Genomic DNA, 72,089 nt, shown 5'->3' with positions numbered 1-72,089 from the left:
AGTCAGATGAGAATGAGCATGGAACTTGCTTTGGTATTCTACCTTCAGACATCTGCCCTGCCTGACAGATCTGTGATTCTTTCGACAGTGTGTAGATGCTGGGGGAGGTTTGTCTGGGACTGAATCTGTCCATCATGGAATCTTGTGTTGTATGTATCGAGCTTGTATCTGTAAGGAGAGGCTGGAACCTTTCGCCCCAGTGTTGAAGCCTGAGGGGGAACCTTCTTGGGATTTATGGGGAGGTAAATACAGCCCTTTTCTGAGTTTAGGGGAATCCAGCTGCAAGACGCAATTTTCCTGGCTGTACGTTGCTTCCAAAATTCAGTTGCATTGACCTTAATTGAAACGTATTTCAGAAGCAGGTCTTTATTCCAGGCACACCTGTCAAAATATGCCACTCAGTCGGGTTTGATCTGAAAACTTTCCTGTCACGGCAGCTATTTCTGTGTAAAAATGCAAATTGCTTCTGTCTGCAAGATAAGCCCAAACCTCTGATTTGCATCTTTCTTCCCACTTAGCACTTTATCAGGCAGAGTGCTAAATATCAATTAGCTTTTTATCCAGTAAACTAAAAAGTTTTAATGTCACAGGAAAATAGATGCCAAGCTGTGCCTTCATCTGAAAACTCCTCTCGTCAAGATGTTCATCTAAAAACCTCTGTACCTCACCATGAAACCTACTTGTTTGGGAACGACGAAGCGTACAGACCAGTTCGTTGAGCGATGTCACAACACCAACCTTGCGCTCAACGTGTGCCAAACCAAGGAGATGATTGTGGTCTTCAGTGAGGGAAAATCAGTAGATCACGAACCGGTTATTGTCAAGTGGTTACCATTGGAGAACTTTAAAGTCCTGGGTGTCAACATCTCTGAGGATCTGTTTTGGAGCAGTGTCTGTGGTTCATTGATTGTTCAGGAATCCGATGGCAGCGGGCAAGAAGCCGTCCTTGTGCGTCTGAGGGCTCTTGCACCTTTCCCCTGATGGTAGCAGGGTGAAGGGGGCGCGGCCTGGGTGTTGGGGGTCTTTGAAGATAGAGGCTGTTCTTTTAAAGACACCGCCTCGTGTAGAGAAAACCACGTCATTGAAAATAAATTTCCTGCATTCGCACTTGGACTTCTTCCCTCCTGGTCTTGGTGCTGTTAGAAATAGATGTACCTTCACAGAAATTGCTTGAGACAAAAATTGAGAACAAAGAACATTTATTAAACAACAATGCAAAGTTGGGTGCTTCCCCTTACCCTGGGAATACACACATACACTGGGGCTCACCCAACTTTTATACAGTTCATTTCAGTATAGGAATACCCTCCCCCTTACATTCTTCTGCCTCCTGCTGGAGAGGTTTGGCATTAGGCAATCCTGCCTGCCTACGTGCTGTTTCTGTGCACTTGGAGGACCAGGGGGTATCCTGTCGGTGTCTTCTCATGTCATTATTCTCATTGTCCTTATTCACAACCTTGCCCTTGTCCCCATTCACACCTTTCCGACTCTCAGAGCTACAGTCCCTTCATGTGCAGAGTTTGCTAATCCTGTCTAGGGTTTACTAATTTAATATACATAACTTGATAAATCTGTGTAAGGTTTACTAATTATATATGTAGAACTTGGTACTTCTATCTAGGGCTAGGAGACCCTTATCTCACCCAGACTACCTCTGCTTCCTACATTCTATTATTCCCTGCCTCTCCTTATCTTATTCATACGGTGTGCTCACTGATCCTGTCGAAAGGACTAGAAGGTTCTTATCTTACAGTGGCTGACACTGCTTCCTGCATCCTAATTTCCATGCTTAGCCTGTTCATACTGGTTTAATCCATCACTCCATGTGTCTGTACTAGTTTCCCCATCTTTCATATTTTCATGTCAAGTTTCCTCATCTCTCATAATGCCGTCACTGATTATTTCATCAGGACATTGCGACCGTGGCAACTGGAATCCATCAAAGCTGGCCGACTATTGTTCGACACTGACATGAGAGGCATCAGATGCTGAGTACAAGCGAAAATCAGTGGCTAAAAATGTTTTGGTCGGTTGGAGTGAAGTCTGGTGCCTGTGATGTCGTAGGCCGAGTTAACAACCCTCTGGAGTTTATTCTTGTCCTGAGAGTTGGCGCCCCCATACCAGACAGTGATGCAACCAGCCCGAATACTCTCCACGGTCCACCTATAGAACCAACGCACTTTTGGGGAGCGTTTTTTTTAATGGAACCTGGAGAGCAACAGTCAATACAGTGTAGATACCCGAGATTCTTATCTCCTGCATGACCTCTTTAGATTGTACAGTACGTTTGTGTATTGGACTACAATCACAGCATCCGTAAAAACTTTCCTGTTTAACTCCTGGGAGCTTGGTTCAATCTGGACGTGTTTCCTTGACCGCGTGTTTGGCTCGGAAGATGCCTCCCTCACCACCATGACTGGGGATGATTGCTGCCGAGATTCTGCCTGACTACCGAGCAGAATCTGGATATTGTGGAAAGGCCCTAACAGGTGCTGAGAAGGTGTGGTGAGCTATCCTCCTCTATCAAGAGCCCAACCTGCCAAACAAGCTATCGAAATGGGTACAGTTACCATATTTGGACAGATATATGGATAGGAAGGGCTTACAAGGTGCAGTGAACTGGGATTCATGTTGTGCTGAGGATCGGCCCCCCCCCCCATCTGCCCACATATAACCCTGGTTTCCTGCCTAAATCCAGAACCCTTCTGAAGACCACTGTTGAATCCTACCCTTAGTTATGAGCTAATAAGTGTTCTCCCTCCAGTCGCGAGAGCTTTTATTCACGCTACACAGTAAACAGAAAAACAAACTTTAATTGGTTTAAAACAACTAAACACATGTCCTACATGAGGAGGTCTATGAGACTAGCCTGGGCTGTCAAATTGATCAGCATGGTCAAGTATTTGACTCCATGATTCAAATGCTCCACTCTTCAGCCAATGGGAATCTCGTCTTTTTGAATTCCTCAAAACTTCAGAGCAGATGTCATTTTGATTTATAAAAAAAAACATCGTGGATGTTTTCCAATGAATAATAATGAAAAATCATGAGGCAATATTTTCACGTATCACCCATAAAACTTGTTATTGTTTTTCAAAACCATTTCCCATCTGATTACATTGGACAATGAAGGATTTGCTTCCTCAACATGTTTGGGTGCATTTCATAGATTTTGAGCTGCTGTTCACAAAAGTCACCTTAAAACTTTCCTATCACATACCATTTTTGGAGATATAACCCTCTGAGAGCTCAGTGGGTAGAGCACTAGTCTTGTAAACCAGGGGTCGTGAGTTCGTCCCTCACTGGAGCCTCATTTCTGTGAGGGGCACTGGACAAAGTGGTGACTCTCTATCTCACAATAGACAAAGTTAAAGAATGTTACATTCTAAATGTAGCGATACATGACAATAATGGAACCTTTTTGGTGATTTCCTGTCATATTGTAAGCCTACTTCAAGCAGAGAAAACCATGTCATTGAAAATTAATTTTCTGCATTTGCACTTGGACTTCCTCCTTGCTGGTCTTGGCGCCGTCAGTGATGAACACAGTTTCACCAGGACATTGAGACCATGGAGACTGGAATCCATCAACACTGGCTGACATGAGAGGCATCAGATGCTGAGTACAAACAAAAATCAGCGGCTAACAATGTGTCAGCATCAATATTTGATCAAACTTGTTGATTTAATGTTTCTCCAACTTCCTGTGTGATACAGCAAATCTGAAATTACCTTTGAGTTCAGCTATCATAATCCCCAATATTTTTTTAAAGGAAGCAAACCTTTTGAAATAATCTGTTGTCTTGTGTTATCAAGGATTTAAATATCTCACAAGGTTCTAGATTTTTTAAGTAATTCATGCAAATGTAGGTGTAGACAAAACTTCATTCTAGAACTGAAATTGCCTGGTTTTGGATAGATACTTGACAAAGATTGAAACCAAATGTGGTCTGGCCACTAGCAGAAGTTTCTATTCCTGAGTATCGTGTACCTGCCAGGTGGGGAGAGGAAGCTGTTCAAAGCGAGAAGCAGCGGCCCTTGCCAGAAAATGACAAGGAGAATATGATTTTCAGCTTCATCTGGTGTGTTGTTCATTGAGTGAGCAGATCAGAATATAATGTCTGAGAAGATTGTGGTGGAACACGGCATTGCGGGCACACTCCCCACTGAGCATGGCCTGCGGAACTGGTAGCCCCTCCCCCCAAGACCCCTAATAAAGGCCAAGAGCCCTAGTCTCCTCCCCCCCCCCCCCCCCCCCCATACCTGCCCTTGGGCTTGCTGAGGCATGCTTGGATCTCTCGATCAATAAAGCTTTTGGCCTGTGAGTGGTCATAGATCGTGCTACAAAGATGGCGTGGGAACAACTCCGAAAGTCACTGTCAAGAGGAAATGAGAGCAAAATGATTGAAAAAAAAATGGACAACTGGCTTCTGGCCTAACATGCCATGGCCCACCAGTGGCAATGACTGAGCAATATTTTCAAGTCAAAGGTAGCTCTGTAAGAAACACATCTTTATCTAATTTAAAGTATTTCATTAACATTTTTAAAGACCCCCATGGGTGCACATTGTGGCCCACCATAGGGCGCATAGGGAAAGAACCAAGGTAGGATACACAGCAGATTACCCTTGTAGTTATTGGGGACTGGCATTGTAGGGAGAAAGGGTTATGATCTCAATAGAGGGATGAGAGGATTCATCTGTTGTCTGATCTCTTTATGTAGACCAGTTGAATCAGGAGGGCTCTTGTCGTTCAGCAAGTTCACTAACTCTCTTGGTGCACCTCCTCCTTTCCTTGCTCTGTTACCTGAAGTCAAGCAGGAGTCCGAGAACCCTCCAAGAACTTCGTAGTGATACGACCACTCCACTGGCCGCACTCCTACCGGCTGGCTGCAGGGGGGGAAACCCCCTGTGCCTTCAGGTCGGTGACCTGGGAGGGCCGGCCCCACAATGCCCACTGTCAATCACTGGCCCGTACAAAGACCTGAGCTGGCCCTTTGGGAGCGGTCGGGCATGTGGACCCAGGAGGTTACAGTGACAAGTTTCTGAAGCAGTGGTCACAAACTTTTAATTCCAGCCTCTTGTGCTGTCATCGCTCCAAGAAAATGGCGGCACTGCCAGTTCTGTTACTGACCCGTGGAGAGTGAGGAGCGGAGGGAGACACAGCATCCCCCCCTTGTAGTCCAATACTGATGGCTCCAAACAGGTTTTAAACTACCAGTGAAAGGAGCCAACAGTGGTTATTTTAAAATTCTGTGACCGCATGGTCTGGGCCGAGAACCAGCAGCAGTTTCAAGGGGGCTGCAGACTCCAAGGAAGCAGAACACCAGATAACAGGGAGGCCATCCCACCAACCCCCCTGCCCCCGTCCCCACATTTGAGAAGGAGGAGATGACGCACGGTGGCGAACCAGTGAGGGGCTCTGAAGCTGAAGAACGCGGAGGTAGCAGACTGTTGGTGACTTGAGGCAAGAAGCCCGTGCAGATTGTGGGCCGCGGCGAACGCGGCCAAAGGACTCACACTGGGCTGCGGAGGCTGGCTGAAGGGGTGCCAGGTATTGGAACCGGATCGTGATCGTGTCTGCAGTTCGGATCTGGGGCCGATGGTTTGGGTGGTGTGGCTATGGAGGCTGTGGGAGGTGAATCCATGGGCACTCAGTGACACAGGTGGGGAGGGGGGGGGTCCCACTTTTGATTCTCTTTCTCTGACTGTAAGGGCAGCCGGGCCATTTCTGCCGAATGGTGTATCTGTCTGCCTTACAGAGTAAAGCAAATTAGTGCAGATCTTGATTGGTGCACATTATTTTAGTAGCTAAGGGCCAATTTTCTGGAACTTGCAATCTCTCTGCCTCTTTAATCCCTTTGAAGAATTGACTTAAAGCCTAGATCTGTGGCTACACCAGTTCAAGGTTACTGTCATCCAATTATATGAGAACCCAACAAAACAGTGCTCTGCGATCCTCAGTGTGAAAATCACTGCTAAACACACAAGTATAATCATAACACTCAAACAAACAGTACGTATATAAAAATATTTAAATAAATAAATATTACGGAGTCTCCAAAGGTTAGTGTAACCAGTTCTTTCGGTTGTTCAGCATTCTCGCTGCCTGCGCGGGACGAAGCTGCTTCTTAGCCTGGTGGGGTGCTGCTTCCGATACTTGTGTATCCCTTTCCCGATTGTGGACTTCAGGAGGAAGTCAGGGGAACATGACCCTGACATCATCGAGGGCTCAGTAGTGGAGAGGGTCAAGAACTTCAAATTCCTGGGTGTCAACATCTCCGAGGAGCTGTCCTGGACCCGCCATGTTGGTGCAATCACAAAGAAGGACCGCCAGCGGCGATACTTTGTGAGGCATCTGAGGACGCTTGGTACGTCACCGGAGACTCTCGTAAACTTCTACAGGTGGAGTGCGGAGAGAATTCTGGCTGATTGCATCACTGCCTGGTACAGAGGCACCGACTCTCAGGACAAGAATCAACTTGTTAACTCGGTCTGTGACATCGCAGGTACACTCAGTCGAGGACCTACATGAGGCAGTCCTCAAGGACCCCCACAACTCAGACCATTCCATTACCATCAGGGAAAAGGTACAGGACCCAAAAGACGGGCACTCAATGGCACAAGGACAGCTCCTTCCCCGCTGCCAACAGATTCAATGAACCAAAGACACTGCCTTACTTTTCGTACACTATTATTTAAATTTATTTATAGTAATGTTGCAAGATGGTTATAATATGAATGTTTGCCCTGTGACGCTGCCGCAAAAACACCAAATTTCATGACTTGTTTATGGCAATAAATTCTCATTCTGATTCTATTCCCTGCTGTCTGTCCCCTTTTCTTTTGACCTTCAGGAGGGGGCGTTGGGAGAGGACGGATTCTCCTTTCATATAACCATATACAGCACAGAACAGGCCAGTTTGGCCCTACTAGTCCATGCCGGAACAAATCCCCACCCTCCTAATCCCACTGACCAGCACCTGGTCCATACCCCTCCAGTCCTCTCCCCTCCATGTAATTACCCAGTCTTTCCTTAAATGTAAATAACGTCCCTGCTTCAACCACCTCCGCCGGAAGCTTATTCCACATCCCAACCACCCTTTGCGTGAAGAAATTTCCCCTCATGTTCCCCTTATAATTTCCCCCCTTCAATCTCAAACCATGGCCTTTGGTTTGAATATCCCCATTCTTAATTGAAAAAGCCTATCCATGTTGACCCTCTCTGTCCCTTTTAAAATCTTGAACACCTCCATGAAATCCCCTCTCAATCTTCTACGCTCCAGAGAAAAAAGCCCCAGGCTGCTCAACCTTTCTCTGTAACTCAAACCCTGACATCCTGTCAACATTCTCGTGAACCTTCTCTGCTCTCTCCCTATTTTGTTTATATCCTTCCTATAATTTGGTGACCAAAACTGCACACAGTACTCCAAATTTGGCCTCACCAATCCTTTGTACAAATTCATCATAACATCCCAACTCTTGAATTCAAGAAGGCCAACATTCCAAATGCCTTCTTCACCACTCTATCTACCTGAGTATCAGCCTTGAGGGTTCTATTTACCATAACTCCTAAATCCCTTTGTTGCTCTGCACACCTCAATTGTCTACCATTCAATGTATATGACCTATTTTTCCAAAATGCAACACTTCACATTTATCCATATTAAATTCCATCACCCATTTCTCAGCCCACTCCTCTAGCTTTCCTATATCTCTTTTTAAGCTACGGTAATCTTCCTCACTGTCCACAATACCACCAATCTTGGTATCATCTGTAAACTTGCTTATCCAATTCTCCACCCCTACATCCAGATCGTTAATATATATAACAAACAATAGTGGACCCAGGACCGAACCCTGAGGAACTCCAGTAGTCACCGGCCTCCAATTGGACAAACAATTTTCTACCACTTCTCTCTGACATTTTCCTTTTTTATATTTTTTTCTCTCGGACCTTATGAATGTTTTTCTATGATTTTATATTCAATGTATTATTGTTATTATATTAATTGAGCCTGTACTTTCTTAAATAAAATATTTTTAAAAAATGGCAAAAGACAGTGTGACTTCAGATATTTTTAAAGCATAACATTATTCACAATTTTCAAGGTACCTCACTGGCCACTAAGAGCCGAGGAACATGAAAGGCGCCATGGAAATCCAGGTATATTTTTATTGTTGCCTAGTACGGTGGGTGTGACGGTTAGTGCAACACCATTACAGGTTCGAATCCCGCGCTTAGCCGGTCACACAGCATCCATAGGAAGGAAAGGGGAGCTGACATTTCGGGCCTGAGCCCTTCGTCAAGCCAAAAGCAGGCAGTCATCTGAATTAATAGGTGGGGGAAGGGGGCAGGTGGGTGGAAGGGGCGGCCGGGGAGGGGGGGGGGTAGAGGTCAAGGGTGGGAGGGTTGAAGAGAAGTGATTTGAGGGGAGCGACCAAGAACTGAATCCGCCGCTGTCTTTAAGGAGTTTGCATGTTCTCCCCGTGTGTTCCCGCCAGGTGCTCTGGTTTCTTCCCATCATTCAAAACATAAGGTGGGGGGGGGTTGCAGGTTCATTGGATGTAATTAGGTGGCACGGGCTCGTGGGCCAGAAAGGGCCTGTTACCGTGCTGTAGGTCTAAATTTAAAAGTTAATTTGATTATTTAATTGGCAAGGTTTTATAGTAACTTCTGTTTTAAGCTGAAAAAAACCACAGAGGTTTCATCTGCGCTGACCCGTTATGACTAATCTTCGAAGGAAACAGCCCACAAGAATGTAAGTGATTGTAAAGTAAATTTTTTTTAAAAATACTACAAATGGTTGAAACTAAAATGGAACTAGATCTCGTTAGAAGCTTGAGGCAGAAACAGAATTTCCTGGATAACAAATTGGAGGCATAGCACCATCTGGGCCCTCTCCCGCCAAATGGCGTTAACGTCGACTTTTCTGGCTTCTGCTAACCTGCTCCCCTCTTCCCCTTCCCCCTTTTACAGATCCCCTCCTCTCTTCCCCCTCCCTTCTCCCAGCCTTTCCTCCCCCCCTTGATCACTGCTGTCCTCCACCTATCACCTCCTGCCTTTGTCACCGCACCCCCACCCCCCCACAATCCTTTAGTTCGGACATTATACTCAGGCCCCTGAATATAATGGAAGGAAAACACGAGAGTCTGCAGAAGTGAAAACACAACGCTGGGAGAAACTCAACAGGTCAAAGAGGGTCCTTTATGTAGCAAAGATAAAATTTCGAACTTGACCCTTCATCGAGATACTGTACACAGTCTGGCTCTCCTTGTTTAACAAAGATTAGACTTGCTCAGAGAAGCGCAAGTTCAACGGATCATTTCCTGAGATAACAGGCTTGTGAGGCAGGGTGAAACTCTCGAGAGCGTAGAAAAATTGAAGAATGAGATCGGGGCCGCGGTTCGGGTCGCGGGTGCCCCGACCCTGCTTTGAATCTGCTGCTGTCCAGAAATGCAGTGAACGGAGATTCACCGGTGATGGGTTGTGCTGATGGCTGGCTCCTCCCCCGTCTGCCCATGCTTCCTACCGGAACCCTGAGGCCCCGACTGAAGACCGTCCCCTTTGTTATAAGCGATTAAGAGCGTGTGTTCTCCCTCCAGCCTTATGCACGCCATGATAAGCTTGTACATTCTCCCAGTGACCTGCATGGGTTTCCTTGGGGTATTTCATTCTCCTCCCACCCTTCACAAACTTATAAGGTTGTAAGTTCATTTGGGCGGCACGGGCTTATGGGCCGGTTACCATGAAGTATGTCTGAATTTTTTTTAAATTAAAATTGATCTCATTGACACATGCTGAGAGGTCTTTGACCAGGTTGATACTGAAATGATGCCTCACCTCCAATGGGAATTTAGAACTCAGGCCAGAGTCATTCAACACAGGACAGGCTCTTCAGCCTAATTCATTCACATTGACCAAGTTGGCATTCTAGGCAGGACTACTTGGTCCACATCTGTAATGGAAGATTTAAACTGTAGTGTGAATTCAGCTTTAGACTGTTTTGCAGTCTTCTTTTGTTGGTCGCAGACTGCCAGGAGACTTTGAAGATAATTTAACCATTTGATCAAAGAGATAAGATCTGAAGTAAACAACTTTTGGGTAATATAAGCCATGGTCCCACTGCTGAAGGGAGAGACTCTCCAAGAGGTGGCAACATCTCTCAGCAAGAAGAAGAACTTCAGGAGTCCAGCTAACGTCCCGGTCGAGGGAGGTAGAGAAGCTGCTACCGGCACCCCGACAACTTACTACAAGTGTGCAGTCGTTGCCTTGCTTTGGCAGTTGGGACCAGTCCAGGCATAGTTAAGTATAATTGGGAAGGGCTTGCATGTTGTAGTGTGAATTCAGCTTTAGATTTAGTAATAAAGACTTGTATAAACTGAACTGCTCGCGGTGTGTGTGTCTATTTTCTTTCGGTAGCTCGAACACTGTGACCAATCTAAAACGAACAAAGTGAGAGGTATAAGTTTACCGAAGACAACATCCTCTCCATATATCTGCTTAAATGCCTTTAGTATCCACGTCTTTTCCTGCGGCAGCTTGTTTCAGATGCCTTGAGGAAGAGCCAGAACTTCTGTGTTTTTTTTTTAACTGCAAGCCTTTTTTACACAGAAATGCCGTAAAGAAGGCTCACCATTTAGCCAGCTTTACACTGAACCAAGCAACCCCGGCATAATGCTGAGCCAGGGTGTCATTTTACCACAGCGAGCTGGCATTCCGGGAGCAAAAGAGGCCGGGAATTGTGATACAACAGCGTCGGTGTCCAGCCTGGTCCCGGGCTGCCTTTTTTTTAAACACACAGACGTCAATTTGGCTCTGTGACCACCTCTGCTAGCAGCTTAAAGGCAGGACTACAATGAACCACCCCCCGCCCCATTCCGGGTTCGTACTTTTATCCATGGCGCAATATTCCCGTGTTGAAGTGGCTGAGTAAAAGGGCCTGCGGACCTTTGGGTTTTAATCCCGATGCAGGCTACCCACTTGGAAGTGAAAAGGTTTGTCCCTCAGGACCCTCTTCAATCTCTCCCCTCTCACCATCCTCTATAATTCTCGAACCATCGACCCTGGGAGAACCAAGACAAGAGGCTCGTTTCAGGTGAAGCAGTTGCCAATTCAGATTGGGATGAAGAGGGATTTCCCCTCCCAGGGGTGGTTTTGAAATTCTCTAGGCAACTGGGGAGGCTGATGTGGAATAAAACTCTGTTCTGGAAAGGTTTTGATTAGTCATCAAGTTTACGGTCATCCGAATGCACAACTACAACTTGTAGAAAGAGCGTTCTCCGGTCCTCGGTGCAAAACACGCACACAACCAGACATAACACACAGGCAAACAATTCACTTGGAGAACAAGTATTCAAAGATACACATAAAATATTGTTTCATGAATATGAGAGTCTCAGAGGGTTCGTGTGAGAAGTTCCTTTGGTCGTTCAGCGTTCTCACTGCCCGTGGGAGGAGGAAGTTGGTGCTGATACTCCCGTATCGCTTTTTGGTATATGCCTCTTCTTCACTTACCTCATTTCTCACAGAAACTCCAGCCATTGCTGATCCGCTGTTTACCCCATGTGTGTGCTTTTCCAGTCGACTCTGGCCAGCTCGTCTCTCATGCGACTGGAATTTCCTTTACTCCATTGAGATACCAAAACATCGGACTTTAGTCTCTCCTGTACAAATTTCAAAGTGAACTCAACCATATCGTCTCCTCAGGATTCCCTTTCCTTATCCAATCACCTCTGGGTCATTGCAGAGCCCTGATGTTACCACCAATAATTCACAGAGGGCTGAGTAGTGAAACAATCAGGCTTTTAATAGCTAAAGACCGGAACACTATCAACCACCCACCCACCTCCTTGACTTATCAAAACAAAAGGAAAGGGGCCGACTGCAAGGGGCTATGGGTAGGATAAGTCTCGGGAGGCGTGTCCATTCGATAGCAGCCAATCACGGTGTAACAGTGGTTTACCACAAGCACCCAATCCAGAAGAGCTGGATGGGCTCATCGGCAAACCGCTCCAAAAAGCTATCCTGTGGGCATTTCACAAATTCTCTCCCCTGAGATCCTGTACCGACCTGACGTTCCCAATCTACTGTCATGTTAAAAATCCCCCATGACTGTCTTTCTAACAGGCCTTATCTATTTCCAGTTGTATTTTGTTGTCCACATCCCGGCTCCTGTTTGGAGGACTGTATATAACTGCCATTAGTGCCCTATTACCTGAACTATTCCTTAACTCCACCCATAAGGACTCTACCACTTCTGATCCTATGTGCTGTGTCCGGGTTGTCTTAATAAACACAAGAAAGGCTTGTAACTTTACAGCACATTTCTTTACTCTCATCAGGCTACTGGGTCGCGTATTGACGCAATGTCTCTCACCGTGCATGCACCACTCTCAAGTTTGATGTGGCCCTTACAGTATTAGTGTTCATGCATAAAATAGTCCCAGGTTTCCTCAGTATATAACATCCCTCCTTAAAAAAAAATTAACATTTAAAAAATTTATTACAACTTTAGGTTTCTTAAAATAAATTGTTATGATTCTTGTAGTGGCTGTTTGGTTCTGCAGTTCTCCTGCTTCTTGCTGTGCAGCTGTTGTGGTGTTGCTGGTTGGGGATTTGGCCTTGCGTTCCCTCACAGGTTGTTGGAATTACAGAAGCTGCCGATGCTTCTGGCGCTTTCCATGTCAGATCTGGGGTTGGGCAAATGTGGGTCCTGTTTGGTCTCAGCTGCCCACCAGATTCTGTCTCAATGATGTATGATCTTGGTGTCTCAGCTTCTCCAACAATCTTTCCTGGACTCCAGGTTTTTAATCACTGGCTCTTGTACGTGCACATGCTGCCCTATTCTGGTAATGTTTGTGCATGTTGGTTGTAATGTTGACGACTTCCCTCTTGTATGTTAGCCAACCTTCTTCTTATTTCCTCTTGGTCGTCTGTAATGAAGGATTTAGACCAGCTTATGCAAGAATGTATGATGTGAATCAGATGATATAATCTAATTTCCACCTACTTTGATGTATTGTGAATCAGATGATTTAAATCTAAATTCCACCATGGGGCCCAGAGATGCAGTTGTCTTTTGATGGTCGCAGACTGTCAGGAGACCTTGAAGATAAATAAACCATTTATTCAGGGTGATGGGCTAGGAGTAATCAGTTTTTGGGTAATATAAGCCATGGTCCCGCTGCTGAAGTTTGAGACTCTCTGAGGGGTGGAAACGTCTCTCAGCAAGAAGAAGAACTTCTAGAGTCCAACCAACGTCCCAGTCGGGGGAGGTGGAGAAGCTGCTACCGGTGCCCCGACAACCTACTACAAGTGTGCGGTCGTTGCCTCGTTTCGGCAGTTGGGACCAGTCCAGGCGTTGATAAGTATAATGGGGAAGGGCTTGCATATCGTAGTTTGAAATCAGCTTTAGATTTAGTAATAAAGATTTGTATAAACTGAACTGCTCTCAGCGTGTGTCTCTCTTTTCTTTCGGTAGCTCCAACACTGTGACCAATCTAAAACGAACAAAGTGAGAGGTACAAGTTTACCAGGACAATGTATGATAACCAACTTTCTTCTTATTTCCTCTTGGTTGACTGGTGGATAGCTTTTGCTTGGTAGGGTTGTCTTGTACTTTCTGCCATTCAGAAGCTCTGCTGGGGACTTCGCCCTCAAGGGTGTGGCTTGCAGTGACGGAAGAGTGAGGTAAGGGTCTTCCTTTGACTCTCGACACTTCGTGAGAGTGCATTTAATTGTATGCATCTGCCTCTCAATGAATCCGTGGCACTTGTAATGTGGTGATGACGTCGTGATGGTGAACCCATATTCTGCAGCTATTTCTCTGAATTCACACGATGTGAATTGGGCCTTATTGTCACATATCACTTGTTCGTGTCTCCCCTGTCCCGTGAAGAGTGCTTGTACTGCAACAGTGATGGTTGGTGCTCTCAGGTCCTTCGCTTTCTTGATGAAGGGGAATTTGGAGTTATAGCAGGTCCCACTCCTGGTTTTCAGTGAATATGTCTGCTCCCACAGACGGGAGTCTGGCGGGTATTTCAGAGGGAATCATCTCTTCCTTTTGTTGTGTATTTCTGGCCTGCTGGACATGTAGCCACCATTTTTTTTTAATGTCCTTATACATGCCTGTGCAGTCAACTGTTGACTTTGCTCTGAGTTTGCATTTCTCCATTCCCATGTGGCCTTGGTGTATTTTCTGGAGAATTTCTTTTTGCATTATCTCTGTTCTCCAGGGATATGTCGTCCCTGACAGACCAATACTGACATATTGTAGGCTGCACCTGTTTTATCCTTTCTGGCCATCCTTGCCTCACCTGTTGTGAGAGCAGCTGCAACACCTCGTCCTTTGCGGTTTCTTCTTTAATGAGCTTTAGCTTGTTACTGGTCACACTGACGAGGTGATGTACCTTGATCTCCATGTCTTTTATTTTGTATTTTTTGTTTGGGGAAAGACGTGTCAAGGCATCGGCGAGCACCATTTCCTTCCCTGGCCTTTACTTCAAGGTGAAGTCATAACATTGGAGCCGGAGGAGTAGACTCTGTAATCTGGCTGGTGCCTTGCGGAGGTTCGTTTTTCTGGATGTGTTCCAGCAGGCGATGATCACTCTGCACCACAAACTGTCTCCCATAGAGGAACTTGTGGAGCATTTTGCATCCATATACGACTGCCAACAACTCCCTTCCGATCTCGGCCTATCGGGTATCTGCTGTTGTCAGGGCCTTTGAGGCAAACGCTATCGGCTTTCCTTCCTGCACCGAGGCTGCCCCGAGGCCTCTGATGGAAGCGTCTAACAAGTGACAGCTTTTTTTTCTCTGTCGTAGTAGCTCAGTTCTATTTCTTTGCAGATCACTTCCTTAAGCTTGTCGAAATTTTGTTGATGCGATGGTGACCACTGAGACTCCACATCATCTTTCAGCAACTCTCTGAGGTTGACTGTGTGGTCTGACTTGTCTGGGGTGAAGGAACTCATATATTGGACCAGGCCGAGGAAGCTTCTTAGTTCCTTTATGTCCATTGGGTGGTCACTTCAGCAATGGCTGCTACCTTCTCTGGGCTTGGCCTGACCCCTTCAGGTGTGTCCACCATGCCGAAGAATTGGCTCTCCTTCTCCTCAATGATGCATTTGTCTGCATTGAGTTTGATGCCGGCCCCTCTTGTTCTCTCCATGGCCTCATGTAGGTGGAGATTGTGGGTTTCCCGTCTCTGTCAAAGATCTGGATGTCGTCTGCGATGCCGACAGCGCCCTTGCATCCCCTGTAGGTCTCATCTATCCTTTTGCTGCAAGACGTCTTGGCTCACGTTTAGGCCAAAAGGTAAGCGCAGGAACTTGTCCCAGCCGAATGGAGTAAACATTGTGAGGAGTGTCGATTTTTCGTCCAGCTTCGCGTTCCAATACCCATTCTTTGCATCTAGTTTACTAAAGATTTTGGATCCCGCTAGTTCCGAAGTGATGTCTTCCAGAAGTGGAGTTGGATAGCGATCTCTTTTTACTGCTTGGTTTGTCTTTTGAGTCCAGACATATCCTCAGGCGGCCATTCAGTTTTTCCTTTATTACAATGGAGTTCACCCACTTTCACTACCATTGGTTTTTCTTCCATTTCTTCGAGCTCCTGCTAGCCTTTGTTTCAGCTCTATTGGCAGTTTCAGTAGAACATGGATTATTGGTCTGCATTCTGGGTCTATGGTTATGTGGTATTCAAAATTTCCGAAGCACCCGACTGTGTCATCAAGGCATTCGGGGTACACGTCCATGAGTCCAGACTTGCTTGTGATCGGAGGGTGTTGCTCAAGTGGGGTGTCGCTATTGATCCTCTTGGACATTTCCTTCTCCATGGTCTCATTGTTTACACAGATTAGCTGTGATTCCTGACAACTATTCAGGCCTAGGATTGCTGGTCCGTCGGCGTGAGCCACGAAGAATGTGACACTTCCTAGTTGTTTAATTACGGGGTCACCATAGGCTGTGAGCGTGATGTTTACGGCTTCTAGTGTGCCTTCCTCTGGGTACCCATTCACCATGTTCTCGGCGAACATCTGATGGTACTGTTACCAGGCCAGAGGACCTCAAACGTAGCAGCAATAGATATTCTCCAAGACCAGTGGTTACTTAAACAAAAGTTGCTTTTAATTATCTTTAAGCATGAAAACAGAATCACACTTTAACTTATCACTATTGACTTAACTAACCTAACTTAACCCCCTTCTAATTCTAAGCCCACATGTGTGTAATATGTGTGTGTGTGTGTGTGTGTGTGTGTGTGTGTGTGTGTGTGTGTGTGTTTGTGTGTGTAAGTTCAGAAAAGTTATTTGATTCACAGTCCAATCTCACTTCTTATTCCTCCAAGTTCACTGGTCGCAGGCAATTCTTATACTGTGCACAGAATTTAATATGTATAAAGTTTCTTCCCTAATTCAGTGTATTATTATTATCACAACTTCCTGTTAGTACAAACTCAGTTACAAGGGAGACGGGTTATCCCACTGATCAACAAGGATCTGATAGGGTAAGATGGTGCCTCACTTCCACAGAATACTCTGAATCTGAAGCCGTTTATAGGAGTGTTGGATCTGAATGATGCCTCCGTGCTGGGTAACGTGCGCATCCTCTGCAGGGAATCTGACATGCTCGCCGCCATTTGCTGCCTCCCCCTCTGCTGGGGTAACCGAAACGCGCTCCAGTCCTCGGCTGGAACCTGCAGCCCTCTGCATTGCCGGTCTCTACGTTCAGAGCCCCCCACCCCCACACTGGAGCTATGGACAGTTCTTGTGGGGAATCGCTACAGCCATCGGCACAGATCATCATTCTAGAGCGACCATCCTCGATCTTATTTTTTGGCGACGGTCTCTGCTCAGAGTTTGTGGGACCCTTTCCCTGTGAGGCAGTCCAGTTTAGTTGGTTTCTTCCAGGCCTCTTTCCAAACAACTACATAAAAAGCATTCAAAATATTTAATGATTTCAGTCTGTGAACCCTCAGTGTGCTGTGCCCCCGTGGTGACTGGCTGCTCTAGTCTGTGGAGGCAGTTGAGGTGAGGAGAGATCTCTGCGTGATTCTTACCTTAACCTTTTTAAGCTAAAAATTCTTTTCGACCTACAGCACGGAAACAGCATGAGCCCGGGCCGTCCAATTACACCTTTGTGATCAATTAACCCACAAACCCAAGCAGACACAGGGAGAGCGTACAAACTCTTTACAGGCAGTTTGGCTGGAGTGGCGCTAACCGCTATACTAACCGTGGTGCCCAATTTATTTTGTTTAATGTGGATCCCAAGCTGCCCTCATATTTAGTTGGACCAGATGCTCCACACTATCTTTTTCTCACCTCTCAAGACTGGAGGCAGCAATTTTGCAGCTGTTATCTCTCCTCCCGTGACCATTTTCAAGTCAATATCTCCAGGGTCCATTGTCATGGCCAGATGGATCTCTGCCAGTTGTTCAGCTATCTTATCTTATCTTGTCATCGTAGCTGCCTAACCTTGTCAGAGCAGCCACTGTTACTGTTACATTAACAATAAAATATAACAATTACAGCACGGAAACAGGCCATTTTGGCCCTTCTAGTCCGCACCGAACTAAGTGCTCTCCTCCTGCACCTTGCCCATAACCTTCCATTCCCCTCCCATCCAGATACCTGTTCAATTTTTCCTTAAATGACACAATGGACCCTGCCACCACTACTTCTCCCAGAAGCTCATTCCACACAGCCACCGCTCTCTGAGTGAAGAAGATTCCCCCTCGTGTTACTGCTAAACATTTGCCCCTTACCTAATGACCTCTTGTTTCAATCTCTCCTACTCACAAGGGAAAAAGCCTATCCACATCAACTCTGTCTATCCCTCTCTTAATCTTAAATAACTCTATCAAATACCCCCTCAACCTTCTACGCTCCAAAGAATAAAGACCTAATTTGCTCAGTCTTTCTTTGTAATCTAAATGCTGAATCCCAGGTAACTGTAAATCTTCTCTGCACTCTCTCTACCTTGTTGATATCCTTCCTATAATTCGGTGACCAGAACTGCACATAGTACACTAAATTTGGCCTCACCAAAGCCTTGAACAGTCTCCACGTCACTTCCCAACTCCTGTATTCTATTCATTGATTGATAAAGGCCGGCATACCAAAAGCTTTCATCACCACCCTATCCACATGAGATTCTACCTTCAGGGAATGATGCACTGTTGTTCCTAGATCTTTCTGCTCCACTGCTTTCCTCAATGCCCTCCCGTTTACTACGTATGTCCTGTTTTGATTATTCCTACCAAAATGAAGCATCTCACACTTATCAGCATTAAACTCCATCTGCCATCTTTCAGCCCACTCTTCTAAGCAGTCCAAAGCCCTCTGCAATCTTTGAAAACCTTCTTCATGTTCCACAAATCCACCTATTTTAGCATCATTTGCATATTCACTAATCCAGTTTACCGCCCCATCCTCCAGATCATTAATGTATATGACAAACAGCAATGGACCCATAAACAATTCTTTTTGAAGGTCTATGCAAGTTAATTACTTTTGTGTTCAAGATTTTGTGGGGTTTCCTGAATGAGATTCTTGTCAGGCTTCCTGTCGGTAAAAGGTGACCAACGTTTCAGGCCCAGCCCTTCGTCAGGTATCTGATGAAGGACCCAGGTCAAAACTAGTTATCCCTTTACTTTGCCTGTTCAATTTCTCCAGCACATTTGAGTATTGCACTCAGCCCCTTCACCTGCAGATGTTCTTGCTTAAATTTATTATCAATCTCCAGTTTCCACCCCCCCCCCCCCCCCCACCCAATATTAGCTCTGGTTAATGTCCACAATTAATTCTGTGAAATTAGGCATTATGCGATGTGGATGTGTGTGAACATTGTATTATATACTAAGCAACGCTATATAGGATATTGTAGTGTACCTGTAAACTTTTTATTTGTAAGTAGGGACCAACACGGGGCTGGGGGGGAGAGAACAGGGCAGTGGGATCAGTGTGGGGACCGACACGGGGTTGCAGGGAGAGAACGGGGCAGTGGGATCAGTGTGGGGACCGACACGGGGTTGCAGGGAGAGAACGGGGCAGTGGGATCAGTGTGGGGACCGATACAGGGCAGTGGGATCAGGGTGGGGACCGACACGGGGCTGTGGGGAGAGAGCGGGCCGTGGGATCAGTGTGGGGATTGATACAGGGCTATGGGGAGAGTGCAGGGCAGTGGGATCAGTGCGGGTATAGAGTGCACAATTTCCTATAGCTTGCGCTTGCTTTTTCTAAATTGCTGCGCACTTGCTCACGGCAACTGAATAATTATGAGATCACGGACGTATGTGGTCAGACGTTGCCAAGAACAGATATAAAGCAGCTCATACCTGAAAATATGAATACTTGTCCTGCATATGTATTGTCCGTCTGTCTGTCTGTGGGGATATAGGTTAATTGGGCATAAGTTGGGTGGCACGGACTTGTGGGCCGAAATGGTCTGTTACCGTGCTGTCTGTCTAAATTTAAAAATTTGTCTCAATATAAATTTAATATCTAACATCTCGCTCCAACTCAAGTCCTCCAGTCCTGGCCACATCCTGGTGAATCTCCTGTGCACTGATCCCAACCACTTGATTTCCCTGCTGTAACTGGTGACCAGGACTGCACAAGCACCCCAAGTGCCTTGCACAGATGGATGGTGACGTCCAAACATTTGCACACAATGCCCCACCCAGAGAAGGCAAGTGTGCAAAATGCCACCATTGCCTGAATCACCACTTCCAAGGAATTATCCGTCACTGGATTGGGAGGAGAGGGTCGGGAGATGATAGAAACTTCAGAATTCGTCCAGGGAAAGAAGAAATTACAACACTAGAACTTGATAGAGATGGGAGTGGAATCCTTCCCTGGCCAACACTCAATGCTCCAAGCATTGGCTCTACACTGTAGACTGATTTAGAATAGATCAGGGGTGGCCAAACTTGTTTAATGTAAGGACCACTTAAAATAAACTTATGTTTGAGAGCCACAAGCCATGAAAAGATCTTGCAAACACATTGTGTTACAAATATTTTACATATGTAATGTCTCTGAGTTACTTGGGAAGCTTCTTAAATAACTTTGAGATGGAAGATTCAAATAACAAAAGAGACTTTACTTACTGAGGCATTCCACCATCTCAGGAAACTGTTCAACACTCACATATACATACGCCCCACAGTGGTGCACAACAGTTACTACGTGTATTCTTAGGTGGTTACAAAATAATTCACATTATTCTGACTATATAACACATAAATATTAATCAATAATGTCCATAATAATATTTAAAATTTTAGATATACAGCACAGTAACATTTTGGCCCATGAGTCAGTGCCGCCAAATTTATACCCAATTAACCTACACCCCCATTGCAGGACAAAACCAGAGACCCCTGGGGACAATCCATGCAGACACGGGGAGAACGTTCAGACTCCTTACGGACAAAGCTGGATTCGAACCCGGGTCCTGATCACTAACACCGTAAAGGCGTTGCGCTAACTGCTACACCATGCCAATTGCTACGCCAATTCATGTATGTAGTTTATAAACTGCTAAATTGGACTAGTTTCAGTAATGAAAAATATACTTTTTTTTTTTTAATTTTTTATTTTTCACACCATAAATCACAATAGCCATGATATACACTTTTTCTTTTATAATGAAAAATATACTTAATGTGTCTCGTGTAATAGTTGAATTTTATGGACTAATTTTTAGGGTAAAATTTAGGATTTTGACTATTATACGCATACTACTTTTGACCATGGTATATACCTGCATTGCTCGGGGGGCGGGGTACCGGAGCTCGGATGGGAAGGTGAGCAGCTGGGGCCTGGCCAAGAGTCTGCGGTCGGGGCATCAGCAGCACGGATGGAATGAAGGCCGGGGCGTTGGGAGCTTGGCTGGGCCTGGGTGAGAGTCTGCGCTGGCCATCGGGAGGGCGGGCTGGGTCTAGGCAAGAGTCTGTGGTTGCCACACACGCCGCAATCACGCGATCACAAGTGGCTGCCAAAGTCAATTGTGCCAGAAAGGAGATTTCAGACACAGGTTCTACAGAAGTTCTGCCCCCCTGCAGCCCTAATGTTCAAGTGAACAATCAAGAATTTATCAATAGTTTTCTTTATCCAAGGGTGAATACCGTATAGTTTAGCGTATAAGGCGACCTTCTGATTTTTCATGGTTTTATCATATATCGGGCGTAACCCTCCCCCCCCACCCCATCATCCTGGTCATTGCCGGAAGGCGGGTGTTTATCTCGGACCCTCCAGCAAAACGACGAAAGCTTGAAACGAGTTTTACGTTAAAAGTCATACAAGTGGCCGAGAAATCCAGCAATTCCTTACTAATATCCTGGTAGCCTGAAAATTTGTCGTGGGTTCATTTTTGGTGTTTTGTGTCACCTTATTCGCAGAACTGATTTTTTTTTCTTTGCTCATGGATGAAGCTTTTCACCTTGTCCCAAGTATAAGGGAACTTGCAGTCAAAACGAACGTGGGCGTTGTAAAATGTAGGTTAGGAAGACATGCGGGGAAGTCGGTTTGGGTGGGGCCTCCACTGCTTGGAGAGAATAAAAGAAAAAAAACACCAAGAGACGGAAGTCAAGGTATCTGACGTGGTAGAATTCCATATCGAGTCCCGGATGGAAGGTGAGATGGTGTTCCCCAAGCTGGCTTTGGGAGACTGGCCGTCAGTGCTTCGGTTCTGTGCCCCTTTTTCACAGTCAAGAAGGACCCTTCCCAGCTCGGTTTTAAATTCAAATTTAAAATGTAGACGTACAACACAGGAACAGGCCATTTCGGCCCACCCAATTACACCTGCAATGGAAGGAAACAGGAGCCCCCTCCCCCGGGGAAAACCCACACAGAACATACAAACTTCTTACAGACAGTGCCTTATTTCAAGCTCAATCCCGATCGCTGGCGCTGTAACAGCATTGTGGTAGTGGCGACACTTGCATCGCTGGAGCAGCCAAAATTAAGGGCGTCACAGAGTATCAGAAAATATCAAATATTGGAGGAATATTTGGACACAAAACATATAAGAACACGACAGCACAGTACAGGGCCTTCAGCCTTTATTGTAATGCTAATTTATATTAAGATTTCAGATTAATTGTCAGAGAACATACACGATATCAGTTACAACCTTTTTCTTGCGGGTGCGGCAGAATTACCACTAATTGGTAGTGCAAAAAATAAACTGTACACAGCGTAAAGCATGTAAACAAAGAAAGAGCTGTAAACAGATAACAAATGTAAACAAACTGTGCAATACCGAGAGAAAAATAATTAAACTGCACAAGTCAGTGTCCTTAAATTAGTTCCTGATTGAGTTTGTTGTTGAGGAGTCTGATGGTGGAGGGGGAGCAGCTGTTCCTGGACCTGGTGGCAGCAGGGAGGACACAGCGCAGGCTGGGTGCTGCGGATCCTCGATGATTCCCGCTGCTCTCCGACGGCAGCGTTCCCCGTACATGTTCTCGATAGTGGGGGAGGGTTTTGCTTCTAATGTCCCGGGATGTGCCCACTACCTTTTCATGGGGGCTTTCCGCTTAGATCTCTTGGTGTCCCCGTGCCAGGCCACCATGCAGCCGGTCAGCGCACTTTCCACCCCACCTATGTAGAAATTTGCCAGGATTTCTAGTGAACCTCCTGAGGAAGTCGAGGCGCTGACGTGCTTTCTGCGCAACGCCATTGGTGTACTGGGTCCAGGAAAGATCCTGCGAGATAGTGACTCCCAAGAACTTAAATGTGCTCACCCTACCCACCTCTGGTCCCCCAAAGATTACTGGATCGTACACCTCTGGCTTTCCCGTCCAGAAATCAATAATCAGCTCCTTCATTTTGGTGACATTGAGTGCGAGATTGTTGGTGGTGGACCGTTCAGCCAAGTTTTCATTCTCCCTCCTGGCTCATCCCCTTCCTATCTTAAAAAAACCCAAAATCTCTCCCACCTCGTAGCCCTCTATTTTTCTTTAATCCATCTTTCAACCATATGCCTGTGTAAGAGTCTCTTCAATGCCTCTTATGTTTCAGCCTCCATCACAGTGAACCCCCTACCGTCAGGTACCTAAAATTTTTAAAAGATGGTGATGCTGTCTGAGTTTCTTTAACAGCAGCCCTGTTGCGAGCGCGCGCCTGTGGAATGCAGGGAGCGGAGACACAGTGCTCCCGCAGGGTCCAACCACCGTCAGCTCCGCATTAAATGGTCTGGCAGTGGAGCAGACGGTGGCTTTATTTAGAGATTCTGCAACCGCGGGTTCTGTGCTCGAGGTGGCCGCGCCCATGACTGGCAGCAGCCATGAGGGGCTGCAGGCCCCGGGGAGGCAGACGACTGGCACAGGGGCACCAGAAAGTGGGTAGAAGAAACAGCGGGGAAGGTGAACCTCGTGATGGAGACCAAGGTGGCGGACAAGTGAGGGTCTGTAGGTTAAAAGGTGGGGCTGTCGGCGACCCAGGGCGAGGGACTCTCCCAGGCTGCGGTCGAGGCTGGAGACTGGCTCAAGATTGGGCGCCAGGTATCGGAACCGTGAGGCTGGAGGGCTCCTGATCATGTCGAAAGGTTGAATGTGGAGCTCGGGCCGCTGATGGTTTGGCCTACGGGGGCTGTGGCAAATCCACGGACACTCGGGGACTCTTGTTTTTCTGCGAATCAGGTAATTTTGGCCCGATGGTGAATGTGTCTGCCTTATGTTAGACGAAAACAAACTCCGTGTAATAATGCACTCGTGACAATAAAGTAATCTTGAATCTTGTGTAAAAAAAACCCTTCCCTTCAGAAGAGAAAACAAAAGTAACAAATATAAAAGAAGTGAAAAATAAATATTCACAGTGGGCCTTAGTGCAAAAAAATGTGCCAAGTCAGTCGCGAAGGCAATTATGTTTTTAACATGGCTGCTGAGTTCCAGGAAATTATTCCCAATTTCCCAGAACGCATGCCATGCAAAAAGGTTGGAACGGGAGTGCGGGAGACATTCCCGTTCCGATAGTTTACCTCCACCGCCCCCCCCCCCCCCCCCCCGGACCCTAGTTATTTTCTACACTGAACTGCAGGCGATCCGTGAATAATGGGCTAACGAATAAGGACGACCTTACATACCGCACTTCTAAACTTGCGATATTTGGAGTTTTGGTTGTTCCTGTGTGAAGGTAGGGAGATACTTCAGAACAGAAAAATCACTGAAGTTCGATGTAAAAAAAATGAGAGATCTTTGGTGGCCTTGAAAAATCATAGGGAATAAAGAATTGCAAAAGAACCCCCACCCCCCCCAACCCCCGCCCCGGGCTTGGTCAATTGGATTCCATTGACTGAGGTTCACTGGCATTGCCTAAAGTGGATCTTTGTAATACAATTAACACGTGGATTTAGTAGATTGTTTCTTGGTGCCTGCCCCATTGACCACCGCCAGTGGGCTGATCTCGCCTCAAACCGTGCATCTTGGCGCCTCACAGTTTGGCGGGCAGCAACCTCCTTTGAAGAAGACCGCAGAGCCCACCTCACTGACAAAAGGCAAAGGAGGAAAAACCCAACACCCAACCCACCAATTTTCCCCTGCAACCGCTGCAACCGTGTCTGCCTGTCCCGCATCGGACTTGTCAGTCACCAACGAGCCTGCAGCAGACGTGGACATTTACCCCCTCCATAAATCTTCGTCCGCGAAGCCAAGCCAAAGAAAGAAAGGTTGTTTAAAATAGACAATTGTCTAACAGTGGTTGATTGTTGAAAGAGTACGAGTACATGTAAAGGCAGCCGGTCAGGTGATTGCTTAAGATGTGTAATTGTGTGATAAATGTTGCTTAAAAATAGCCAATTGTTATGCAGGTAAATCAGTGAACCGGTGCGGACTTGAAAGGCCAACATGGCCTGCTTCCGCTCCGTAAATGGTTATATGGTTATATGGTAAAAGTTTGGATAAGCATCAGTTGGAGGAATATATATGGTAAGGCAGAGTTCAGCTGGTCGAGTGGTCCCACCAAGAACCTTGCACACAATATTAGCAAAGCTGAAGAGGTGGTTGTAGACTTCGAGAGGAAATCAGAAAAACATCAACTGGTCCTCATCGAAGAGTCATCAGTGAATAGGACTGAGAGCTTCATGTTCCTGGGTCAACATCTCTAAGGATCTGTCCTGGGACCTCCATTACAAAGAAGGCTCGCCAGCGGCTCTACATCGTGAGGAGTTTGAGGTGATTCAGTAGGTCATCTACAGGTGTACCATGGAGAGCATTCTGGCTGGTTGCCAATGGTCAGGACAAGAAAAACCACAGGGAGTTGTAAACTCTGCCAGGGTCATCACGGGCATCAGTTTTCACTCCATTGAGGACATCTACAAGAGGCGGTGCCTTAAGAAAGCAGCCTCTATCCTCAAGGACCCCCACCACCCAGGGCATGCCCCCTTCACTCTGCTACCATCATGAAGGAGGTACAGGAGTTTGAAAAAGCCTCATTACACAAACAGCTTCTTCCCCTCTGCCATCTCACTTTCTCTTATATTTGCACTAATCTATTCGATTTAAATGTAAATTTATAGCAATATTTGTGCTATTAAAGTGGTGCAAAATTCTGATTTGGACATAGGAGGCTGAGAGGGGATCTTATAAGATAATGAGGGGCATAGATGAGGTGAATAGTGACAGCCTGTTTCATAGAGTGGGATTAAGGAAGTTCACTTCTTCAGTCAGAGGGTGGTAGGAACATGGCACGAGCCACCAGACAACGTGGTGGACGCAGGTACATCAACTTCCTTTAAGAAACACTCGGACAATTTCATGGATGGGAGGAGGTTGGGCCTATTGCGGGCAAGTGGGGGTAAAGCTCATTATTCAGCAGGTAGAAGCAGAGTCGTCCATGCGATAGGACCCTATTGCGTCGTGAAGAAAGCAGGTCAGCGCCTCTACTTCCTCAGGGACTTTGCAGAGGTTTGGCATGACATCGGAAGCCCTGTAAAACTACTACAGAGGTGTGGTGAAAAGTGGGCTGACCGGCTGCATCATGGCCTGGCATGGGGAGACCAATAGCTCTAAGCGGAAAGCCCCAGGACACAGCCCAGGGCATTAGAGGCAAAACCCATCCCACCATCTGCAGGGAATGCTGCCGTCGGAGAGCAGCGGCAGTCATCAAAAACCCTCACCACCCAGCACAAACTCTGTTCTCGCTGCTGCCATCAGGAAAGAGGTCTAGGTGCCCCAAGACTCGCACCATCAGGTTCAGGAACAGCTGCTCCCCCTTCACCGTCAGACCCCTCAACACCAAACTCAATTAGGGACTCATTAAAGGACTCTTTGCACATTATTTAATACTGAATATTTATTTTTTTTCTGAAATAGCACAGTCAGATTGTTTACATTTCTTTTTTTTTGTATACATAGCTATTTTTACACAACCGATATGCAGAAACTGCCTGAGAATAATCTCAGGGTTGTATGTGATGCCATGTATGTCCTCTGACAATAAATCTGAACTCCATCAATAGACAATAGACGGTAGGAGCTGGAGTAGGCCAATTGGCCCTTCGAGCCAGCACCACCATTTATCGGATCATGGCTGATCTTTCCCTTTCAATAACCAATCCCAGCCTTATCCCCATAACCCTCAACTCCCCTGCACACAAGAGCCTTATCCATCTCTCTCTTAAATCTATCCTGCGAATCTGCCCCCACCACCCTCTGTGGCAATGCATTCCGCAGATCCACAACTCTCTGGGTTAAAAAAGAATTCTCCTCATTTCTGTCATAAATGCCCTTCCCTGTATTCCTAAAATATGCCCTCTAGTCGAGGACATCTACATGAGGCAGCGTCTTAAAAAAGCAGCCCCCCCCCAGGCCAGTCAGGGGAAAAGGTACAGGAGCCTGAAGACGAGCACCCAGTGGTGCAAGGACGGCTTCTTCCCCTCTGTCATCAGCTTCCTGAACGATCAGTGAACCAAAGACACTGCCTTACTTTTCGTGAACTATTGTTTATATATATATATATATATATATATATATATATATATATGTGAGATGGTCATAATATGAACGTTTACATTGTGGCGCTGCCGCGAAACACCGAATTTTATGACTTGTTCATGACAATATATTCTGACTTAACCTGATCCAGCATACAAGCTTGTTCTATTCTGACCTCTGACCTCACCTTGACTAAAGTCCTTTTCTCTGGTGAATACTGAAGCAAGGTATTCCTTTAGGCCCTCCCGAACATCCTCCACGTCCAGGCACATGCTTCCTACTTGATTCTTAACTGGCTTCACCCTCACTCTTGTCATCCTGTTCTTCGCATAAGCCTTGGGGTTTTCCTCAGTCCTATTTCCCAAGGCCTACTCGCTCTCAAAAGTCCTTTCTTAAGCTCCCTCCTGCCTAACATATTAATTCTCACAAGTCCTTCCTGTTTTTTGCTTCATAAATCTAATGTCTGCTTCCTTCTTCCTCTTAACCAGCTGCCTCACCTGCATTATCAGCCACAGTTCCCTTTTCCTCCCATGAGCAGGACAAGCCTATCCAGAACCCCGCTCAAGTGGTCCGTAAACATCCTCTGAGAGCACCTGTTCCTAATTTACTCCCCCCACCCCCCCACCATCTCATCCCATTGTAATTAGCCCTTCCCCAATTTTGCCTGCTTTTATCCTGGCCATAGCTGTACGTAAGCTCAGGGAGTTGTGCTCTCCATCAACGAAATGCCCCCCCGCTGAAAGGCACTAGATCCAGTAATGGCCTCTCCTCCAGTCGGCCAGTCCACAAACTGTGTCAGGAATCCTTCTTGGACACTCCTGACAAACTCTGCTGCATTTACCCCTCTTGTGGTAAGGAGGTGCCAGTCAATATTTGGGATGTTGGAAATCTCCCGTAACAACAACCCTGTTTACTTGTGTTTCATTCCAAAATCTGCCTGCTAATCTGTTTCTCAATGTCCCGAGGGCTATTTGGGGCCCTGTAGACTACTCCCAGTACAGTGATTACTCCCTTCCTATTTGTGACTTCCAGCCACACCGCCTCAATCCCTCCACAACTTCCTCCCTTTCTGCAGCCGAATACTGACCTTTTAACCCTGGCTCAGATCCTCCTGGATCTCTTCCCCAGCGGGAGCAGGCTGAAAGATGCTGTGTGCGGTGTGGAAGGGTCCTCGATGATTTTGCGGGCCCTCGTCAGACAATGATCCTGGCAGAGCAGGTCGATGGGGGAAGAGGGAGACCCCAGTCATCGTCCTATGGTCCTGTGAATTGACGTCCACTTTGTTGCTTTAACGGTCTTCAGGCACGGACTTTGATGTGACCTTGTGCTCCTGTAGTTTCGGCTCGTGGGGCCCGGTTCTTATGCCCTGTAGAGCTGCTCTCACTGACAGGAAAAGGGACAAAGGAGGGCCATTGGCGCCTTGAAACTAGTTGCTCTGGGCAGATGAGACTCATTAACTATGGATGGTAACTCATCTCGGAAAAGATTTCAAACCTTCACTGCCCTGTGGCTATACCCGCTGTTTCTTCTTTGGCTTGGCTTCGCGGACGAAGATTTATGGAGGGATATGTCCACGTTTGCTGCAGGCTCGTTGGTGACTGACAAGTCCGATGCGGGACAGGCAGGCACGGTTGCAGCAGTTGCAAGGGAAAATTGGTTGGTTGGGGTTGGGTGTTGGGTTTTTCCTCCTTTGTCTTTTGTCAGTGAGGTGGGCTCTGTGGTCTTCTTCAAAGGAGGTTGCTGCCCGCCGAACTGTGAGGTGCCAAGATGCACGGTTGGAGGCGATATCAGCCCACTGGCGGTGGTCAATTTACCCACTGTAATTACCCGCTGTAATGGAGGATTTAAACCATGCTGTAATTACCCGCTGTAATGGAGGATTTAAACCATGCTTTTGCTTATGCAAGGCTGAATATTGAGAATAATATATGAAACATGACTAAATTCCACCATGGGGCCCAGAGATGCATGTGAATTAGCAGACATAATCTAATTTACACCATGGGGCCCAGAGATGTTGGTTGCAGACTGTCAGGAGATCTTGAAGATAAGTAAACCATTTATTCAGGGTGATGGGCTATGAGCAAACAATTTTTGGGTAATATAAGCCATGGTCCCGCTGCTGAAGTTTGAGACTCTCTGAGGGGTGGAAACATCTCTCAGCAAGAAGAAGAACTTCTAGAGTCCAACCAACGTCCCGGTCAGGGGAGGTGGAGAAGCTGCTACCGGTGCCCCGACAACCTACTACAAGTGTGCGGTCGTTGCCTCGCTTCGGCAGTTGGGACCAGTCCAGGTGTTGATAAGTATAATGGGGAAGGGCTTGCATATTGTAGTTTGAAATCAGCTTTAGATTTAGTAATGAAGATTTGTATAAACTGAAGAGCTCTCGGCGTGTGTCTCTGTTTTCTTTCGGTAGCTCAAACACTGTGACCAATCTAAAACAAACAAAGTGAGAGGTACAAGTTTACCAGGACACCCGCTTACGGGAAAGGCTCTGGGAAAGTTCTGGAGTCCCGAAGGCGGCTGACTGCTGTACCCAGCACCAGCTCGGCAACTCCTGCCATGCTACTGGCACCAAACTGCGTAAAATTTATTGTTCCTTTGGACTTGTCATTAGCATGGGGGGGGGTGGTTCCCTCAAACAGATCTCCATATCAGCTCTGCCCTGGCTTGTGCCCTCCACACTGACTACCAGAGCACAGAACCTATGTTCGATCATGGCCGACGGAGGCCAAAGGAAATTGATTAGATTAAAAGCGTGAAGTCTTCCATCTCCCTGAACTTCCCACTCCATAAACATCTCTCCACATGTGTAAATTGGCCATTTTCAAGCTTAAAATGCTTCTAAGCAAACTGTTAAGACATTTACGCTTGCTTCCATCACAGGGGAGAGCTGACAAGAACGTTGCCAGGGTTGGATGATTCTTTTTAAAATGTCGGCTGCTTTGACAAGCCTTGTATTGCCATAGAGTCGGCTGCCCACCAATTCAGACCAATCCTACAGTAAATGTGACCTCTTTTCTTCTCTCCACATTGCCCTCAACTCTCCCTGGATTCCCCCACCCTGCACACCGCAGGCAATTTACAGTGGGGGGGCAACAAATCTGCACCATCTTCAGGACGTGGGGGAAAGATCTCTCCAGTTTTGCCGCATAGGTTGTTGGCGACTCGAGGCAAATGACCCACGCGGTCTGTGGACCGCGGAGGAGGGATTCACCCCGGGCTGCGGACTGCTGGAGATGGGCTCGAGACAGGATGAATGAATGCCAGGCAAGAGAACCAGGATGCGAGAGGGTGGCGAGGGCGCTGAAGGGTTCCTGATCGCCTCGGAGGTTCGGATCTTTTTTATTCCTTTTTTTTGAGATTAACTGATCATATATGGTTTCATCATTAACTGTCTTAGATCATATCATCAAATTAGACAGATATTACTCTGTGCATCAACCAGGGGTTGGTATAATATAACGCAATTGGTTTCTATCCAGAATTATTTTTAAGAAATCAACAATTATTGATGGATTATTTTTGAATTTTTATTTATATTAATTTGTGACATAAAGATAGAAATAGAGATATATGATATGACCTGCTTTTTGTTATATTAGAAGACTTTGATTATAGGATTATTATGTTAATAAAAATATTTTAAAACGAAAAGGAGGTTCGGATTTGGTGAAGCCAATGGTTTTTTCGTTGGAAAACAACAGTTAACACTCATAGATATTATTTGTAATGAAGATGTATTTAATGACCTCACCTTCCATGGAGCTCATCCCTTCGGATTAGACCAGACCTCTGAATAATAACTTAAATACTATGCTATTATATCCACAGGGCTTAAAGAGCTCTTGCTCCTTGCAATGTTCTTTTGGCCTTTATTATGTTCAAAGAGACCTCACTGTCCTTGTACACAAAACCCAACCAGACAGGTGCCGCGAGGAATAACGATGCAGTAGAAGTCCAAAAATCTGGACCACCACCGAATCTGGACTTTTTCGAAAACTCTCAAACTTTTAGTGGGCTTTTGTGTGCATGTTTCAATGCCACAGATGTACAGCGACCACTTCATTTTTCTTTAAAACTGTTTGTTTTGATAAATAAAGCACACTGTATTTACTAACGAATAAGCTATCAAAAATTACCTGTTCGTCTCTTCTTTATTCCTCATTAACTTTGAATTTTAAATGTGCTGCCAGAGAATCTGGAAAATCCGGTCTGACCCAGTCCCAGCTTCTACTGCAAGATGATGGGCAAGAGTATCTGTGAACAAGAGAATTTGTGAACAAGAGAATTTGTGAACAAGAGATAAGAAAGAGATCTTACTGGTAACTATACAGGGCGTTGGAGAGACCACATCTGACATATTGTGTAAAATTCTGGTCTGCTTACTGAAGAAGGCATTTTCCTGGGAGGGTGGGAAACACAGATACTCCTAAGTGGCTCTTTGGGAGATAAATCTCTCCTGATTGGAAGCGTTTGGTTGGCTAGAATTTAGAAGAATGACAGTCAAAGAAAAGAAAATTGTAAGTAGGCTTGAGAGGGGCGGTATGAGGAAGATGCTTCCTTAGAGCCGAGAATTGAACAAGACAGGCTCAAAATGAGGTGGTCGACCAGTGAAGAGTGAAAAGAGGAATTGCTTCACTTCGAAGTTCAGGGAATTTTTTTTGGCCCCTGAGAGCTGCTACGGGATTTGGAAGAAAAGTGGATGGCCATGAGTTTGATGCAGGAATTAGACCAAGAGCCAGCATAGACTTGCTGGGCTGAATGGCCTGTTCCTCTTTCGATTGCAGGGTGCAAAGGCTGTGATCTCAAACTACACTGGATTAAAAATTAAAATCTAGATACCAGGGTAAAACCCCTGCTATCCAGCACCTATTGGGACTGGGTAAGTGAACTTTTTGATTGCTTGAGATTGTGTTTCGCACGGATTGGTGAACGAATGCCAATTTTAAACTTACACATGTTTGACCGATTTATTTTCTCTAATTATCTTCTTGGTTGCACACACACCCACCCTTTGCTGCTTACTTGAATTCTGGACAACAGGGGTCTTAGTGTGTGTGTGTGTGTGTGTGTGTGTGTGTGTGTGTGTGTGTGTGGGTGTGTGTGTGTGGGTGTGTGTGCGCGTGGGAGTGTGTGCGTGGGTGTGTGTGAGCGTGGGAGTGTGTGCGTGGGTGTGTGTGTGTGTGTGGGTGGGTGTGTGCGTGTATGTGTGTGTGCATGCGTGCGTGCGTGCGTGTGTGTGTGTGTGTGTGTGTGTGTGTGTGTGTGTGTGTGTGTGTGTGTGTGGGTGGGTGTGCGCGCACGCGTGCATCATGGCTCTGAGTTTACACTCTACTGCAAGTACACCAATGTGAAATGCTGTGTGTGTTTGAATAGTGAAATAGACCATTTTTATGGCCATGGCCCTGCGTCGAGAACTTGAATCAAATGGAGAAGTTGTGGTTTTCGAAGTCTGCACATTGCAAGAGAAGGAAAGAAATGAGTCAGGGCTGGAACTGATGCAATGAATCATGTTCAGTGAGAATGCAACAAGTCGAAGTTCACAGAAGAAAGCTGAAGGGAGAGAATTTTAGAGGAGAAATAGAGCATAAAGATGAGACAAATCAATCTGATTCTTGCAGGAGGTTTGGTACGACACCAGAAACCCTGGCAAATTTCGACAGAGGTGGGGTGGAAAGTGTGGTGCCCGGCTGCATCTCGGTCTGGTGTGGGGACCCCTGAGCGTAAAGCCTTCAAAAAGATGGTGGATGCAACCCCAGGACATCACAGACAAAACCATCCCCTCTATTGAGGACATCTACAGGGAGTGCTGCGGTCGGAGAGCAGCGGCGACCATCAAAGACCCACACCACCCAGCACACGCTGCTGTCATCAGGAAAGAAGTGTCGATGCCACAAGACTCATGCCACCAGGTTCAGGAACAGCTGCTCCCCCTCCACCGTCAGAGTCTTCCACAATAGGCTCAATCAGGGACTCTTACTTGTGTACTTTATTGACTTTCTTTTGCTCTCTCTCTATATTGTACAGTCAGTTTGTTTACATTCATTATCTGTTACAGTCTTTGCTTCCATGTTTACGCTGTGTACAGTTTTAGTTTTGCACCACCAATAAATGGTAATTCTGCCCCGCCCGCAGGGAAAAAGAATCTCAGGGTTGTATCTGATGTCATGTTTTATACTCTGACAAGAAATCTGAGATCTAAATCTGGAAGATTGACATAATAGTGGTCGGTAGCCTTGCCCACTTCAGTTTTCTTAGGAACTGCAGTCTCTATTGTGTCTTCCTGACAAGTGAGCAGATGTTGAGTGTCCACCATGGTTTAAGTGAACTCCAAGGAACTTGGTCCTCTCCACTACAGAGTTGATGTGTATTTTTATTTTAAAAAGGGATATTTTTATTAAAAATAATAAATTTCTGCTGAAACACTGAACAAAAATGTTATAGACAATCAATTTGGTGCCACCCTCTCCGATGGTGTCACCGGTGTGGTCCACAATTAGATCCCCCTGCACCCCCCCCCCTAGTGTCACAATCATGGACAATCCATTGTGGGCCCCTCGAGCACTGGAAAGATAGTATAAATCACTTATCAGCTTCCTCTCCCAAGCCAACATGTCAGCGTTGAAACCATTCTTCCTTGCAGTCTGGGATAGGGTCGGCACATGTTGGAAAGGAATCTGAAAATTGCAGGAAGACATAAAATGTAATAGGCCCTTCAGCCCACCTACCCTATGCCACCCACACTAGTCCCACCCACCTGCATTTGCCCCATATCCCTCTATACCAGTGGCTCAAACTTTTTCTTCCCACTCACCTACCACCTGAAGTATTCCCTATGCTATCGGTGCTCTGGGTTAGGGATTGCTTAAGGTGGGATGTGGGCGGAAAGAAAAAGTTTGAAAACCCCTGTCTTAATCGTACCTCATGGACTCGTTATGTGCACGGTTTCAGAACTCCAAAGGAAATGGGCCAATGACCATTTTTCTCAAGCAAGATATTTCAGTAACAATTGGGTCTAGAGCAGTGGTTCTCAACCTTCCCTTCCCACCCACATCCCACCTTAAGCAATCCTTTACTGATCTCAGAGCACTGATGGCATTAAAGTGGGATGTGAGTGGAAAGAAAAAGGTTGAGAACTAGGTAAATTGTACAAATTCTCTTAAGTGGAAAACAAAACATTTAAAATTACCGGCAACCCTTAGAATGACATCATCGAGTATTTTTGCAATATTTTTTCATGAGGAATTGAGCGATCAAAACCTTGAAACCTTATTTAGCTAACAGAGTTTACAATGTCAGGAATAGCAATTAAGGTCATTACTCAAGCCCCAGATGATTGAATCTACCATAGGCAAAGGTTAAACAAACATGGGAATGGGGTCAGTTGCTGAAGTACACAGATATCTTGAAAGATCCTCAATTAAATGTAAACGATCAGGCCCACATATTTAGAGATGGCATCTCATCCAAGAGAAAAATAAATAAGCCACAAATGCTGAAAATCAAAGAAAACGACCCCCCCCACAAAAAAAATTACCATTGTGGAAAGTCAATCTTTCCAGTCAAAGAACCTTCATTGGACTTGGGCAAAGAAATTACTTTTAGGTTGCGGAAAGAGTTGTGGGGGGGGGGGTGGCCAAGGGAAGAATGGGGCAAAGCAGTTGATGACATTAAAGATTAGTGAGGAAATTCAGAGATAGCGAGCCATTGAAAACTGTGAAATTCTGAGGTGTGGAAATTTATCCACTGGCTGAACTTGAATCAATTTAATGTAAATTTCGGCGCACAAGTTGAGTTGTGAAATTTCTCAAAAACGGGCACCCGATTTATACACTGGATATACATTTTGAGGCTTTAAGTTCACCGAAAATAAGAGACATATTGACGTCAATTTGGCGCACCTCCCCACCGCTGGGCGCTGCTATAACTGCTCCTACCTGGGACCCTGAGGTCACCATCGCCGTTCCAGCCTGGTGGGCCGAGGTTCCTGCTCCCGCTGGGAGCACGATGTTAGCACTCCAGTTCCGTGGGCTGTTGTCGCTGCTGCCTGGTAGGCCGAGGATTTTTTAAAACTTTCTTAATATACAGCTTTGTCACTTGCGATTGAGATGTTCAAAAAAACTTTGGGTTGTTCCTGGGGGGCCCAGACAGCCCGAAAAATGTCCATCGACTAATACACCGAATTGACATAAATCTGGGTTTTTTTTTTCGGTGAACCTAAGGTCTCAAAAGTATATCAGGCGTACAAGTTTTTAAGATTTTTCTGATACACCAAAATATACGTTAAATTAAGTTTAGCCAGCGGATAAATTTCTAGAGCTCAGAATTTCACAGTCTTTGTCTCTAAATTTCCTCGCTAATCTTTAACATCATCAACCACTTATCACCACTTAAAATTAGGCTGACTTTTATGTGGAAAATATACGGTAATTTGGATGTGCAGCACCGTAACAGGGTCTTATCGAGGTGATTTGGAGGATAGAACCATAGAGGACAGATTCTGGCCCTTTGACGCTTCTAGTCTGTACTGTACTATAAATCTGCCTGGTCCATGAACCTGTATCCAGTCCAGATCCCTTGACCTCTCCGGTTTCTGTTCCAGCTGGATGGTATTCACATCGATTTCTCTGGTTTCTATTGACCTCCCCCCCCCCCCATCTACTTTCCTCCAGTTCTCTCTCCTTCCTTTTCCCTCGATCACTTCCCACAGTGTCAATATCAAATTTTATTTCTCCTCTGATCATGTCCAAATTAACTCCTTATGGCTGAGTGCCTGGACTTCTCCACCTGCCAATCTTCAGATGCCTTCCTGTCTTTTGCTTATACCTTGAAGAAGGGCTCAGGCCCGAAACGTCGGCACTATATCTTAACCTCCTTATAGGTTAAATCTTCAGAGCATTTGCCTGCCTTGTCCTTGAGTTGGGAAGAAAGTACCAAGTCTGACAATATTCCAGCTCCCCACCCCCTTCCCTTTCCATTTAGAAAGCTACCCTCTCCCCACTCCCCCAATCACTTCCCAGCCTTTTTTCTCTTCTGCCCTCCTACCCACATTCACCTATGACCTCTTGCCTATTGGCTTTTGCTTCTCCTGCTGCCCTTTCTTCTTTCCTTCCCACCTTCTTATTCACCTGCTTTCTGCTCATATCTTGACAAAGGGCTCAGTTCCGAAATGTAGGTCTTACCTCTATGCTTCCTGTACCTGGTGCATGACCCGCTGAGTTTCTCTGGCATGTTTCGGTATTGCACTCACACAGGATCAGGGATCACTGGACCTTCCCATTTCACGTTGATATTGAATATTTACATCCTGTTGATTTTGAGACCTTTATGTACGATTATATTTTTAGCATCCTGTTGAAGTGTCCTCAGTCGTGAAACTAAGGGATAGAAATTTGTAACAATAGGATTAATTTTAAAAAAAAGAGCTTTTGTAGTCGTTTGTTTAACAATTCGGTTCAAACATTACGTTTCATAATTCAACGTCCAGGTTGAATTTCGTCCAGGTCCGAAATGTGAGCTGACCTGCCGACTCAGAAAAGCCACCGCCCTGCCAGTCCGCTTCTTCTAACCCATCACCCGCCCCCGCGAGAGCCCACACCTCCGAACCTTGAGAACAAAGTGGCACGATCCGCTGTGATTCCTCTCCCCTGCCCACCCCAAACTAAAGGTGGTCAGGTTGTCGAGTCGAGGGTGGGTCTGGTCGTGATGAACGGGATTGTGCCACCTGCACTGGTCGGTTTATGTCCAAGCGTGCCGGTTTTAGACGGTCCACAGAGACAGTCTCGGGTCTGCCGCCCAGGTCGATGGTGAGAACTGTGGCACCATTTTGTAGCACTCTAAAGGGCCCCTTCCCCGTCCGTTTCCTAGTCCAGCGCGCTGACCACATGGTAGTACTTCATGGTGTTGGCAGTTTTCTGGCGAATATTGGATTGGGACCTGCAGTCATGATGTCCAGAAGGTGGGCAGTTTGAGTGAAACTGCGTCCTGTAGACCTGAATTGCCTCCCTTCCCCCATTTTGCCATCCAAAAGAGGTCACCACGGTAGTTGTTTGTGGATTGTACAAACAGCTAAGTTTAATTGTTTAACAATTCAGTCCAAATGTTAAGTTTAATAATTCAACAGTTCAGTTCAACTGTCACTATCCATGGTCGAAAACGTGAGCCGCCCCGCCAACCTGCCTCACGCTGCCAGTTCACTTCGCCCCCCACGGGAGTTGGAACCTCGAATGGGATGAGTGCGGAGAGGGATTAAATGGTCGTTGAGCCTTATCAGACACGATAATACCCAGGAAATATAAATTTCTGAAGTCATTGTCTGAAATAATGTCAAGAGAAACAGACCTAGTATTTCACATTGAACTCCTCTCAAATGAATTGCCAAGAGTTTGAGTAAAAGCAGATTTTAAGATTCGTTTCCTCCAGGTGCTCTGGTTTCCTCCCAGATACCAAGCTGCATGTATTCTTCTTTGGATTGGCTTCGCGGACGAAGATTTATGGAGGGGTAAATGTCCACTTCAGCTGCAGGCTCATTTGTGGCTGACAAGTCCGATGCGGGACAGGCAGACACGGTTGCAGCGGTTGCAGGGGAAAATTTGTTGGTTGGGGTTGGGTGTTGGGTTTTTCCTCTTTTGTCTTTTGTCAGTGAGGTGGGCTCTGCGGTCTTCTTCAAAGGAAGTTGCTGCCCGCCGAACTGTGAGGCGCCAAGATGCACGGTTGGCGGCGATATCAGCCCACTGGCAGTGGTCAATGGGGCAGGCACCAAGAGATTTCTTTAGGCAGTCCTTGTACCTCTTCTTTGGTGCACCTCTGACACGATGGCCAGTGGAGAGCTCGCTATATAACACGATCTTGAAGGCGATGGTCTTCCATTCTGGAGACGTGACCTACCCAGCGCAGTTGGATCTTCAACAGCGTGGATTCGATGCTGTCGGCCTCTGCCATCTCGAGTACTTCGATGTTAGGGATGAAGTCGCTCCAATGAATGTTGAGGATGGAGTGGAGACAACGCTGGTGGAAGCGTTCTATGAGCCGTAGGTGATGCCGGTAGAGGACCCATGATTCGGAGCCGAACAGGAGTGTGGGTATGACAACGGCTCTGTAAAAAGCAAAGGGAATTCAGTGGGTCGAGAAGCACACGTGGGAGAAGAATGGTCGACGCTTCGGGTCCCCCAATGATGCATTTTGACCTGCTGACTTCTTCAGGCAGAAGTGGGTTTTTTTCTTTAAAAAAGTGAAACACAAAGTCTGCAGATGCTCGCGATTGCAGTCAAAGCGCACAGAAGTGCCGGCGGATCTCTCCCGACCTCGCGGTGCCCATAGGTCATTCTGGGCCCTGAGCCCTCCTTCAAGGAACAGGAAGGCATCGGAACAAAGACGGAAGACTGGCGGGGGTGAGGAGACCACTTCATCAAAGGTTTGAATGGGTGGAGTGCGTGAGGAAACAGGTTGGGTAGGTCTTGTAAGGGATAATGGAATGTGGGGAGTCATGCAAGTGCTAATTAAGAATGAATTATGATGGGTTAAATAAGGGTGAAGTAAGAATGGAATGGGAGCAAGGGTTAAGCAAGTATAATAAAACAGGGGTCTTCAAAAATAGCAAGTCCTGGGGGTTGATTAATGAGTAAAGAACAAGGACATAACACTTTCTGGTGAACAAGTTTGCAGAAAGCACATAAACTGATAAGAAGTTAGAATACACCTAGGCAGAATTATCTAATGCTAAACCAATCCAGGAGGCAGAAGAATGTTAAGGGGGAAGATACTTCTGTAATGAAATGGAATGTATAAAAAGTTGGGTGAGCCCCAGTGTGTGTGTGTATTCCCAGGGTAAGGGGAAGCACCCAACTTTGCACTGTTGTAAAATAAATGTTCTTCTCAATTTTTGTCTCGAGTGAAATTTGAGAAGGCACCTCTCCTTCTCACAACTTGGGGTCTCGTCTGGGATCGCACTCCCTCCACCTGACGACCGGGGTAGGTGCACCCCGGCTGATTCAGCTGGACTCCCGGACGACGGGTAGCTGGTCAGTGGACGAAGCGAGTGATATCTGAGAAGAGGCATTGAGAACAAACGACGGGAGGACGTTAAAGAAGCGCGCTAGAAAGAGCTACTGGATTCCGGTAAGAGGAATTTTATTTTCCTGCCAATATGGGAGGAGGAAGTAGCAAGGGAAAAAGTCCTAAAGAAGGACAGGAGGATAAAATACCAAAACATAGTCCGTTAGGACTAATGTTATCCAATTGGGGTGCGGGGAAAACCCGTGAGAAGGATAAGCAGACCATGGTCAGGTATTGTTGTCAGGAATGGGTTAAGAATCCGATAAAAGGGAGTTCGGTATATTGGCCAAAGTTCGGATCCAACGAGTACTGGATGTGTAAGGCATTGAACATCTGGCTCTATCAAAATCAAGGAGACAATACCGAGAGTAGGGAATATGCAGCCTGTTGGCTTAGTGGATCGTCTAATCAGATGATTTTGGACGAGAAGAAACTTACAAACAAGAAGGATGAGGAATCTTCAGCCCCCGAAATAAAGGGATGGGATGTGTTACATTCCCTTCCTCCACCTTATGTTTCCCCTGTGCCGGCTCCCATTCCCTCCCTCTCCCCTACGCTTTACTCTTCTTTACCTTCCCCTCCTCCTCCACAGTTAAAGAAAGAAGGAGAAAGTAGGAGTGGTATGAGGAGTCTCTCACAGAGTGCAAGATTACCGCCTCAGTTGACACGAGAGGGAGGAGACTTTGATTGTGAGGGTCATTCAGAACAGTGTGGGGCCCTTCGGGAGGAAGGGGCTGGACTCTGATTTATCTCCCAGAGGGCAGGAATCTAACCATCATAGAGGAGGAGATAAGCCAGAAACTAACTGGATGAGACCTTTACGGGAGGTTCCCTTGGGAGGGGATGGAGGGGGTCTTGGATTTGTAAACGTGCCTTTGACTAGTACTGAGGTACACAATTTTAAAAAGGAAAAGACCCTCAGGGATGTGCAGAACAATTAGATCAATTTTTGGGGCCTAATATATATACATGGGATGAATTAATGTCTATCTTTAAGGCTCTATTTACTTTGGATGAGCGTGGAATGATCCACCGGGCAGGGATCAGAGTCTGGGATAGGGAACACCAAGGGGGGGCCAGGGGCGATACCTGGAGAAACTAAATTTCCTCTGGTAAACCCAAATTGGGATAAAACTACTAATGATGGTCACACGCGAATGGATGAGTTCAGGGTTAATCTAATGAAAGGAATGAAGGAGTCTTTTCCAAAAGGACAGAACTTTAAGAAGGCATTTGAGGTTCCCCAAGGTCCCGAGGAGATCCCCTCTGCATTTCTGACTAGATTACGTGAGGCCATACAGCAATATGGGGGGGTTGGATATAGAATCCCCAGCAGGTGAACAGTTGGTATTGACAGGTTTTGTTACTAATTCAGCCCCAGATATCAGGAAGAAATTACAAAAGACGGAGAATTGGCATGAACAGGGACTATCACAGCTTTTGCAGATCGCACAAAGGGCATATGTCCAGAGGTCTGAAGAAAAACAGAAAGGAAAGGCTAAGATTTTGATGCAGGCAGTAAAGGAAGTTGTGGATGGAAAGCAAGGAAGTGTTAGGAACCGTGTGTAGGCTCCTGGACGTTGGGAGGAGCGCCGGGAGTGGGGAAGTAGAGACCAGGGCAGAGGTAGGGGTAGAGGAGGATTCCGGGGATGGCGACCGTTCCCGGGAACCCGTGGAGACCCTGGCAGAAATTGGGAGACAGGAGCATTAGTTTGCTATTATTGTAAAAAGGAGGGACACTTTAAGAGGGAATGCCCGATGCGGGCCAGGGAGACACGATCTTACGCATTGATGGAGGCAGATTATGAATAGGGGGGTCACGGTTCTCAGCCAATACACACCGTGGGGCTGCACGGAGAACCATTGGTAAATTTAAGCGTAGGACCCCACGGAGACAAAATGACTTTCCTAGTAGACTCCGGGGCAGCCCGGTCTAGTTTTTTACGACTGCCCGAGGGTGTTACTACAAAAGGGACGGTGATGATTTCGGGGGTGGGGGGGGAGAGATTTTGCGGTCCCTAAATTAAAGAATGTAAAGATACAAATGGGAGGAAAAATTGTAACAGAGGATATTTTACTAGTTCCCCAAGCTGGGGTTTGCTTGTTGGGATGTGATTTACAGGACCAATTGGCTATCGGTACCAGACCACAGGGATCAGGTATCGGGGTTCAATTTTATGTGCTGACGGAGGAGGATCGGGGACTAATAAATCCTAGGGTATGGGCAAAAAGAGGCAATAGAGGAGGGTTAGATGTTCCTCCCCTGCAAGTTACTCTAAAGGACCCCGACCAGGTAGTTCGACGAAAACAGTATCCGATTCCTATGGCTGACCGAAAGGGGCTGCAGCCAGTAATTGACCAATTGGTGAAAGACGGTATACTCGAACCCTGCATGTCACCTTTTAATACTCCAATTCTACCTGTCCAAAAACCACATGGCACATACCGATTAGTACAGGATTTGAGAGAGCTAAACAAAATTATTCTCACCTGTTACCCGGTTGTACCTAACCCTTATACGTTGATGGGTAAGATTGACTCCCATAGTAAGTGGTTCAGTGTAATTGATCTCAAAGATGCCTTCTGGACCTGCCCTTTGGCAATGGACAGTAAGGACATGTTTGCATTTGAGTGGGAAAATCCCTTTACAGGACGGAAAGATCAATACCGGTGGATGGTCCTTCCCCAGGGTTTTACGGAATCCCCAAATTTGTTTGGCCAAGTTTTGGAACAGGTACTAGATGAGGCCCCTCGGAGAGAGGATTGTCACTAATTACAATATGTGGATGATTTATTAATCACGGGGGAAACGTATGATTCGGTTAAACAATACACTGTTGAATTATTGAATTTTCTAGGGAATAAGGGTCTTAGAGTGAGTGAATCGAAGTTGCAATTTGTTCAATCTGAGGTTAAATACTTAGGTCATCTGGTTAGTCAAGGAATTAGGAAAATAGGTCCAGAGAGAATACGCGGTATTTTGCAGGTCCCGCTTCCAAAGAATGCTCAAGAACTTAGGAAATTCCTTGGTTTGGTGGGATACTGTAGAATTTGGATTGAGAATTATTCTAACCTGGTCAAATTTCTTTATGATAAACTTGCGACTCTAGGGGGTGAAACTGTTGTCTGGGCGGAGGAGGAGATTAAAGATTTTGCCATGGTGAAACAGCCTCTTACTAGTGCCCCGGTTTTGGCCTTACCTGACCTAAATAAGCCATTTGACCTATATACCAATGCGAAAGATGGTGTGGCCATGGGAGTATTAACACAAGAGTGGGCAAGCTTTAGATCCTGTTTGTCGTGGTTGGCCAGAATGTGTGCAAGCAATTGCGGCCATTGCCATTCTAGTAGAGGAAGGACGCAAAATTATGTTTGGTGCCCCGACGACAGTTCACACCTCTCACACAGTCCGCACCATTCTCTTACAACGTGCCAGAAGGTGGCTTACTGATTCCAGAATTTTGAAGTATGCAGCGATCCTTATGGATAGGGATGATTTGACATTGGTTACAAATAAAGATCAGAATCCAGCCGCCTTCTTGGTTTCTCCAGACTCTGATACGATCCCCAATGACTTAGAGCATGTATGTGTAGAAGTGATAGATTTACAGACTAAAATTAGAGGTGATTTAAGCGATGAACCTTTACGAGAGGGTGAAAGATGGTTTATTGATGGATCTTCCTGCTGCATTGATGGCATTCGCTACAGCGGGTACAGTGTAGTGGACGGGAATGAAGGAGTTGTGATCGAGGCCAGTTGTCTCCCTGGTACTTGGTCGGCCCAATCCTGTGAATTGTATGCCCTCTGTAGAGCTCTTCAGGGTCTAGAGCACAAAAATGTATTTGGCCCGCGATATAATTATATTTGGCCAGCAAGATCATTTCAAAAATGTATTAGAGGTGGCCCGCTGGCCGCCACGCCAGTATAGCGCATGCACAGTAATACAACATATCCCAGAATGCATTGGCGTCAGCCTGCTAATCGCCCCCACCTCCTCTGTTTACGTTGCAGGGTCTCACCATGGACTCTGGTTTTGGGGCCTGGCCAGTGTCAGGGGAAGCCAAGGCCGCTTCCTAGCGCCCGGAACCGGAGGCCTCGGGCCTGACCTCGCCAGGACCGTTGCCCACTCCCCCTCCCTGCCGCAGGCCGACCCGCGACTCACGGTGACGGGGCCGCTGATCCGCCGAGATGCCGCCCTGCAGCGAGAGCCGATGGCCCGCACTGTCGTTGTCCAACCCAATCGCCCGCAAACCCCGCCCTTCCGCACACAGGCCTGAGTAAGGATTAGGAACTTTAATCTCAGGATAAAACGATCTTCCAATAGTTTCATGTCACAGTGATCAATATATTCCTGGTTAAAAATGGTCCTGCACCTGGATACAAGCTCATTAGGCATAAAACTTGAAAAGTGTGTAAATCAAAGGATATCTGTACCAATGGAAAAAGGGCATGGCAAATAACCCTGCTAGAGTTCATGCCCACAATCAGTCACCCATTTGATTGTTTCAGGAATCATGTTATTCTCCCACATTCTCAATAGCCCTCAGATTTTACTATTCGACAGCACACTAGCAACATTTGACAAATCCTCTATAGAGAAATATTATTCATTGAATATTTTATTTCTCATTTGTTAATGCTTCTGGAAAGAGTTTATCCAAAACTATTATTAAACATTTATTTTAATAAGAAAAAGTTTAACATTACATATGTTGAAAGAAGAGAAAACATGCAGATGTTGTTGAAAATTTTCAATAAATATTTAGTTCGGCCCTCGACTTAGTCCAAGTTTTTAATTTTGGCCCTCCGTGAATTTGAGTTTGACATCCCTGGTCTAGAGGGAAAGGTGGGCACAATCTATACCGACTCCAAGTATGCTTTTGATGTAGTACACACCTTCGGAAATATTTGGAAAGAGTGGGGAATGATAACCGGGACAGGACAAAAGTTAATTGTTCAATCCCTAGATGCTCTTATGTTACCTGAGGAGATAGCTGTAGTTCATGTACGAGGCCATCAAATTATTGACAGTTCTGAAGCCCAGGGGAACAGACGGGCAGATGAAGCTGCCAAACAGGCTGCACTAACAGAAATAATAGAGATGCAGCTGTTACTCCCCATCCCACATGAGATTCAAAAGACTCCCATCTTTTCACAGGAGGAGGAGATTTATATGAAAGACCAGGGAATGCGTCAAACTGCAGATGGGCTATGGTGGAGGGCAGAGGGACGCCAAGTCCTGAATAAGGCCTTGGCTCGTCAAATTATTGATCAGCTCCACCAGCAGACACACTGGGGAACGCAGGCACTGGTTGACGCCTTTGTACGGTCCTTTAATTGTTCTGGAATATACACCTTAGCCAATCAAAGTACTCGGGGATGTCCAATTTGTCAGCGAGTGAATAAGAAAGTAATGCGGCATGTAATGCCTGGGGGTCGCGATATAGCCATATGCCCGTTTCAACGAATACAGATTGACTTCATGGAATTGCCCAAGATAGGGGTTTATAAATATCTCCTAGTAATGGTGGATCATTTTACTCGATGGGTTGAGGCTTTCCCGACCCCTAATGATCGTGCTAGCACCGTTATTCGGATATTACTAGAGGCTATTATTCTGCGTTACGGTATTGTGCAAACCATTGATTCAGATCGAGGTACACATTTTACCTCTCAGGTACTCCAGGGGGTGTGTAAAATCTTGGGAATAGATTGGCAGTTACACACCCCATGGCACCCCCAGAGTTCAGGCCGTGTCGAGCAGATGAATCAGACCCTGAAAAATCAACTCACTCGACTTCATGAGGAAACTGGGCTCTCCTGGATAAATGGGATTTAATCAGGATTCGCACAGCTCCTCGTAAGGACCTTGCTGTCTCACCATATGAGATGACGTTCGGTCTTCCCTACATGGGCTTCCACACCAATTCCCCTACCCCTGAGGCTAATGACCATTATATATCTAAATACTTACAGGGGCTTTCCACTTCTTTGTATGACTTAAAACAGAAGGGATTATTAGCTCAAACCCCATCCTTGGACTATCCCATTCATTCCATTAAAGTTGGTGATTGGGTGGCAAGCGTGGCAAGACCATAAACTAGAACCTATATGGGACGGCCCTTATTGTGTACTTTTGATTACAGACACTGCAGTACGAACAAAAGAAAAGGGATGGACTCACGTGCGACGTGTTAAGCGTGCTAATCCACAGATTAAAGACGTTGACAATATCCCCTCCACCTGGCATGCAGTCTCACATCCTTCTGGTCTGAAAGTCACGCTCCGCCGAAAAAAGCTGTTATAATGTTATTTTTACTATTTGCAGAATTGTTTTCCTGCTGGTTCCCAATTTTTGGGAAACCACCCAATTGTACACTATGTATTAAGCCCTCCTGGAATAGGGGCAGCAGAGGTGATAAGTACTTTGAAGAATGGACAAGTTTACCTTTAGAATGCAAACGGGATGCAGGTATAAAGTGCATTCACAGTGGGGTACCTTATTTATTATGGTTTAATTTAGGATCCCAACATGGACCAGGGAAGCAGGACTGTCCTAGGGGAGTGGCTTGGGTTTGCGTCCCGGCCTCTACGGGTATTAAAAAGACAAGTGACAAAAAATACGGTACAAAGGAGATGGTGGGAGAATTATAAACAAAACATTAGTCAAGGCTATACCTGGAGTAGGGATAAAGGGGATATATATGCTAATGCTCACAGACAGGCCGGTTAGATGACAATAAGTGGGTAGATTTAAGTCAACGAACAGCTGACTTGCTGGGGTTGAAGAATTGTTGGATTTGCGGAGGCCCAACTAAAGATGGTATCTGGCCCTGGCAAGGTGAGCCTTTGGATATATGGGAACTTCTACGCTTTAATGGTACAACGAATAAAATTGAACGCCCCCCCCCCCCCCAAACCTGGCATCTTGTAAATCATCCACTGGGTGACGAATGCATTCAGAAGGCTAAAGGCCATCACTATAAGGGGGATTCCAGTTGTAAACGGCTTAAGCTGCTCAAGAATACTACAGCTGTTTGGCATCCTGCAACCCCTACCTGGTATTTCTCTATGGAAAAAGATTCAGATTGTGTGCTTTATGAGAGTATTCATGGCACCACTGACATATGGAACTGTTCAGGTGAAAATCCTTACTGGGGCATCCCCTCGCTTCAGCAGATCTGGAACCAGACTATCCCACATGGATATGCCCCAGAGGGTTTCTATTGGATTTGTGGGAATATGGCTTATACCTTTTTAGAACCTGATTGGAGCGGCACTTGTTGTATTGGAATCATTCAACCTCAATTTGTATTACTGCCTTTGCATGCCGACCACCACCTTTCCACTAAGCTATATATGCGCCTAATCCCACAATCTCCTCAGGATACTCGTCCAAAGAAAGAACTTAAAATTGGAAATTGGGGTGAAGACTGGCCCCCTGAATGTATTATTTCATAATATGGCCCTGCTACTTGGGCTCAGGATGGATCATGGGGATATCGAACCCCCATTTATATACTAAATCGTTTGATCAGACTCCAGGCAGTTTTGGAAATGATCACAGCGACGGCCTTAGATTTATTGGCTGATGAGCAGCAACAGATACGCGCTATAGCTTATCAAAATCGCCTGGCCCTCGATTACTTGTTGGCCGCTGAAGGCGGCGTCTGTGGAAAATTGAACCTTACCAGTTGTTGTTTGAAGATTGATGACAATGGCCAGGCGGTAAAAAATATTTCTTCAGGAATTCGAAAACTTTCCCATGTCCCGGTCCAGACTTGGCATTTTGGTCCGGTATATGGTGGACTAAAATTTTTACAAGCGACTGGAGCTGGATACATACGGCCCTTATAGCGGCTGGGCTTTTTATTCTAGCCCTTATAATAATTCCCTGCTTAATGCCTTGTGTGCAGTGTTTAATTCAACGGGCCCTTTGCCAGGTCACTGCAACCCAAATGTTGTATGCTTCCCAAACTCCCTTTGATGATGCTGAGGCCGCAGTTCGTTTACTCACTCGCTGGGAAAAAGACCAAGCTTAAAAGAATACTGCCCGAATGAGGGTTTACTAAGTGTAGCTAAAAAAGGGTGGATTGTAAGGGATAATGGAATGTGGGGAGACACGCAAGAGCGAATTAAGAATGAATTATGATGGGTTAAATAAAGGTGAAGTAAGAATGGAATGGGAGCAAGGGTTAAGCAAGTATAATAAAATAGAGGTCTTGAAAAACAGGATAGCAAGTCGATAGATTTAGCAAGTCCTGGGGGTTGATTAATGAGTAAAGAACAAAGACATGACACTTTCTGGTGAACAAGTTTGCAGAAAGCACATAAACTGATAAGAAGTTAGAATACACCTAGGCAGAATTATCTAATGCTAAACCAATCCAGGAGGCAGAAGAATGTTAAGGGGGAAGATACTTCTGTCATGAAATGGAATGTATTAAAAGTTGGGTGAGCCCCAGTGTGTGTGTGTATTCCCAGGGTAAGGGGAAAGCACCCAACTTTGCATTGTTGTAAAATAAATGTTCTTTGTTCTCAATTTTTGTCTCGAGTGAAATCTGTGAAGGCACCTCTGCTTCTCACACTCTTAAAGGCAAGGGCTCTGAACACAGTTTTGATGAAGGGAAAGATTTTATTTACAGAACGCAAGTGTTGGAAAATGGCGACTGATGCAGAGCGCACACGCGCACACACACTGAACTGGCACATACAATGTTCAAGGGAACAGTTTCTCCAGCACATTTCTAGGCCTGCAGTGAAGCCAGCAAAAACATGGCACCTTTCTAGTGCTGGAGGGACAAGCCCAGATCATTTACTGGGGGCCAATAGCTCAGTGCAGGAGGGTTAATCTAATTACAACAGCCAATGGCCCAAGGCCAAGTACAGGCAGGCTGTAGAGTGCAGTCCAAGTAATTTACATGGAGCCAATAGCAAGATGTGCACTCATGGGTGGGGAGGAACCAAACCTTGATTGGCAGCTCGTGCGTCCTGTGACTAGGTAGAGAGCAGTGCTGTCACATGACAGGCACAACCCTTCCCAATACAATGGGATAAGAGGAGAGATAAGAATTGATTTTGGTTCTGTGAAAGAGGGAAGAGAGAGAGAAAGAGGCAGGGAGAAGGTGGTCCAAAAGAAACTGAAGAAATCGATGCCTATTTTTGCTCCAGATTTCAGCATCTGCACATTGCAGTGAACTGAGATTCAGTGAGGTTGGCGCCCTACGAGACGTGGAGCTCGTTCTCGCCACTCCTAGTCAGGGGAATCCGGTTCAGAAGGAAAGTGCATCCCCCTCCACTGTAGAGCCGGAGACCCCGCTTGCCACTCCTCCCTCACAAGGGGACCAGGAGACCTCAGGACCTCAAGGCTTAGACGATCCACCAGGATCTTCAGACCCCCATATATTTTTTCAAATATTTTTTCTGAATCAATGTTCTCGGTCTTCATCCACAGTCCCTAAATTCTGCAGGAAGGGGTGAAGGCAGTGAACTGAGATTCACTGGTGGTGTGTGTAGCGCGATCAATGACCACTCACAGGCACGAAGTAAGGGCCAAAGGCTTTATTGATCGAAAGATCCTCAGCATGCTGCTGGCTCAAGTCCAAGGGCAGGTGTGGGGGAGGTAGTAGGAGACTAGGGCTCTTGGCCTTTATTAGGAGTCATGGGGGGAGGGGACCGGTTCTGCAGGCGGGCCAGCCTGCCCAGCTCAGTGGGGAACGTGCCTGCTGTACCATGTTCCACCACAGTATGTTGTACTGATGGCTGGCTCTGCTACCTGCCTCCCTGGTTTCCTGCCTGAACCCTGAGCCCCTCTGAACACCACTGAAAGACCCTACCCTCAGTTATAAGCTAATAAAAGCCTATGTTCTCCCTCCAGTCGCGAGAGCTTTTATTCATGCTACACAAGTCTCCTGTGTCTTTGGATTGGGAGGTTAATTGACTGCGGTAAAATCATCGCTGATGAATGGAAGAACAGAGGGAGGTAACAAGAATGTGGGATTAATAAACAAGAGTCAACAACAAGTAGAAATCAATAGCTACAAGGATCAAAGAACTTGATTCTGTGTCAAGATCTAAGATCAAATTCATTTATTATCTCAAAAACACATTGAAATGCTGGAGGATCTCGGCTGGTCTTTTCAGCACCCATAGGAGACAAAGATTATATATCGCCAGCGTTTCAGGTCTGAGCCCTTCTTCAAGGAAAAAAGTAGAAAAGGGAGAAGCAGGAGATGTAGACAGTCTCAGAATTCAAACAATGGGGGAGGGATCCAGACCAACACAAGGTGTTGATTGGATGTGATAAGGGACTAGGAGGGAATTCATCATGTCTGTGCGAACGTAAATGACCTCTCGTAAACTTCTTCAGGTGGACCGTGGAGAGCATTCTGGCTGGTTGCATCATTGCCTGGTACGGAGGCGCCAACTCCAGAGGGTTCTTAACTCGGCCTGCGACATCACGGTCACCAGACTTCGCTCCATCGAGGATATCGACGAGAGGCAGTGTCTTAAGAAACCAGCCTCTATCCTCAAGGACCCCCACCACCGTGCCCTTTTCCGTCTGCTAACATTGGGGAAAAAGGCACAGGAACCTGAAGGTGGCTGCCCAGCAATACAAGGACAGCTTCTGTCCCCTCTGCCATCAGATTCCTGAATGGACAATGAACCACTTTGACCTTTCCTTGCACTTTTTAAAACATTTATTCTGTAAGGTGCCGCAAAACAATGAATTTCAAGACATGTTTATGACAATAAATTTTGATTCTGTTTCTAATAGTATAGAACATGCAATATTACATGAATGGTGACTTTGTGGTGGCCCCCGTTTGCGGAGATCGGGCCGGCACATCGCATGGCAGCAGACGCGGACAGAGATCGCTAAAGTGACTCCCAGGACAACAAACCGGCAGGGGTAGAAGCTGGGGCAGCATCAGACCAACAGCCCTAAAATGATGTTGGTCAAGCTGCCCAGCTAACTCAGCACAAACAGGCTGGGGAAGAAGGGCCTTCATATGCATGAACCATTCCGGCCTGCTATTGTTATTCATGTGGCTGACTCAGTCAATCAGCAAAAAGGGCGGGAACTTGAACAGTATAAAAGCAGCCTTTCCAGCCCTAATAGAGGAGTGAGCTTAACCTGCCACTCCGTGTGTGCTACAACTTGTTGTTTGCCTTACGGCAACATTAAACTCAATCAGGGACTCTCTTAAGGACTATTGATTGTTTTTCCTCTCGGTATTGCACATTTTTTTTACATTTATTTATTTGTTTACTTGTTTTTTTTGCACTGCCAATAAGTGGTAATTCTGCCACGCCCACAGGAAAAAGAATCTCGGGGTTGTATGTGACATCATGTATGTCCTCTGACAATAAATCTGAAACGTAAGCCCTGCCCTCCAGAATGATCGCTGCGTGCTACTCCCTACAAGACGTCACATCATCAGCAAGTACTCTTGCATATGTTGGCAACTGCAGGCAAGAGCCACGTTTTCACATCTCCCACATCACCTCTCCCCACCATCTGATGTCACTAACCATGTAAACAACCTTGATTGATGGAAAGGGCGCCTTGGCCACCAAAATGGGATGAGGCAAGGCAAAAATGTAGTGGAACAAATTTATTCATGGGGCTCATATCAAACAAAGACGTGCTAATCTTTTATTTCCTTTCCTGCATATTTCCGCAGGATGCATGGTCATTCAACAGCATTAGTTACACCAAGGAGCTTCCATTTCCCATTTTAAAAAATCGGAGCTAAACAGGAAAGTGTGCAGACACTGGCGTCGAGTGCAACACACAAAAATGCTGGAGAAATCCAGCAGGTCGCGCAGCATTCAAGGTTACTTTATTGTCATGTAATAATACAGCGAATGTAATATTACACAAAATGTCCTTCTGCCTGCCGTAAAGCAAAGTGTCACCATTAGTAAGAGAGGAAGAGTGCCCCTTCAGAAACACTGAGTGTCTATGGATTTACCTCCAGCATTCCTCTAGCGCCTTCATGAATCCCCAGTTCTGATACCCGGCTCTGGTGAGCCGGTCTTCAGCGGCCCCGCAACCTGCATGGGTCTCTCGACCACAAGGCATTGAACCTCATATAGGTTTTATATGGGGAGGAAAGTGGTAACCAACCTGAGCCCTTCATCAAGGAATGAGCAGGCACCTGTATAAAAAGGTAGGGGTGGGGGGAAGGAAGAGGAGAGGAGGGAGGAAGGGGCAGGGAAACAAGCCCAGGCAGGTAAGAGGTAATAGCCAGGTGCTTGTGGGTGGAAGGGCAGAAAAGCTGAGGTGATAGGGGGAGGGGGCAGCTCTGAATGGAGAGGGATGGGAGTAGGGAGTTGAAGGCAGTGACGACTAAAGCCTGGGGGCCCGGAAGGGGCCTGTCACAACCATGGGTACACCAATGTAGCCACTTGTCAATATGGGCTCGCCTATCAATCAAGGCTCGCGGAAGTGCTCCGCTCGATTTGGGCCCCGCCAGTCCCAATGCTGCCCGTCAATCAATGCCCCGCGTTTGTACGCGCCCGCAAATCTGAGGTCCGCCTCCTGCAGCAGAGCTCAGCTCACGTCGGGCTGCCTCATTTACGTCTCTTAAAAAAAGAGACTCTCCCTTCTCCTGTGTTATTGGGTCCGCAGTCAGTTTATTTAGAACTGATTGTATTTTTCCTTATTTTTCAAATTATTCGGGGCCGGCAGACGGCTTCTGTAAGGTAAAGTATGGTTTGATTTTAATGAGGTTTTTCCTTCCCTCCTCCAACCAAACACAGAGAGCGGATAAATTTAGAATACCTGGGGGAATCACACCCCAAGGTGAATAAACAGAACATTTCACCACTCAACAAAGGGCGGGGACCATTGTAGGTGACACTTCCCGGCTTCTAATATTTCCCAATCTCAAAACATGTCACCTTCCAAGAGTAGCAAGCCTCGATATTCCGAATTGTTTCTTATTCATCCGAAGAAATCAAACTTCGTAATTACAGCTATGAGTAGCTTTACTTGGTTTTCGTTGATTAAAACAAATAAACTTTCTCATAGCTTCGCTCTTCATAACGATGGGTAAAACAAAGTATATTGTAAGTGATAACGATACTCAACTTGAAACAAATATAAACAAATTAAAATGATAATAAATGAATAATAATGATGAACTGAAAGAAAAGTGCCTCGAGAGCTCACTTCTACGGTCATTCCAAGAATGAGAAGAGAACTATATTACGATATAGTAAACTATTATAACTCTACAAAAACAATTAATCCTTAAAATGTTACGAGCCCAGAGGACCCCAAAACCCAGCAGCAAGAGATATTCACCAAGACAAATGGTTACTTCAACAGAAGTTGCTTTTAATTATCTTTAAACATGAAAACAGGATCAAACTTTAACTTATCGCGATTGACTTAACTAACCTAACTTAACCCCCTTCTAATTCTAAGCGCACGCGCATGTAATGTGTGTGTAAGTTCAGAAAAGTTCTTTGGTTCACAGTCCAATCTCACTTCTCATTCCTCCAGGTTCACTGGTTGCAGGCAATTCTTAGACTGTGCACTGAATTTAACATTTATAAAGTTCACCAGGCTTTGGTGCTTGAAAGGCAAATGGTTACCGCTCAGGAAGGTTCTTGTCGGTTTTCAGAGAGGGATTTGTTGTACATTTACTCCCATCAGCCACTTCAGTGTCTTGCCGAAGAAACTTGCCCCATCAGGGTTCTCATTCTTTCAGGTCACTGCAGAGTTCCTTTCTGTTTCCCTTATTCCAAGTGAAACATTAGACATCTAGTCCTCTCCTCTTTCATGAACCACAAGGGCTTTAACCAGGCTGAACTGAGAACTCACAACCCATCTTCCAAATGGGGTTTTCCACAAGCTTACCAGCTTGTCCTGTCCCAGTCCCAGCTGCTGTGGCCGACTGTAAAACTGATCTCTCTCTCTCTCTCTCTTCTCTCTCTCTCTCTCTCTCTCTCTCTCTCTCTGAGAGAAAAACATGTTTGACTCTCTCTGCTTGCAAAACCACATGACCCCCTTAGAACAGCAAGTTCCCCTCCAGACAGAAGGCAGCTCCGACAAGCTCTATCATCTGTTGCCTTTTTGCAAACAATAATCCATTGGTGAAGTCTTTTGGGCACTTTCCAAAGCTCTTGAAAAGGTTGTGGAGCCGATATGTGTAGCATTAGCAGAGCTCCAGTATTTCAAATAAGATCTGTTTTAAAGTGTTTGTACGTGATCTACTCTAACAAACCTTTCCCACTTTTTCTCCCCAAAATATATCTACATACTCTGTCACAAAAGCAAAAGTCATAAAACAACCATAAATCATTAACACAAGCTTTAAAACTTTACAGCAGTGGGACAGGGGGAAAGGTCGGGGGGGGCCTTACTAAAGCTCAGCCTAAGGCCTGGGTGGTAGTTGATCCGCCACTGTTTGAAGGCAAGGAGACCGATGAATGAGTGACAGAGAGAGACTTAGAGACTTGTAGAAGGCATTTAATTAAAATTGGAGCTCGTTGTTCATGCCGTCAGTGCCCAGACGGATTATTAGGTGTTGTTTCTCCAATTTGCAGGTGGCCTCAGTTTGGCGGTGCATGTCGGTGTTGGGAATGGTGTGTGGAATTAAAATGATTAGCCACTGTTATTGCAGCGGACAGAGCTCAACAAAACAGTCTCCCAGCCAGGAGTTCATAGGTGTGTTGCGTGAGTGAGGAAAAGAGAGGGGGAATGGGATTGGTCCCTTGGGACCAAAATGGATCTACTAGGCAGTATGACCTCCGTCAAGTCGTCATACCAAGTTTATTGTCATCTGATTGAACAAGTACAATCTGACGAAATAGCATTCTCCGGTCCTCAGTACAAAACACACAGAGACACAACCAAACATACTACACATACAGACAATCTATACGTATACAGGACAACTATTCATATACACTGATACATAAATTTTGTTTCATGTATACGAGAGTCTGGATGGTCAGTGCGAGCTGTTCCTTTGGTCGTTTAGCGTTCTTACTGTTCATGGGAAGAATCTGTTCCTCAGCCTGGTGGTGCTGGATGCATCTCTTTCTCGATGGGAGCAGCTGAAAGATGCCGTGTGTGGAGTGGAAGGGGTCCTCACCGATTTTGCCCACCCTCTTCAGACAACGATCCCGGAGGATCACATCGATGGGGGGGAGGGAGACTCCAGTGATCCTCCTTGCCGACACCTAGTCTCCCCGCGGCCGACAGCTACCCTCCCTGCTGCCGACGCCCACTCTCCCTGCTGCCTGACAGCCCCCCGGCGCAGGACTATGGGGCTGGAGCGACCGGTGCGGGACTTCAGGCATTGACCTCTGATTCATTTTTCTAAACTAAGGTATTTAGTCGCTCAGAGGAAATTCAATGTCTGTATGCTGACATGGTTCATTTGCGGTCACGATCTGGAGCATAATGCAATCAGTGGATTGAGGAACATCAATGGGAGAACAGACATTTGCCGATGACACCGCGGTTGTCGGCGGAATCACAAATGGCAATGAGGAAGCGTACAGGAGGGAGGTAGATTAGCTCGTTGAATGGTGTAATGACAACAACCTTGTGCTCAACATCAGCAAATCAGAGGAGATGATTGTGGTCTTCAGGAGGAAATCAGGGGAACACGACCCAGTCCTCATCAAGGGCTCAGTAGTGGAGAGGGTCAAGAACCAAATTCCTGGGTGTCAACATCTCCGAGAATCTGTCCTCGAACCTCCACGTTGATGCAATCACAAAGAAGGCTCGCCAGCGGCTATACATTGTGAGGTGTCTGAGGAGATTCAGTATTGTAACCAAAGACTGTCATAAACCTCTACAGGTGGACCCTGGAGAGCATCCGGCTGGTTGCATCACTGCCCGGTATGGAGGCGCCCACTGTCAGGACAAGAATGAAATCCAGATGGGTTGTTAAATCGGTCTGCGTCATCACAGGCACCAGACTTCACTCCGTCGAGGACATCTACGTGAGGTGGTGTCTTAAAAAAGCAGCCTCTATCCTCAAAGTCCCTCATCACCTAGGCTGCGCCCTCTTCACTCTGCCACCATCGGGGAAAAGGTACAGGAGTCTGAAGACGAGCCCTCAGCGGCACAAGGGCAGCTTCTTCCCCTCTGCCATCAGATTCCTGAATAATCAATGAACCCAAGACACTGCCTCACTTTTCGTGCTCTCTTATTTTATATAGTAATGTTGTAAGATGGTTATAATATGAATGTTTGCCCTGTAACGCTGCCGCAAAACCCCGAATTTCATGGCTTGTTCATGACAATAAATTGTGATTCCGATTCTGATACTGGAGAGTTCGACCAGAATCGTTAACCTTTCTTCTCCCACTCTCCGTTCATCCAGCTGGCTGGATCCTTGCCCAAAAGTCCAATCTCACATGCATCTCCAATATCGTGGTTGCCACACATCCCATAGAAAAGATGTGTTCCTTTGAGCAGAAAGCCCTGCAAGAGGTAGTGGACACAGCCCAGGACATCACAGGCAAATCTCTCCACAACATCGAGAGCATCTACAGCAGGGGTGTCAAACTCAAATTCACGGAGGGTCAAAATTAAAAACTTGGACTAAGTCGAGGGCCGAACTAAATATTTATTGAAAATTTTCAACAACATCTGCATGTTTTCTCTTCTTTCAACATATGTAATGTTAAACTTTAGGATATAACTTTAGGAGGATAATGTTACAGGTCAGGAGTAGGTAGCTCAAGTTCACCCTTTGCTTGACCTGAGGGAAACCTATTTTGTCCCTGTGGAGATGTAGTCAGCATTCACAGGCTGTGTCCATTTTGGCCTGCATCAAGACTCAGCATTTCCTGCTCACTCCTCAGGCTCTAGGCCTCTATTCACCCTCGACCCACCATCCCTCTACCTGATCAGTCCTTTACTCAACCTCTACTCACCCCTCACTCCACTCGCTCTGCCTCTACTCACCCCATCCTATACACGCCCCTCTACTGCCTCTCCCCTCAACCTGTTCCTCCCTCTACCCGTCTCTCACCCTCTAATCACCCCTCCCCTACTCGCCCTGCCCCTCCCCTTTTACCTCTTCCCTATCCACCCCTCCTTCTATTCATCCCTCCCTCTAACTGCCCCTCGCACCACCATAACTTCCCCTGCCCATTACTCCTCACCTACACCCTCTGCCCACCCCTGCTTACCCACCCACTCAGGCCCAGCGCGCTGCCGATCAGCCTTTGCGGACAGCCACCATCTCTCTCTTCACGTGCAGGGCCGAACCAGCCGTCCCTGGGGTCCGCGCGGGTGCAAGCCCTGAAGGCCGTGGCGACCGTGAGAAGTGCGCTCGCGCTGTGGAAGGGCCGTCCGGTGCCAGTCGCGTGGGGCTCGCGCTGCCCGGGGGCTGTGCGCAGCCTGCCATGCCCGTCGCGCCAACAGGAAATCACAGGCGCTCGCCCATCCGCCGCACCGCTCGACAGGTGGGAGAAGTGACTGGTTGTGCGGGGAGCCTTCCAACTGGCTTGCCGGCTGATGACATCGACAGACTTCTCGTGTTACAATTTCTCGTGTTACAATGGGGAAGGATGTGCAATGAAGGGGGAGGATGGTGGGGGTGACATTACCAAAAAACTGCATCGGCTCTCGCTGCAGGGCGGGCCACCTCTAATACATTTTTGAAATGATCTTGCGGGCCAAATATAATTATATCGCGGGCCAAATTTGGCCTGCGGGCCAGAGTTTGACATGTGTGATCTACAGGGACCGCTGCCGTCGGAGAGCAGCAAGGATCCACATTACCCAGCACATACTCTGTTCCCACTGCTGCCATCAGGGAAGAGGTATCGGTGCCACAAGACTCGCACCATCAGGTTCAGGAACAGCTGCTCCCCCTCCACCATCAGACTCCTCAATGACAAACTTAATCAGGAACTCATTTAAGAACACTGACTTTGGACATTATTTATTATCGAATAGTTATTCTTCCTTCTGTATTGCACAGTCAGTTTGTTAAGATTTTTCTCTTTTGTATGCATATCTTTTTCTTTCTTCCTGAATTCAGTTTACAGTTGCCGATAAGTAGAAATTCTGCCTTGCCAGCAGAAAAATGAACCTAAGGGGTGTGCATAAATGTGAACTCTGAACTTCGATGTTGTGGGGGGGTGAAGAGGAGATTCACTGGGTTGTCCGTAGCTGCCACCCCCGCTTCCCACTTAACCCCCCATGGCCGCACAGCTTCCGGCCTGGTCCAGCGGTGATTCTGAGCTCCAGACGTCCGAGTTCCCATCCCCATGACACCATCAGCATCGGAGGACCCTCGGGAACCGTCCCCGCCATCGGCACCCTCACGGATCTCGGCCCAGACACCTGGTTCCCACGAGCCAGTCTCCCGCAGCCTGCAGCCTGGGTTAATGTGACCACATGACATTTGCAAGAAGATGAAATGAAAAATGTTTTGCATCTCAAAAAATAACACTCAAAGAAATATTGAAATTAGTTGAGGCAGATACTGTGACAACATTTATGAAAAAATTGGATAGATAGATGGATAGGAAGGGTTTAGAGTGGGGGGGGGCAACCTTTTACCATTCGTGGGCCAGATGGTTAGTCAGTGGTTGAGTGGCAGGTCGCAATGATTTTTCGGCAGTGGCAGATCCGGGGAGGGGGTGGGGCAGTGCTGGCATCAGATGCGGGGGGGGAGTTGGGGTGGAGGAGTCTTTAGAACGGGGTTGGAGAGGTGTTGGACTTAGGGGGCGGGTGACGGAGTGTCGGACCGGAGGGGGGGGGTGGCAGAGGGATTGGACGGGGGGGGTGTAGTGGAGGCATCGGACCCGCGGGGGTTCAGGTGGTGTCTGACTGGGAGGGGTTGGACTGGGGGTATCCCACAGCATGTTTAGGTAAAAGCTTTGTTTCCCTTTCACCTCGCATAAAATAAATATTTTTATATCGTTAAAAAGGAGAGAAGAATGGAAAAATAAACTTCACTGCTTCACAGGGAGGGAGGACCATCAACTTTGAGCTAAGACTGGGGAAGAGGCAGGGTGGGGCATAAAGGTTGAGAATGGCTGGTTTAGATGGATAGAATTATAAAACATTACAGAAAACAAGCCCTTCAGCCCCTCTAGTCTGTGCCAGACTACTGTTCTGCCAAATCCCATGGACCTGCACTCAGCCCTCTGTACCCCTCCCATCCATGCACCTGTCCAATTTTTCTTAAATGTGAAAATTGAGCCACTTCAGCTCATTCCACACACCCTCTGCTCTCCTAATTCCCTCTACTGTTCTCCCAAAACTTTAATCCTTTCACCATGCCCTCTGGTTTATTTCTCACAACCGCGGTGGGAAAAGCCGACTTCCGTTTATCCTCCCCATAATTTTGCATACCTCCATTAAATCTCCCCTCATTCTCTGCGCTCCAGGGCATAAAGTCCTGACCTGTTTAACCTTCTCCTGTAACTCAGCTCCTGAAGTCCGGGCAACATCCTAGTAAATCTTCTCTGCCACTCTTTTCAATCTTATTGATGTCCTTCCTGTAGTTAGGTGATAAAAACTGCATAGAATAATCCAAATTTGGACTCACTAACATCTTATACAATTTTACCATAACATCCCAACTCCTGTACTCAATACTCTGATTTATGAAGGGCAATATGCCAAAAATTCTCTTTACTATTCTACCTGTGATCCCACTTTCAGAAAATTATGTATCCGTTTTCCCAGGTCCCTCTGTTCTACCGCACTCCTCAGTGCCCTACTGTTTACCGTGTATGTCCTACCTTAGTTTGTCCTTCCAAAATGCAACACCCCACACTGTCTTCATCAAATTCCATCTGCAATTTTGCAGCCCATTTTTTCGGGTTGGTCTAGATCCCCCTGCAGGCTTAACTCGCTGTCCACAACGCCTCCAATCTTTGTGTCACCTGCAAACCTGCTGATCCAATTTACCACATTATCTTCCAGATCACTGATCAGTCCCAGCACTGATCCCCGAGGCATGCCACTAGTCCTGGGATGTGGGAAGAATGAAGGGAGGTGGGTCCAGTGTGGGTGGGACGTTTTGGTCGTCATGGGGAAGTTGGACTGAAGGGAGGCACAGTTGGCATAGCGGTCACCGACTGTAATTTAGCAGCACGAACTCATGGGCTGAAATGGCCTGTTACCGTATCTATATATATATATTTTAAATTAAATTTATTCACGTTCTGTGACTTTAAATACTCAACAATGGGAAACACATTAAATCTGGGGACTTATCCTGAGAGATGGAAGCATTTCCCGAACAGCGGCAAAATTTGCAAATGCGAAAAATGGGAAATATGATCCGAAAACGCTGAAAATATCTGGTAGGTCAGACAGCAACTGAAGAGAGAGAGAGAGAGACAGGTTTGTGATGTTTCAACAGGACTGGAAGAGCTGGCCCCCTTGATCATTTACTGGGCTGTAATAACGTGCGGTCACTCTGTTCTTGAGGTTATTTCAATCGAGTTTGCTTTCGTGAGAGGTGAATGCCCCTCGCTTTCGTGAGGGGTACAGAGGTCAATGAATGAGAGGGATCTGGAGGTCAACAGGACTAGGCAGAATGTCTGTTCAGTATGGACTAGGGGAGCCAAACAGCCTGTTTATGTGCTGTAGTCTAGTCTTCCATGGTTCTACTCCCAGCCAAGAGCAGATTTCCAAAGCCTGCTGACCAGGGCAGGAATAGAAAACACCCGAGGCCATCTGTACAGAGTGAAGGGAGGGGAGACATCAGCGGTATGTTTTTTACACAGAAAGTTGGAGGGTGCCTGGAATGCATTGCCAGGTATGGCGGTGGAGGCTGAAACATTAGTGGCACTTAAGAGACTCTTAAGCCACTTTCAGGTGGCCAGAATACCTGACTATAAAGAGGATGACTCTACCCCAATGCGGCTGTCGGGTGGAGAACCCGGCCAGGAGGAGCACTTACCTAACCCTCCTCCTGCAGGTATATTCTCCGGCTCTGAGAATCCCCCGTTGCACCTGAAAGGAGCAGTGGGACGACGGCCACAGTCCACAGGAGCCGGCGCTCGCTCCGACGCGGCTCTCCTTCAGCCGGCGCGTTCAGGTGACAGAAAAGCATCTGCTCCGCGGCCACCCGAACGTCCCAGCTGCACTCCCCCAGACGCGTCTGCCGGCGCATTATCTGGGTCCGAGCACCTGAAACCGGCTTTAGACAGGTACATGGATGGAAGAAGAATAAAGAGTTGAAGGATAGGGAGATTTTAGTACTCTTTTATTTAAGGAATATATGGGCTGGCACAACATCGAGGGCTGCATTGTTCTACGATCATGAGAATGGAACAAAGTGAAAACAAGAATTTATGAAAGGTTACTGAACAAAACCAGTTTTGAAGCTTCAAGGTGAACAGAGCCTGTTTATTTGAAAAGATTATTGCGATAAGTTTATGCATCCAACCAATAATGATGTAAAGAGCATTATTGTTTGTCTTTAGAGTACTGTGTGTTTTCTGGGCCGAATTGGCAGAAGTTCAAGTCCTATTTACATGTAGTCTTATTGGCAACAATGCTACAACCATGAAAGAATGTTTGCATCTTGATTCTTTCCAGCCTTGATGGTGGTTCTTCATTTCATTTCATGATTGAAATAAAAAGAAAATATCTTTTAAAACAAGTTTTTATGTTCTAGTGATAACCATATAACCACTTACAGCACAGAACAGGCCAGTTCGGCCCCACTAGTCCATGCCGTAGCAAATCCCCACCCTCCTAGTCCCACTGACCAGCACCCAGTCCATACCCCTCCAGTCCCCTCCTATCCATGTAATGATCCAGTCTTTCCTTAAATGTAACCAATGATCCCGCCTCGACCACGTCTGCCGGAAGCTCATTCCACATCCCCACCACCCTCTGCATAAAGAAATTTCCCCTCGTGTTCCCCTTATAATTTTCCCCTTCAATCTTAAACCATGTCCTCGAGTTTGAATCTCCCCCTTTCTTAATTGAAAAAGCCTATCCACATTTACTCTGTCTGTCCCTTTTAAAATCTTAAACACCTATATCAAGTCCCCTCTCAATCTTCTACGCTCCAGAGAAAAAAGCCCCAGTCTGCACAACCTTTCCCTGTAACTCAGACCCTGAAATCCTGTCAACATTCTCGTGAACCTTCTCTGCACTCTCTCTATTTTGTTCCTGGAAAGTTATTTATAAGGCAACTTCGAAGCCACTGTACCCATGCCTCCGCCTTTTACTGGACTCATTTTTTCCCAAGCCAAAACAACATGAAATCACTGAGGTCTCCCCCCACCCCCCAAGTCGATGTGATTTACAGGGATCGCGGTTTAAAGAGGGCTCGCGAAATAATTGAGGACCCCTATCACTTTGTAAACAGCGTCTTCCAGCTGCTCCCGTCGGGAAAGAGATATGGGAGGATCAGAGCCAGCGCCACCAGGTTGAGGAACAGCTTCTTCCCACAGGCAGCGAGAATGCTGAACGACTGCTAAAAAAATGTTCATAACTCTATCTATTATTTATTAATAATATATATTTTTAATAAATGTAGACATGACATGCATTTCTTGTGTGTGTGTGTGTGTTTCTTGTGTGTGTGTGTGTGTGTGTGTGTGTGTGTGTGTGTGTGTGTGTGTGTGTGTGGGTAGGTGCATCAACATGCACACATAATTATATCTTCTTGGTCCCCATTGGACGAGATCGACCATGGGTATTGCGTCTCCGGAAGTCACTGGTTGGTTTAGCGATGTCGACCGTGGCAGTGGAGGCCACAGTGGTTGCAAGTATCGGGCATCGTTGAATCGTTGAATCCGCTTAGCTCTCCCCTCCTCAGACTGCCTTAAGATCACTCTTTCGCCTCGCTCTCGGAGTTGACGAAGAGCACCTCGCCATTTGTCGCGGCCACCTGCTGAGCCACAGACAGCGATGAGGAAGCGCGCAGGAGGGAGAGAGATCGGCTGGTTGAGCGGGAAGAATGTTCAGGAGCCTGAAGATGATCAGCCAAATATGGTTTTTTAGGCCACGGGCACATAACGGCACATTCCAGGAATTTTGCCACTACAGAGGGACGTGCAGGGAATTTTGAGTCCATTCCTACACCGCAATTTATCCTGCAGGACCCCCCACAACATTTTTGGAGTAAATCGTACCGGAAAAATTCATTGATGGTCATCCACTCGACCCCCGGGACTGTTGCCCTCAGGTACTTGCAGTCTAAAGAGGCAACCAGCATGAACAGCCCCACGGGCAGTAATTATATTAATTTTTTCCCGCGGTTTTCCTGACATTGCAACAGCGTCTTCCCCTCTGTCGTCGGATTTCTGGATGGACAAGGAAACCACAGTCACTACCTCACTTTTCTCCTTTGTTTGCACTAACCTATTTATCTTTTAAATGGTGCATTTCAGGAAATTTAATTTATAGCAATTTTTGCTCTTGCAATGTTCACTACTGATGCAGCCAAGCAACAAATTTTGTGGCACATGTTCATGACAACAAACCTGATTCTACTTCTTCGACAGTAACACCAAAAGACTATTAAACATTGTTAAACGACTGATTGATCCTGGATCCTATTAAGACCCATTAAGCTCACCTTAAGACATTTAGTATGGTAAGGCCCATTGAAAGATCCATCAGACATTCCTGATTGAATAATTCAATAGGGAACTGCTCATGTTAGCCATCTGAGACTCTCATATTTACGAAACTACATTTATTTAGTTATTTGTGCACATGAAACTTTGCCTGCATATGTATTGTCTGACTGTATACGTGGGTTTTTTTTGTCCAGCTGTGTGCTGTCAAATACAGATCAAAGTTTCGCACCAAGGACTCGTCGGGCTGTCCTTGTGCAATCAAAGGACGATAAACTTGACTTAACATTAGTCACTTTCGATTGAAAGTTTTATCAGACATTTAGCAAGGAGTGTGAAATGATCAGAGCAGCTTATCTCTTTTCAAATGTGTATAGGTGAACTTGGAACCACTGAAATTTACAGTTCAGATGCAGGCTCCCCACTATATCATGTGACTGCAATCTTGAAGCAAGCTCTGAAGACTCTACCTTTGAATTAACTTCTGCAACAATTACATTTTTTGGTATTATTACGTGGCCATAAAAGGAACCTTGACTCTTTGAAGGGGAGAAGGGCTGATGATAATATCAAGGTAAGTAAAAGAATGGGATTAATGTAGGATTATTTCTGTGTTTATCTCTCTATGTCTTTGTAAATCTGGTGCCAGAAATACTGACGTTGGGAAAACCAAATCAGTTCACTCTGATCATTTGGTCGGTAAATTATGCCAAATTTGTTGGCAATATTCCCTGCCTTCGGATGTATCTTAGTTGTTCCAAATTAATACAAGGTCACAAACAACTGTACCACCTTGTATTGATCAAGGAATCACATTTAAACTCAACAATGACAAATCCAGCTATGTTGCCCTTTCCAAGTCCTAAAAGATAATATCTGTTAACTAGCCAAAGTCAGGCAGTGTCTATGGTTCATTGTTTATTCAGGAATCTGATGGCAGTAGGCTGTCCTTTCGCCGATGGTAGCAGAGTGAAGAGGGCATGACCTGGGTGGTGGGTGGCCCTTGAGGAGAGAGGCTACTTTCTTAGTAGCCTCTTGTAGACGTCCTCGATGGAATGAAGTCTGGTGCCCGTGATGTCGCAGTCTGAGTTAACAACACCCTGGAGTTTTTTTTTTGTCCAGGGCATTGGCTCCTCCGTACCAAAACATGATGTAACCAGCCAGAATGCTCCCCACAATACACCTATAGAAGTTTTTGTAAGGCATTGATGACATACCTAATCTCCTCAAAGTTCCTCACAAAGTTTAGCCGCGGGCAAGCATTCCATTGTCATGGAAGCTCCAGCACAGATCTTCAGAGATGTTGAGACCCATGTATTTGATGTTCTTGACCCTCTCTGCTGAGCCCTTGATGAGGTCTGCTTCGTCCTCTCCTGACTTCCTCTTGAAGTCCACAATCAGTGCCTTGGTTTTGCTAACGTTGAGTGCAAGGCTGTTGGTGTGAGACCACTCAAACCAGCTCATCTATCTCCCTCCTGTACATTTCCTCATTGCAGTCTTTTACTATCTGCACTCCCCCTCCTCCTCCCCCCCCCCCAAATGTGGAATTGGAATTGTTCGATCTAGTCCCTCCTCTAGCCTCCTGAGGTGAAACGAGCACAGCCTTCTTCTGGTAACTGAATCATTTCATCCCAGGATCCCTCGCTCCGCACCCTCTCCAACCTGTCCCTCTGTCTTCATATCTAACCCAAAGTGCTGAGAGCTTCTGGCTTCATCTGCCTTTGTTTGGTCAAGGCATCTCACCATCCCGTCTTCTGTCAATTAGTGACTGGGCTTTCCAGTCATTCCCACGTCAATGAACAAATAATAAAAGATCTCTTGAAAGGTCCTTTTCCAAACAGAGAATAGTATGTTCTTTCCACAAAACTGCACCATATTTGACTGTTTGCAATACCACCCTTGATCTGCATTCCTTGTATTATTGCCAGAGGAATGTTGTGCATTCATGCTTTTTACCTCATTTAATCTTGACACCAAGATCACCAGTTCAAGTTTATTTATCACACTGGACAATGAAAATTTTGCTTCCTGAACACTTTTGGGTGTACTTTATGGATTTTGGGCCGTTGATCACGGAAATTACCTCATCACTTTCCAATCTCGTACAATTTTATTTGAGATGTACTGTTACCAATTTTTGTAATTTCAGAATCAGAATCAGGATTATATGTCATGAAATTTGGTGATTTGTGGCAGCGCCATAGTGCAAACAGTCATATTATAACCATCTTTCTATAAAAAAAAAGTGTCTGAAAAGTAAGGCAGTGTTTTTAGTTCATCGAGCAGTCAGGAATCTGGTGGCAGCGGGGAAGACGCTGTCCTTGTGCCGCTGAGGGCTCGTCTTCAGGCTCCTATACCTTTACCCCAATGGTAGCAGAGCGAAGAGGGCCCGGCCTGGGTGGTTGTGGATAGAGGCTACTTTTTTAAGACACCGCCTCATGTAGATGTTCTTGCTGGAGCCTGTGACGTCGCAGGCCGAGTTCACAACCCTCTGGAGTTGATTCTTGTCCCGAGAGTTGGCGCCTCCGTACCAGGCCGTGATGCAACCAGCCGGAATGCTCTCCAAGGTCCACCTGTAGAAGTTTACAAGATCCTTTGGTGACCTACCGAATGTCCTCAGACACCTCACAAAGTCTAGCCGCTGGCAAGCCTTCTTTGTGATTGAATCGACGTGGAGGCCCCGGGACAGATCCTCGGAGATGTTGACACCTGTGAATACCTTTGTAAGTCTACTTCAAGTACACAAAACATGTCATTGAAAAATCAGTTTCTGCACTTGAACTTGGTCTTCTTCCCTGCTGATCTTGGTACAGTCAATGACTGTATTGGGAAGGGTCGTGGCTGCCACGTGACAGCACTGCCCCCTACCTGGTTGGAGGACACACCAGCTGCCAATCAAGGTTTGGTTCCGCCCAACCCATTAGTGCACCCCTTGCTCACAGCAAAATGTAAATGACCTGGACTGGATTCTCCAGCCTGCCTGTACTTGGCCTTATTATAATTGGATTAACCCTCCTGGCACCAAGCCATTGTTACTCTGTAAATGACCTTGACTGGATTCTCCAGCCTGCCTGTACTTGGCCTTATTATAATTGGATTAACCCTCCTGGCACCAAGCCATTGTTACTCTGTAAATGACCTGGGCTGGACCCTCCAGCACTATAACGGTGCCATATGTTCTTTGTTCGCTCTCTTTGCCACACCCTCCTTCACTCCAGGCCTAGAAATGTGGAAGGGCGCTGGAGAAACTGCACTGTTAAAAGGGATGGGAGCGTCAATTAGTGTCCCTTGTAGCATCGAGCCGTGCCTGCAGTGAGTCGAGGGGTGGTGGGACGTCGTAGTGATTTTTCCTTGATCATTGTATGTACCGGTTCATTGTGCGTGTTGGCGTGTGTGCGCGGTGCATCAGCTATCGTTTCCCACACTTGCCTTCTGTAAATAAAATCCTTTCCTACCAACACTGTGTTCAGAGTCCTTGCCTTTGGGACCTACCCAAATGGTTACCTCACACAACAATTGGCATGGCAAACAGGGTCTCTAGGATCTTGGCTGGACACATGCGTAGGGAAAGGTTCTGGAACAGGGTCAAAAAGCCAGTGCGGCCATTGGGGATAGGATTCCTGGGTGGATAGACGAGAGGGAGGGATTTGAGTGCTTGGCCAACGTGGTGGCAGACCATGGTAAACCAGTGGACTGCTCTGAGCAATTGGACCCACATGGTGAGAAACTGGGGCACCAGGTGGTCTCCTTCCTTAAGAAGACAGGGTTCCCCAAAGTCAAAGGGAGTCAAAGGGGTGCCTTTTGGCTGTTTGCATCCTTCCTGAGATGCCAGGTCAGGATTACTAACCAGATCCAGCGTTTATGCAGCCAGAAGGACAGGGAGTTAGAAGAGCTCCGGTAGGGCTGCTGCACGCTGCAGGAGGCAGTCCAGGCTGCCCAGACTCGAGCCAACGATCTGAAGTCTCCTGCAGGCTAATACAGCTTTCAGCCAGACCGGTAAAACATCGGAGCCCTGGTCCAGCACGGTAACAAGCTGGACGCATGCCTGGGGGCTGGGGATATATGGATAAACGGTGATGAGGAGGGGGTGCCTGAGGAGCCTAGGTACCATAACCACTCTTCCCCCATGCACTCGATTCCATGCATGCTTGACCCATCACCACCCAGTCCATGGGGTGGCAGGCCCCCACCCCTCCTGTAGGATGAAGGCCAGGGCCCTCAGGCACATTTGTTCCATTGTTCACTTCTACCCAGGGGACCTTCCCCGGGCCACATATACCTGTAATGGCCTTTCCCTGGTACTGCACCTTTGAAAAAAATTTGGCAGCCATACCTGAACCATACAGGAGCACGGCTGTGAAAAAAAAAATTGTCTCAGGGCCTGGCTTTGGGAGGGGTGGGGGGGGGGGGTGGGCGAGGGGTGCTCCTCAGTCCAGCTGGGGAAAGTCGGGGAACAAAGGAAAATTGGCCTGATTCCAGGCCACTGCACCAGGCCAGACCCATAGCTCCCAAAATAATTTACTCCCACGTTATGGATGTTTTAATCCCTAAGTGTCTTTTTTTTTCTTTGGCTGTTTAGGGTACAAGGTGGGGCAAGGCCTATTTGGTTTGGATTTGATCGAAAACTTGCATGGATGGATAATTTGAAAATGGCATAGATCTGTAATTATTGTTGATGACAGAGTTGTAAATTATTGAGTCCGAACCTGAAAATTGTTTAAAAAAAATAATGCCTTTCCCTGAAGGCATTCTAGGGATCAGTGTTTTAAAGGAACAGTCCTTCTATACTAATGGGCAAGTTTACATTTGGGGTTGCATGGGCTACAATTGTAGATGGGACAGTCAAAGTTGTTGTTCCCTTCCCCTGCCCCCCCCCCCCCCCCCCACCCTCTAAGCCCACAGAACAGACCCTGCAACCTGTTCTCTCCATTTCAACCCACTAGAGGAATTTGCAGTTACCTTGGGACAAGAGACAAGACCAGTTTTGCAGAGTCCAACCTATTCAACCTCTCACAGAGGTGTCAATTCTCCATTGTACAATTGTCAGAGCCTTCACATGCTAATTTCCCTCTGGGAACCAGGGCTGGCTCATTAATATTGAAAAGGTGAAGAGGTCCAGCCAGAATGTCCCATTTCTGGGGGCATAATGGTGCTCAGGCCCAAAGAGATACTTCCGAGACTGGCAAGAATGACCACCCTGCTTCATTTCAGGCCTAGAAATGTGGAAGGGTGTTGGAGAAACCGTTGGTAAGATACGCACTGTTAAAAGGTTGGGAGCATTGAATTGGTGTCCCTCGTAGCATAGAACCGTGCCTGCACTGAGTCAAGGGGTGGAGAGGCATCCTAGTGATTTTTCCTTGATCGTTGTATGTACCACTTCATTGTGTGTGCATATTTTTGTTTCCATGCTATTTTCCCCACGTTCATTATTAATTGTCCGCTATTTCTTTCCCAAGACCGCTGTAAACTGTGCACGTGTGTTGCATCAGTTACCATTTCCCACCCTTGCCTTCTGTAAATAAAATCCTTCCCTACCAAAACTCTGTTCAGAGTCCTTGCCTTTGAGACCTACCAAATCTGTTCTTTCACTCACGACAGTGACAGACACGGTGAAAGGTTTCACCAGGACATTACAACCATGGAAAAGTGGCATCAGGGCAAATGGAATCCATCAGTGCTGGCCGACTATTGTTGGGCACTGACACAAGAGACATCAGATGCTGAGTACAAACGAAAATCAGCGGCAAAACATTTTTTAGGTCATTTGATCTAACGCCGTGTGTCAGTATCATTATGCGATTAAACATGTTAGATTCAATATACCGTATATTTCGGCATACAAGTCAACTGGCAGATAGGTCGACCCATTTTTTTTTTAGCCTAATTTTAATGGTTTTGTTATATCCAGCCTATAAGTCAACCCCCAATTTTTGGGTTGTCTGGGCCTCCCAGTACCAACCCAATTTTTTTTTAAAGAACAGCCCAATCACAAGATGCTGGAGCGGCAAAATCATGCTCCCTGGTGGGCGCGGAAAGCTCGGCCCACCAGGCAGCAGCGGCGATGGCCCACTGTGCTGGAGCGGCAACTCTGTGACCCCCGCCGGAAGCAGGAACCTCAGCCCACCAGGCCACAGCGGCGACCTCAGGGTAGGAGCGGTTATGATGCTGCCCGGTGGTGGGGAGGTGCTGGGGAGCGGCAGCGCCGGCGGTAGGGATGCGCCTCCAGCATCAAATTATTCACCGAACAAGTTCAATCTATTTTTTTTTGGTGAATTTAAGTGGACCCCCCCACTTTGAGAATTTATTTAGGGTTTCACGACTCGACTTATACGCTGAAATAGACGGTAAATTAATTTAACTTCCTAAGTGATACAGTAATCTGAAATTATCTTTGTGTTCAGATTGAAGTTGTCTATCATAATCTTTAATTTCTTTTCAGGAACCAAACCTCTTGAAAAAAATTGTCATTCAGCGTCATCCGATTGGACCAGTGCAACCCGACGAAAGAGGGACCCGGCGTTCAGTCCTCAGTTGAACATGCTGCAAACACATATGCATAGTGTGTTTACACAGCCATCAAAATAAATAAATATTATTGTTAAATAAACAATAGAGTCACGGAGGGTTTGAGAAGTTCGTCAGTATCACTGCCCAAGGAGAGTATTCCAGGATCCTATCCCCTGAATCATACTGTGTCAGTTATGCTGGAGAAACTCCAAACCGTGTACGTTATATAGCAAAGATAAAGATACAGAATCAATGTTTCAGGCTTGAGTCCTTCATCAAGGTTATGAGCAAAATGCAGGTAATCACCTGAACAAAATTGCGGAGGAACGAGGGGCAGGGGGAGTAGCACGGTCCTGCAAACAAGAGGTGGATAAGGGAGGGAGGGCCCACCAGTAAGCACGGTGTGGGGGAATGGCTCTGAATGGAGAGGAAGATATTAGGGTGGGAAGAAAGGGAGAACGGGGAGTAGGCCAGAAAAGTTGATGTCAATGCCATCCGGTTGGAGAATGTGCCCAGACAGAAAATTAGGCGATGCTCCTCCAATTTACAGCCCCTTTCACACTTGCATCCCAGTAAATTGCCCGTTCCGTGTCCCAGGATAGGAATGGGGGAGCGGGGGGGGAGGTTGGGCCTTTCACACTAGACCACTCCTAACTGGGACACTGAATGCTTTCACACTTGCAAGGGTCTATACCCGGCGTTTGGTCTGTTCTACCTTTAATAGGAAGGGCCTGCGATGTTGCTGCCCGTTTCACACTTGTCTCATCTCAACACCAGTGTCTACAGATGCCGGCGATTGTACTAGGGGTCAAGCCTAGCACTCCCCCGTGTGAGATGACACGGCGGCATTGAGCAGATTTTGCTTTCACACTTGCCACTTTAAAGGCCGATTGGTGTTCAATTCCTGAGATCACTGGCAAGTGTGAAAAGGTATTATGGGTGGACTCAGTCTTGGTTATTGACAGACATGTCAGCGGGGGGGCGGTGGGGCACTGATTGAAATGGTTGACCCCGGGAAAATCCCTGTCACTGATGTGGAGAGAGTGAAGGTGCTCAGCGAAGTGTTTTCCCAGTCTGCGTCCAGTCTCTCCGATGTAGAGAAGGACTCAACAGGAGATCACTCTTGTAGACACACATGTGAAGCGTTGCTTCTCTTATAAGGAATGCTTGGGGCCCCAAATGTTGGTGAGGAAGGAGGTGTGGGTGCCAGTGTGGTACTTCCTATATCTTTATCTTTGCTAAATAATGTTTGACCTGCTGAGTTTCTCCAGCGTTGTCTTTTTACTTCAGTCATGGTGTCTGAAGACTTTCATGTTTTACTCCTAAAATACTGTGTCCATCTGTTTAACGTGTTGTTCTAGACTTGGTCCATATCAGTGGCCAAGTCCGAACACCAGGAAACACCCAAATTTTGCCCTTAATGCATACAAATCAGTCGCCGTTAGAGTTATGCCGCTCTCTCCAACAATACCAAACAAAGGCAGTTAAAGGATGAAGCTTAAAATTAACTTTAAAAAGTTTGTAATATTTCACAAGGCTCTGGCATTTCCAAAATTAATGAAGCACCTCCGTTGTTATATGCTTTTTTACAAACTGGGTAGTCCACCATCCGTTATCTCTGTAAACGCGCTATACCAGACGTTACACATTGAATATAAAATTGAAGATATTTGAGCATTAACTGGTTCTACATTAATCGCTTGAATGGAATTATCAAAAAAAATTGCAGGTCAAAAACCCTATAACATCCGAAATAAAAATAACATTGTTTATTCATTTTCTTCATTATCATCTGTAAACCCTTTGGGATCCTTTAAGTCACCGTCTTCTTTAAAATACGTTAGGATAGCCTGCAACTGTTCTTCCATTACTGTATTTGGTACATCGCTGTTACCTGCTTTCATTATCAATGGTGGAATCCCCAACATCAAACTGCACCAGCTTTTCTGAATCCACCACTTTGTTTTTTGTGACTTTTATAGGTCACCTTATTAAGGTGCTGGACAGGAATGACCAATATTACATGTGCGTGGTGCATGCGTGTGCAAAACGAGAACTTTTTAACATAGTTTCGTTAGACGGGTGTGCGCTATATGAATGAAGATACGGTAATATGCAGTGCCATAAGGGCTAATGCCCGCCAAGAGCATTGCCCGGCGCCACTCACAATTGGAATAAGAAAAGCAAAACAAAATCCCTTCAGAGACACCGAGTGCCCGTAGATTCGCCTCCAGCGCTTCCGCAGCCGCACAGACTCCTGTCCAAGCTATTGGCCGCCCGAGTCCCAGATCCGAACCTCCCGACACGATGAGGAAGCCTTCAGCGCCCGGGGCTCTTCGGGAGCCCTTCTCGCCCTCGGCGCCCTCCCGAATCTCGGTTCCGACACCGGGTTCCCATGAGCCAGTCTCCAACAGCCTGTGTGGGCCCTTCGACTGTTGAGCCGGCAAACCCTCGTCTCGGTCAACAACTATCCCTTTAGTCTGACTATCAGCTTAGTAGAACGTGGCGTGTTGAATGACCACTCGCAGACCCGAAGCAAGAGTCTAAGGCTTCATTGGTCAGAAGACCCAGACCATGCTGCTGGCTCATGTCCAAGGCAGGTAAGAGGGAGAAGACTAGGGCTCTCGGCCTTTATTAGGGGACCTTATGGGGAGGGGCTACAGGTACTGAAGTTCAGCCAGCCCACCCAGCCCGGACATGCTCACAGTTCCGTGTCCTACCACATAGTACATGGCTGTGTGTGTGTGGGGAGCGTGGGGGTGGGAGGGAGAGCATGTTGTATAGAGAGTGATGCCACCATTTCAAAATTTAAAACAGTGAGCAAACACTTTATAGATTTATTTTTGAATGTAAATAGTGGAAAAATAGAATATTCTCCGCTATTTATTTATTTTTGAAATGCAATTTATAGCAATATTTGGACTGTAACACTGGTACAAGACAATAAATTTCCTGACGTTCATGACAAAAAGTTTTGGATTCCTGTAAGAACAAACAAAAGATAACAAGGCTTAAAGGAGCCAAGGCCAACAGAGTG

The 72,089-nt window shown here is 46.4% G+C and overlaps 3 long non-coding RNA genes across 3 annotated transcripts; all 3 read left to right on the top strand.

Annotated features, from left to right (window-relative positions):
* Positions 1–13,490: 13,490 nt before the first annotated feature.
* Positions 13,491–33,425, top strand: LOC138746316 (uncharacterized). Its single transcript, XR_011346862.1, has 4 exons — positions 13,491–13,692; positions 30,018–30,272; positions 31,137–31,825; positions 32,565–33,425. It is a non-coding gene; the product is annotated as an uncharacterized lncRNA (long non-coding RNA).
* Positions 33,426–35,310: 1,885 nt separating this feature from the next.
* LOC138746315 (uncharacterized) lies at positions 35,311–47,540 on the top strand. Its single transcript, XR_011346861.1, has 2 exons — positions 35,311–39,060; positions 45,145–47,540. It is a non-coding gene; the product is annotated as an uncharacterized lncRNA (long non-coding RNA).
* Positions 47,541–62,757: 15,217 nt separating this feature from the next.
* Positions 62,758–70,824, top strand: LOC138745553 (uncharacterized). Its single transcript, XR_011346339.1, has 2 exons — positions 62,758–63,119; positions 68,985–70,824. It is a non-coding gene; the product is annotated as an uncharacterized lncRNA (long non-coding RNA).
* The last annotated feature ends 1,265 nt before the right edge of the window (positions 70,825–72,089 follow it).

Source organism: Narcine bancroftii, chromosome 11 (assembly GCF_036971445.1).
Source record: "Narcine bancroftii isolate sNarBan1 chromosome 11, sNarBan1.hap1, whole genome shotgun sequence".
In the NCBI taxonomy this organism is placed as follows: Eukaryota; Metazoa; Chordata; class Chondrichthyes; order Torpediniformes; family Narcinidae; genus Narcine; species Narcine bancroftii.
The sequence above is the reverse complement of the archived record's forward strand: the minus strand, read 5'-3'. Positions and strand labels throughout refer to the sequence as shown.